General features: G+C 49.0%; 1 protein-coding gene across 4 annotated transcripts; it reads right to left on the bottom strand.

Moving 5' to 3' along the window:
* Positions 1–11,818: 11,818 nt before the first annotated feature.
* CSGALNACT2 (chondroitin sulfate N-acetylgalactosaminyltransferase 2) lies at positions 11,819–56,212 on the bottom strand. Of its 4 annotated transcripts, none has more exons than XM_040970494.1 (8): positions 56,106–56,211; positions 40,068–40,983; positions 37,261–37,477; positions 33,867–33,968; positions 31,164–31,342; positions 29,582–29,676; positions 21,155–21,236; positions 11,819–13,731 (listed from the first exon to the last, which is right to left on the bottom strand). In XM_040970494.1, the coding sequence occupies exons 2-8, from the start codon at positions 40,726–40,728 to the stop codon at positions 13,439–13,441; spliced, it is 1,629 nt and encodes a 542-aa protein (XP_040826428.1). In that variant the 5' UTR covers positions 40,729–40,983; positions 56,106–56,211; the 3' UTR covers positions 11,819–13,438. The 4 variants fall into 4 exon arrangements, with proteins under 4 accessions (XP_040826428.1, XP_040826430.1, XP_040826429.1 ...); XM_040970496.1 differs by having other exon boundaries at positions 37,333–37,477; XM_040970495.1 differs by lacking the exon at positions 56,106–56,211 and adding an exon at positions 43,458–43,563.
* Positions 56,213–71,463: the final 15,251 nt, after the last annotated feature.

Here is a 71,463-nt window from a genome sequence, read left to right as displayed (position 1 = left end):
AGAATCCACCATGGGGGGGGGGGAGCGGGTTCTGGGGAGGGGAGGGGGGAATCCCAGTGCCTGTAAAACTGTGTCTCATGATGCAATAATAATAATAAAAAAAGAGCTGTGCACCAATTGCAATAAGTAAAATTGAACTGTAGACCTGTGGGTGACACAGCTTAAAAACCTGCCCCAAGGAGAAGACTCTGCTAACCAGAAGTACTATGACCAAGAGCAAAAGAAGAGACAGAGGCACAATGAATATTACTGAAGACTCCCATGCAAAGGAGCAAGACCTTTTGCCAATCTAAGAGTTAACTGAGGAAGACATCGAGAAAATGGGGGATACAGAATTCAAAGCACTTGTTATAAAGCTTCTTAACAATGAGAAGCACGTAAAGCAGGTGTTTAACGAATTTAAGGAATATGCCACACTGGAAATGAATCAAATGAAAACTGATATATCAGAAATGAAGACTACAGTGAAGCAAATTAAAAGTACAGTGGAGAGTCTCCAAAATAGAATGAAGGAAGCAGAAGAAAGAATCTCAAAATTGGAAGATACTTCCTGTCACCAGGGGGAAGCAAACAAAAAGCTGGAAGCAGAGCTGAGTCAAACTAAAAAAAGTATTCAAGAATTAAGAGACACTATTAAAAGGCCAAATATAAGAGTTATGGGAGTCCCAGAAGGTGCAGAAAGAATGTAGGTTTAAAAATGTAAAACATTTAATGAAATCATAAGGGAAAATTTCCCTAATCTAGAGAAAGAATTGGAAACAAGATCCAGAACTCCCAACTGATTTGACCAAAAGTGATCTTCACCACGACACAGGATCATCAAGCTCTCTTCAATCAAACATAAGGAAAAGATCCTTGTTATAAAGCTTGTTATAAAATGTGCACGTGAAAAAAAAAATCAACTGACATATAAAGGAATGCCAATTAAATTCACAGGAGACCTCTCACAGGAAACTCCACAGGCAAGAAGAGAATGGAGTGACATATTCCAGATTTTAAAAGCAAAAAATTGTCGGCCTAGGATAACATATCCAGCAAAACTATCCTTTGTCTTTGAAAATTAAATAATATTCTTCCACAGTAAAGAAAAGCTAAAAGAATTTGCCTCTTCCCAACCCGCCCTACAAATGATCCTTCAAGATGTTCTATTGGCAGAGGAAAGGATTAGCATTCACCAAAACCAAAGGCAAATGGGAAGGACATCCCAGTAAAATAACAACAGAAGACTAAATTAATGAACAACCCATTGCTAAAATGATAGGACCAAATTACCACCTATTTATATTAGTCTTGATTGTAGATGGGTTAAATTCATCAATCAAACATCATCAGTTTGTAGACTGGATTATAAAAACAAAACCCATCTATCTGTTGTCTACAAGGAGACATATCTCACCAACAAAGATCAGTGGAAACTGTATCTCATGGATTTTTTTTTAGTTTCATCTCTTCAAAACTCTCATTAAATTCTTCAATGACTCATAAGTCATACAGTAGGATCATTTTCTTCCAGAAGGTTCTTTTTTTTTTTAAGATTTATTTTTATTATTGGAAAGGCGGGATATACAGAGAGGAGAGACAGGGAGGAAGATCTTCCGTCCAATGATTCACTCCCCAAGTGAGCGCAACAGGCCGATACTATGCCAATCCGAAGCCAGGAGCCTCCTCCGGGTCTCCCACGTGGGTGCAGGATCCCAAAGCTTTGGGCCGTCCTCGACTGCTTTCCCAGGCCACAGGCAGGGAGCTGGAATGGAAGCGGAGCTGCCGGGATTAGAACCAGCGCCCATATGGGATCCCAGGCGTGCAAGGCGAGGACCTTTACCCACTTGCGCCACCGCGCCAGGCCCCAAGAAGGTTCTTGATTTTCATTTCTTCAGTGACATGTTAGTCATTTAATAGCATGCTATTTAACTTCATGGTGTTGTTAATTTCTTTTTTCTCCCGGATGTTGAATTTGTTTTGTGGTTCTTCATTTAAGGGAATGTATAGTACCTGTGTAATGGAGACTGTCATCCAGATGTGAGGATACAATGCAGTATGCATCTCTACTTCCAGATCAAAGATGGACTCCCAATGAAACTTAACTATATCATGACAATAGGATGCTGGACTCCCTGCCATTGCCCATGCCCTCAATGTCAGGGTACATTTACATAGCAGAATGATGGACATATGACTGCTTATGAAGAACTATACTATAGTAATAATATAGGGGAACTCAGTGGGGGGGAGTGGGTCTTGGGGAGCGGGATAAAGGAAATCCCAGGTCCTATGGAACTGTATCATAAAATGATAATAATAATAATAAAAATAAGCTAAAAAAAGAAAAAAAGTCATATAAGATTTTATGACATAATCAACTTATTATCTATTTATAGAAAAGTTCGAAGGCTGTGACCAGGATGAGCTTTCAGAACAAGGAGAGTGACAAATTTTCTAGCAGCAGAAACCTAGAAGACAGGAAATCTGACGGAGCTGAAGAGCCCCAGGCTGCAGGCCAGGGGGTGAAGTTGTTACTTGATAGTGAGGCAGTGCTAGATCCTTACCTCACGCCACACACACAATCAGAGACCCAAGAAAAGCCAAGCTGTTTATGAGGTTTTTAGAAAATGCAACAGTGTCTGTGAGAGATTGCTCCCTGGGCCAGCACTGTGGCATCACGGGTCAGGCTGCAGCCTATCACAGCATCCAATACTGGCACTCGTTTGAGTCTTGGCTGCTTCACTTCCAGTCCAACTCCCTGCTAACGCATCTGGGAAAGCGGTAGATGACCGACCTCCTTGGCCTTTTATACTAAAAAATATATAATATATTGGGCCCGGCACAGTGACCTAGTGGTTAAAGTCCTCACCTTAAATGCTTCAGGATGCCATATGGGCGCCGGTTCTAATCCCACAGCTTCCCATCCAGCTCCCTGCTTGTGGCCTGGGAAAGCAGTCGAGGACAGCCCAAAGCTTTGGGACCCTGCACCCGCGTGGGAGACCCGGAAGAGGCTCCTGGCTTCGGATCGGCATAGTATCGGCCGTTGCGCTCACTTGGGGAGTGAATCATCGGACGGAAGATCTTCCTCTCTGTCTCTCCTCCTCTCTGTATGTCTGACTTTGTAATAAAAATAAATAAATCTTTAAAATATATATATATAATATAGTCATCCTTCCGTATTATGAAATCATAAGTCAATAAAAAGCAAAAACCAGCCCTTCACCAAAGGAGTAATACTGATAAGGGACAAATAAGAATGTGAAGCAATTTTCCACAGCTTACGTCATCAAAGCAATGAGTGTCAAAGTCATTACGCTTTCAGAACACTGACACCGCCAAATCCTGGGCAGGATGCAGGCCACAGGAATCCTGATGCGTTGCCACAGAGAGTGCAAAATGACGCAGCCATTTTGGCAGAGTGACATGGATTCTTAGAAAACCTCACCCTACAGTCTGGTAAATGTGTTCCTTGGTGTTCGACCAAAGGAGCTGAAACTTGTCCACACAAAATCTTGTACCTGGGTGATCACGGAAGCCCTGTTTATAAATTCCAACACTTGGAGACAACTACGATGTTCTCTAATGGGTGAACGGCTGCACAGTGGGACATTCAGACAGCATTACTTTTCAGGACTACAAATGAGCTATGAGGACATGACAAAAACCCAGGACAAATTGGTTCGGATATTGCCAAGGGCGAGATGCCAGCCTGCAAAGGCTGCCCCCCTATGACTCTGATGCAGTATGTTGCTCAAAGGCAGGACCGTGGGGGGCTGGGAAGCCCTCCGTGACCACCAGGAGCGAGCGAGGAGGGAGGGACGAATAGGCCGAGCACAGACGGGCTTAGAGGACAGTGGAACAGATGCTGCTGTATGATGCGAGGATGGTAAACGCATGTCATTACACACTTACCCAAGTGCAGATTCCACAACACCAATAGTGAACCCAAACGTTAACCACGGACGTGGGGGTGATAATGCTGTTAGTGCGGGCTCATCAACCGCCATAGCTGTACCGCTTTGGTAGGGGACAACGGCGTGTGTGTGTGTCTGGTCAGGAGCTACCAAAACTTCCCTCTATCTGCTACAGGGGATATGTTCCAAGACCCCCAGGGGACGTCTTTCCTACCTACTCTGCTATCTATCTATCTATCTATCTATCTATCTATCTATCTATCTATCTATCTATCTATCTATCATCTATCTATTTATCTAATCTATCTAATCTATCATGCATCTATTTTTGTAATATATCCATGCATACAGCTGCGCATGCTCTGCGTAAGGGATCCACATCCCATCGGGATGGAAACAGACTCCATCACACCCCTCAGAACGGCACACAATTTAAAACGTAAGAATGAGTTACTTCTAGAATTGTCCACTGGGTATTTTTGGTCCATGGTTGATTACGGGCAACTGAAACTGGGGGATGGGCAACTGGGTAAGGGAGGACCAGTGACTGTGGAAACTCTATCTTCTGCTCAAATTCTGTTATGAAATTAGAACTGGTCTAAACAACAAAGCTCAAAGCTTGTGATTATTTTTTAAAGATTTCTTTTATTTTTATTGCGAAGTCAGATACACAGGAAGGAAGATCTTCTATCTGTTGATTCACTCCCCAAGTGACCACAACATCTTGAGCTGAGCCAATCCGAAGCCAGGAGCCCAGAGCCTCTTTCAGGTCTCCCACATGGGTGCAGGGTCCCAAGGCTTTGGGCCGTCCTCGACTGCTTTCCCAAGCAGGGAGCTGGAAGGGAAGCGAGGACACTGGGATTAGAACTGGTGCCCATATGGGATCCTGGTGCATTCAAGATGAGGACTTGAGCTGCTAGGCTACCGCTCAGGCTCAAAGCTTGTTATTTTAAAAAAGAAGAATCATAAAGGAAAAATATTAGCCATCTTAAAAGTTGATTTTTATTTATGAAAAAAAGTATAAAGGCTGGAAAGATAAACTACACTCTGTGAGAAGATATCTACAGATATTTTAACCAAAAATAAATGGTATTCAGAATATGCAAAGAATTCCTATGAGCTGGTAAAAATGGGTTACAGCCTTGGGATGCAAGGTATTTGCCCACCAGACTGGCAGGAACTGACAGGCTTATGAAGCTGAACATTGCCACGAACATGGACCTGACTTTCACCCGGTGCTGGAAGGTGGCTCACTCAGAAAGCAAGCGCTATGCGCTCAGCCAATGACTCAGCAGACTTCCTTCCAGAGAAATCCTGTATCCTTGTAGGAGACAGGGATGGGGTAGTCATGGCAACACAGCTTGCAACAGCAGAAAATGCCAGCAGCCCACAAACAGAAGGATTTGGTAATATCATAATGGAGTCAACGAATGGAATACTACTCAATGGTATTTAAAAAACAAATTTTGAGATTACCACAGGTGAATTTCAATATAATATGAAAGAAAGGGCCTGGTGCAGTGGCCAAGCAGCTAAAGTCCTTGACTTGCACGTGTCGGGATCCCATATGGGCGCCGGCTCCAATCCCAGCAGTCCTGTTTCCCATCCAGTTCCCTGCTTGTGGCCTGGGAAAGCAGTGGAGGATGGCCCAGAGCCTTGGGACCCTGCGCCCACATGGGAGACCCGGAGGAAGTTTCTGGCTCCTGGCTTCGGGTTGATGCAGCACTGGCCATTGTGCTCACTTGGGGAATGGAAAATCTTCCTTTCTGGTATATCTGACTTTGCAATAAAAAAATTTTTTTTAAATAAATAAAACCAGAGAGTATATAATAGAATGACGTTCTCCTCAGCTGTAGGCATCTGCCTAGGTTGCACTGTACCTAGGCAAGTGTTACACTGCTGGGAGAAAAGCAGTTAATAGCTGGTGGGCATTCTGGGCCTGGTTCATGCCAAATTTGTGTTACCCACCAGTGCGCCAGCCGAGTTGCATATTCTATTTTTTTAAAAGACATGTTGGGGGCAGACACTGGCATACCAGCAGACAGGTTCCGGGGACCCACGTGCAAGTGTGTGTGGGCCCTGGGTAGGCAAGCAGGGGCCCAGGCTGGCACGGCACACACACCGGAGTCCTGGACTTGGGGATCTGTGTGCTTTTGGGCAGGGGGCTGCTGTGGATTGCTCAGGGAAGGCGGTCTGGTCGTGTGTTGGAGGAGGGCTGCTGAGAGAGAATGAGACAGGTGAGTAGTAACTTTAGAGGTACTACCACCAACCAGATTACTTCACTTGCACGTAAATAGGGGGGCCGAGACTGGGTCGCTTGGAGGAGGGAAACAGGAGGAACTTTTGGAACCAAATCACTATACTCACTGATGTGGGAGACCTGAGCTGGGCTAGTTAGCATCCACCACCATCTACAGGTGCACATGGAAACCAGGGCTGGGGGGCCTGCCTGGCAGGGCCCGACTACAGTGCCTGCCAATGAGTGTCAAGGCTGGGGGTGGATCTCGTCAGGCTGGGCCATGATGCTAGCCAGCATGAGAACCAGGTCTGGGAGGAGATTCTGTAGGGAATTTGTGGGCTCACTCCTATGGGATTGCCATATCAGCTGATTTGCTTGAGGGCTGGGAGTGGAGACAGGCCAAACTAGGCATGACCATGAAACTCACCAACATTCATGGGTATTGGGGTTGGGAACAGGTGGAGTTGGTCCAGGCTGCAGCAACCAGCAGGCACACCCAAGAACTGGGCATGGGGTTGGCCAGGCCACAACATCCAGCAGCACACACAAAGGCTGAGACTAGAAGGCTGCCTATGCCTGGTAAGAGCCTCAAAACCACTGGCATGTGTGAGATCTGGGTCTAGGAGTGAACTTGGTGGGAGAATTTGGGGAACTCCCCTAGTGGCCCATAGGTTCCACTGGTGAGCACATGAGTTGGCTGGGTGTTGGTCAGGCTGCTTCACGTTTTGGTGGGTATGTGGGTTGGTTCTAGAGGTGCAAACCATGCAGGGTCAGGCCAAACTCTAGCACATTGGCATGCACAGAAGTCAGGATGGGGTGTAGGCCATGCTGAGCTAGGCTAGACTATCCCGCCTCCTGGTTTGAATGAGAGCCAAGGATGGGAGCAGGGCTAGGCTGCGATGCCCACCAGCCAGAGTTGGGACTGGGGGCAGGCCAAGTCAGGCTGCTGCAGTGACAGCACAGCACAAGTCAAAATAGGTTATAATGGGCTGGATCAGAGCAACCACTGGCACACACAAGATCTTTGGCTTGAGCAGGCCTGATTGGGGAGCTAAGGGCAGGGTTGTGGGTCCCATTAGGAGTATCAGAGCTGGAATGAGGGCAGAGAACTGGGCTGGACATGACTTCAGAATCTCTTGGCACGGATGTGGACTGAGTCTGGGGTGTCCCAGAATACATGAGACTCTAGCACCCAATATGCTTGCAAGAGCCATATAGTATGTGTGAAATAGCTTGGGCTGGGTCTCAGCACCCGTTAAACCAAGCAAGAACTGGGCCTGGGGGTGGACCAGGCAGGGGCTGGGCTGCAACATCCAACAGTAAGAGCCAGAATGGGTGTGGGTTTGTGTGGCAAGGCTGCTGTACCTGCCAGGACAAGAGGTAGACCAAGTCAGACTGGGCCAAGCACCCACTGGTGTGCACGAGGTGTGTGACTGAGACGTAACCTAATAGAGGCGCTTGGGGAGTTCCTCTATCAGGATGTGGTCCCTGCAGCTGAGTGCAAGACCCACGGCTGGGAGCAGAACAGACCAGGCCAGGTTACATTACCTACCAGTATACATTTGGCGCAGGTTTGGGGGGTAGGCCAGGCTATAGCATCTAGCGGTAACTGCCAAAGTTGGGCAAGACATGCCAGATTATGCCGCAGCACCCACCAGCACATATAAGATCCAGGGTGTGTGTGGGGGTGGTGAGCCAGGTAGAGGCTGCAGGGACTTTCCTGCTGGGCCACTGCTCCCACTGGTGAGTGTGAGAGCTGGGACTTGGGGGAACGATCAGGCCAGACAGGGCTAAAAAACTCATTGGCCAGCATGTAGGCTAGGTCAGGGAGGGGTGCAGATAGTTTGGGTTAAGCAACCATATCCACTGGAACATGCATGAACTAGAGTACGTGCAGGCCTAGTCAGGCTTTGCTGCAACATTGGCAAGTGCTAGGAATAGGGGCAAATCCTGTCAAGCTGGAATGCAGAATCACCTGGAAGGCACAAGATCTAGGGCTGAGAGGCATCTCTTGAATGGGCTGCAGCTCCCACCGGTGAGCATGAGAATCAGGGCTGGGGATAGACCTGGCAGGACAGGTGGTGGCACCCACTGGCATGAGTGTCAGCTGGATAGCAGGATTGGTCAGGCTGAGCTAGGCTCTGAAACCCAATGGGAAGCAGGATGAACTGGACCAGTCTGTTGCACATACTGGCATGCACAGGAACCGGGGCTGGGGGTAGGTCTTGTGGGGGAACATGTTATGGGGGTCTCTCTGACTGGGATATGGTTCCTGTTGCTGTGCATGAGGGCTACGTGTGTGGTGGGCAGGGATGGGTTGAATCTCAACATCCATTAATTTGTGTATGACATGGGGCTGGGGACAGAACTGCAAACACCAATGTGTGTAGTCTGATGGAAAGAGCTGGCCTTGACACTGGCTGGCACACACTGGAGTCAGGTGTGGGGTCACCTCAGATGAGGTTTCTTTGGGGAACCCCCAGCTGGATCACTGGACTCAGAACTCCAATCGCAGGGAAAATCACAGGATCTCCACATGACTGTGGAGAGTACACGTGGCAGAACTGGGTCTTCCCAGCTGCTGAGGCCTGTGCAGCGAATAACATGCCCAGATGCTCATGTAGGACATGGCATCGCTTACTGAGGCCCGCGGAGGACATCTAGTACCATGGAGGGCAGATCAAATTGGACAGCTTTCCCTGCCAAGCTCTGACAGCAAGTATCTGGGAAAATGGAGACTCTAAGGGTGGACTATTCAGCCAGTAGACCTTGGAAGTTTCCTCAACTTTGGAGCAATGAAATCAACAGCATCTTAGAACTACTAAAACCACTTAAGCAGTATTTTCGGAACACGCTCCACATCAGGGACCCTGGGATGACATTGGGAGCCATCGCCCATCCCTGGGTGCTGTTGCATTTGGGCTGCTAGGCGCGGCCTTCTCCCCATTTTTCCCAGAAGCAGGCAGAAAAAAGGAGACTGGAAGCAGTTGTCTCATCCACTTTCCCCATTCCTCAACCCTCGTCAACCTAATCGGTGGTTCGCGTGGGCATGCATCCTTCTTAATTATGTAAACATCATCAAAAGTAAATTTATTATTATGAAAAAAGAAATAATAATAATGTGTGTAAATTCAAAATCAGGCAAAACAAAGCAATATACTGGATAGAGATACACAGTTGGGAAAATTATGGCGTAAAGGAAGTAAACAAATCCCAAACCAGAGTGAGTGCTTTAGAGGGCAACACAGAGGGGCATGTCAGGGCCGGCGACTCCCAGCCTCATCTGGGTGAGCGGGGCACTGGTCTGCTGCGTTGTTCTCTAACTCACACAACTGCATATCACACACTTTTCTGTATTTGACATTTTTTTTTTCTACTTATCCAAAAATTGTTTTCATTTTTTTTGGTTATAATGTTACATAGTTGATGAGGGTACAAAGGGTCAAGGGCTACAGGAAAGTGGGTAAGATCATTGTTTTCACACTAATAGCATCATTTTCCCCCCTGTATCTGGGGTCAGGGGAGAAACAAAAGGAGAAGCCCCACCCAGCTGCCCACCCATTCCAGGTCCCCGATGTGGGCCATGCTCAAGCAGTTTTGATAGTTCATCAGTTCTAAATTGCTGCCAATCTCACCACTCCAATCACGATGAAATCTATTCAGAATTCACTAGCTGACACAGTCTCTTCATGGTTGGACTTCTGAGATTAGCAGTTCAGTTGGAGGGATCCCAGAGAAAACTTTATCTGAGGTGATCCCAGACCTGATTCTTGTGTGTGCTTGCCAGTATAGGGTCCAGCACCGTTCGTCGCCCCAATCAGCTTATGCACATGCTGGTGGTTGCAATTGCTGGGTCAGTTCTGTTTCCAGCCCTGTCTTTCACACGAACCAATGGGTGTTGCAGTCCAGCCTGATCCTGCCCACTTCATACTCAGCCCTCACACAAACCAGAGGGAGCTGAAGCCTAGTTGGGGCAACTCCCCATAACCCCCACCAGACCTGCCCCCTACCCTGGTTCCCATGCTTGCCAGTACGTACCTCAGGCTTGTTCAGTCTGTCCCACATCCCATTTAGCTCTCATATATGTCAATGGGCATTAAAGCCTAGTTCAACCCAACCAACCCTACTATTCAGCCCACACGATTACTGGCAGGTGCCTTTCTGTCTAGCCACCCATGCCCATCCTGGTTTTCATGCTCTCCAGTGGGAATGGTAACTCAAGAGGGAAGTGCCCACTATTTCCCTCCCAGGCCACTCCCACTCCCGGATTATGCACTCTCCAGGTGATTCTGCGGTTTAACTTGACAGATTTAGCTTCCAATGCCAGCCTCTGCCAGCTGATGCTGTGGCAGAGCCCAACAAACCTTCACCCACTCTAATTTTTGCTTACACCAGTCAGAACAGTCAGCCCAACCTGGCTTTTCCCTGATCTAGCTCACCTGAGGCCCACAGGTATTGTAGTCCTGCCTGGTCTGGTCTGCCCCCATCCCAACTCACACTCTGTAGTGGGAGTGGTTGTCCAACAGGGGAGCCCACATTCTCCCTGCTGGCTTTGCCCCCTCCTCCTCTGGTTCTCACATGTGCTGTTTGGGCACTGTGGCCACATCTGGTACAGCTCACCTCACTGTGGCATTGTGTAATGTGCACTGGTTTTTGTTGCAACTGAACCTGGCCCAACCCACACTCTATTCTGGTGCTTGGATTCGCCAGTGGGTGATGTAAACTGGTTCAACCTAGTCTGCTCGCCTCACCTATGCCACATGCATGCCAGTGCGTATCTTCCTCTGGCCTGGTCTGGGTTGCTCCCTATCATGGTTCTTGTGCTCACCTGCCAGGTCTGTGTCCCAACAGAGCAGTTTCCCAAGCTCCTCCATCAGAACCTCTCCCTATGCCTGATCTTGAGCATACTGGTGGGTCCAAGGGTCTTGCTGGCCTTCAATCCATTCTGGTTCTTACTGTTGGATGTTTCAGCCCAGCCAAGGATTGTCCATACCCAGACACTGCTCACACATGGCTCAATAGGGGCAGAGACCTAGCCTAGTCCGTCCTACATCTAGCCAGGTTCTCCAGAGCACCAGATGGTGCTGGTGTCTAGCCTGGTTAGGTGTGCCCTTGTGACAGGGGAGATTGCAGCCACATCCAGACGAGAATGCAGCCCCCACTATGGCCCCCGCACTCATTAGTGGGAACCCCAACCCAGCTAGAGTATACTCTCACAGTTCCCCAACTGAGCCTATTCCCAGCCCTAGATTACGTGTGTGCCAGTGGTTGCTTTGACCCAACTGACTTTGCCCCTCACCTGTCTCAGCCTTTGCCTTCAACACTGTGGTCTAGTATCCCTGGCTCATGCAGTCGGTGTACGAGCCTAGTTCCGCATGACCTGTGCTCCATCCTGAATTCTGTTCTTCCTTGTGAGTTGAGGTTTGCTTGGCCCTGCCCGGTCTGCCCCCTTTCGGTTGCAGCTCGGCCCACCCACATCCTATTTTAGGATACACTTTTGGGTCCTGCTGCCTTGACCTGCCCAGACTATTGTCGGTTCCTTTACCTGTAAGTGATGGCAGGTGCCATGGTCACACCTAGCTCAGCCCATCACCACCCCAGCTCGCGAGCTAACCAGCGCAACTTGTATTTCCACAGGGTTGGGGACACTTTTCAATAGAAACAAAGTGATGCCTTTAGCTTCTGATAATAAAATACTTTATTGGTACCATTTCATGTCAAAAACAGCATATTTCCACTGCTTAGCTTCTATTTTTAAATTAAAAGCTAGTTTTAAAAAAAAACCAGCAATAAAGGTAAAATTATGATTGTCTTAAAAAACAATCTGTAACTTACCTTTGCAAATAGTTATGTTCTCTCACTTTAAACACCGTATTTTACCAGTCTTTGGGATAAATAATTGTGTATTAAAGAAGACCACAGTCTGAATTGTTTGCAGACAATACTTTACGTATCTTTTAAAAAATACCTAAATGCTGATCCAGCTGAAACTTTGAAAGAGTAATTAGTTACGAGTTATTGTGAGACTGAATTCATGTAGCACCGGGAGATTGAGAATTTTTAATGTTTCAGATATGACTGAGCAAAAGGAGTGATGATTTTTTTTCCTGTGTGAATTTCCTTAGGGGTTTATATACAGACAATTGGTCCTTTTTAAAAGGCAAAGGTTCAAAAGTGCATGCACGCTTTGCACCTTGGGTCTATTTCTGGGTCAAGTGACTGACCCAACAGGGAAAGACCCAGGAGCGACGAATGCCATGAGTCCTAAGTGAGTCTATGTTTATTCACCTTGTCTCAGTACATTTTACACCCCAGCTAAAACAATATTCTATCTGTAAGTTATGTATGTATTGCTCTAAAATGGTCTGTAATTCAGATTGCTCTACAGCCTACATTCTCCTGTTTCTGAAATCAGACTTGTTCGTGGTATCTCACTGCACTGTTTTCCTCTTCTTGGTGAAATTCTTCCAACTCTACAGTTAAAATAAAGGATAATAAATATACGTGGATCCATGCTAAGTGAGACACAAAAGAGCAAGAAGAGAAAACCACACTATAGTGTGTAGTCCAAGCCCCTGGGACAGTCCTGGTGCAGCCCGCTCACATAACCTGATGCTCAGAGACACAGCTAATATCCTGCACTCCACCAGAATTAAATGCTGTTACAATGTTTGTTCAAGAACAGTTACTACAACTGTGACATTAGCCTTAAACATGACATCATACTTGGGTATCTAATTAAGTCACAGTGTACAACCCATTTTCCATCACTAACCATTTGCTTAAAAAGACACATTCAGGGTTTAGATTTCTGCTTTCCCTTGATTGGTTGGTTGGGGATGTACTTGTGTCACTGGATTGCCCTCCGCTTCGAGGCAGAAGCATTGTTCAGGCGGTCAAGCCGATGAGCTCAGTGGCTGTCGGGAAGGTACCGGTTCACGTGCTCGGCATGCCTGCCCGGGGAGGTGTGGCGCCTGACCCGCCAGCAGCCCCACACATTTCACCCCGCCACCCGCGGGCCATCAGGCCGACACGAAAAAACCCACAGGCCATCGGCACTCACTCACAGCTACTTCAGGGACGGGCACGGGGTCTCACTGATCAGGGATCCCACGGTGCAGCTTCCTCAGAGAAGAGCGCCTTTATAACCAAGCATCTCTTCTCACACCAGGCTGAAATGCTGAAGTAATGTCAGAGAGGATATGAAAAAACAAACGTGTCTTCTCTGAAAGAGGCACTGCATCTGGAGTTGGCATTAAGGCTACATCGACGGCGCTGGCTTGTGGCGGCAGACCGCGCGTTGCTAACCGGCGGCCTCACTGTTCGTCCTGTATGCCTGCTTGTGGAGGTGCGTCTCTATCTCCTCCCTGAAGACCAGCATCCCCAGGTGGGAGTGCGAGGCCTCGTTCATGGCCTTGGACTGGATGCACATGCGGTACTGCTCGGGGGTGAGCTCGTCGGCACAGCGCTTCTCGTGCCAAAGGTGGAAAAGGCCGGGCACGGGGGTCCGAATAACCATCAGGTCACTGTGTAAGTATTTCCGGTAAAGATGAACGTCTTCTCCACCCCAACCTTTTACTTCCATGTCAAATTCACCTGCAGGGACAAAATAAGCACGCTAAGCAACTGCCAGATGCCCGCAGCACCTGCAAGCATCGTAGACACAGATGCTGGCCTTCAGATGAGATGGCGTGGTGCAGCCTTAAGCCACCAACGTCCTGCTTCCTGGTCTGCCAGTCCAGTCACCCGCTGCCATGAGGGCCCAGGAGTGCAAGGCCAGTTGTGCGGAGTATCAAAAGGAGGTCAAATATTTGACAACATTCTGGAAACTTCCAAGAGCTACAAGAAAATCGTGGCGAGTCAAACAGAGAAACATGGTGGCGAGTCAAACGAAGAAACACGACATATAAATCTACCATAATCTCCTCTATTTTGAGACACATTTTTTTTTTGGCTTACAGAAAACTTTTCAGAAGGGGAGTCGGAAGCAAAAAAACCAAGCTGGGGCTAAAAATGTGAAAGTCAAGTGCTGAGTAATTTTAAAGCTATGAGAATAAATCAAACTCCTGGAGGAGTTTGGAAGAAAAACAAAGGGCCAATATTAAGGCTCAGTGAGTTAAACCTCTGCCTGCCAGGTCAGGGTCCCCTACTGCAGCACTGGGTCAAGTTCTGGCTGCTCCTTTTCCGATCCAGCTCCCTGCCAATGTGTCTGGGAAAGTAGCAGAAGGCCCCCCCAAGTATTTGGGTTCCTGGTTTCAGCCTGGTCCAACCCAGGCTGCAGTGGCTATCTGGTTAGTCCACTAGCTGATGCAGGATCTCTCTGTGTCAAATGTATATATTTTATATATATGGAAAATAAGGCCTGGATCTAAACAGTAAGAAATGACAATTTCCGGAAGTTAAACAGACACAGAGAAAGGCAAGTTAGTTCAAGAGAATGATGACTCCAGACAAGGGAGAAAATTCTGGAGCATGTACCATCACCAAGTGAAGACAGTGTCTTGCAGGAGCTGGCACGCATGTGCCACTAAGAAGCTAAAAAGAAGCAAATAAATGAACAAAAAAAAAACAAATGGAACCGACAGAAAAAAATGTTACTTATAACCTTACCTAGAACAGTTCTGACTGAGTGATGAGGCAGAAAGCTAACCAGAGTGGAATGACACATGAAATGGAGACGCTTCAGGTGAACGACCACATAAAGGAGCGTGGAGGGGCTGGTGCTGCGGCACCAAGCTGCCACCTGTGAGCCTGGCATCCCCCACGGGTGCAACTGCAAGTCTCAGATGCTCTACCGCCCTGCTAAAGCACCAGGGAACATTGGTAGGAAGTGAGAAACTAGTCTCTTGGTGTGTGTGTGTGTGTGTGTGTGTGTGTGTGTGTGTGTTGAGAAACAGAGAGGGAGAAGGGGAGGGAGCGGGGGTGGGGTGGGGGAAGAGAGAGACAGAGAGAGATATGGAGGAAAGTCAAGGCCCTGTGGGAAGGAATGAGGCAGTCCAGAGCAGCCAGCAGAACACCTTGGAGGCAGCCCAGGAGTTGACACGCACAGTCCTGTCGGTTCCTTGATCACTTCGAAGGTGATCCCAGCCTTCCCCCAAAGGTGGCACCCTCTCTGCCCAGCGCCAGGTGCGCTACCCAGTCTGATAAGACCAGACAACAAACCCTTGGGAGGAATTTCAACTCTCTCAGATCCAGCAAGCCTTCTGTCCAGGAGAAGAGGGTGGGCGGAAGGAGAGCTGGTGGGAAGCACTGCACCTCATTCCCTTACGGTGGTGGTCTCTCCTGGGATGCCCACCTGGCCTGCGAGGTGTTTTTCTCTCGGCTCAGCTCCGTCCTGCCAGGCGTATCCTGTCCAGGAAACTCTGGGACCCAGTCTGACTCGCTGGGCCCTGAGTCCATCCGGGGAGGTGCCCATCCAATCTGACGGGTGCGCTACTCCATAAGCCTGGCGATCTTGCTTACCAACACTGTCTCATGTCAGAATTCTTTCTTGAGGTCTTGAAGACAGCGACCTCTCTTCCAGCCATCTCCTTGAGGAACATACAGCAGAGGATGCCCCAAATGCTAGGGTCCCTGCCACTCCATGGGAGACCCAGATGGAATTCCCAATTCCCTGCTTCAACCTGGCCCAGCTCTGGCTATTGTGGCCAGGCGAGGAGTGAACCAGCCTTCTCTAATACTGCCTTTCATTTCACTTAACAAATCATTATTTTTGAAAGATTTACTTCATTTTTATTGCAAAGTCGGATACACAGAGAGGAGGAGAGACAGAGAAGAAGATCTTCCGTCTGTTGATTCACTCCCCAAGTGCAACGGCTGCAATGGCTGGAGCTGCGCTGATCTGAAGTCAGGAGCCCAGAGCCTCTTCTGGGTCTCCCACACGGGTGCAGGGTCCCAGGGCTTGGGGCCGTCCCTGACTGCTTTCCCAGGCTACAAGCAGGGAGCTGGACGGGAAGTGGGGCTGCCGGGATTAGAACCAGTGACCATATGGGATCCGGTGTGTACAAGGCCAGGCCCTTAACCAATTACTTTATAAAAGCAGCATGGGAGAACACAAGGCATTTGTGGTGTTTCCGCTAAGCTTCCAAACTGCATCTCTTCTTAAATAATTCTGTCCCTTTTAATTTCACATTCACGATGATCTGAGAGCCTATAAGCACTACTCTGAACAGCACAGCCTTAGTAAATTCCCTGCTACATCTCAGTTTTTCTTCCTTGGAGACACAAGTAAGCGCTTTAAACACGCCGTGCCCGCACTTCACACCAGCGAAGGACTCTGGGTTTGTTACTCCAGTGTCTAACACCGGAACGTGATCACTCCATTCCAACAAGATAAAGACCTGAAGCACTGAAAAAAATCAACAAATGTTACTCAGGGAAGTGAGACTGCAGGGCCAAGCACTGCTCCCTGACCTGGAGGGACAGGCGGGTACCATCACCAGCGGCGGGAGCATGCTCCCCGACCTGGAGAGACAGGCGGGTACCAACACCAGCCGGGTACCATCACCAGCTGCGGGAGCATGCTCGGGGGAGCGTGAGTTTCAGCTGGCCAACTGTTCGGGACTCAGGTGAGGGTGATGTTGGGGAACTGGGGGAGCCCCATCTCTGGGAGCTCTGCGGGTTCTGGTGCTGAGTATTTGAGATGAACCCCAAATGCTTCTGGCAGGAGGACATGGGAGGGGAGACCATTCTGAAGCACACCCGTGAACTCTACTGAAGGTCTGCCCTCAGAGAGGCTATGGAGCCGGAGCCTCGCCCGTGTGAGTTGTACCAAAGCCTTGATGCCCAGAGGAAAGGAAAAGAACCCAGCCCAAGCCCCTCTGGCCATTGTGGCTTGGAGGAGGGCGGAGAACCTAACCACAGGGAGAGGGCTTACTGCCCCCACCTCATCACAGCAGGTGTTATGACTCTAGTTCCTTTTGGCTGGACAATCAAGTCCAGCTTTCAACAAAATGATGATAAGGCACAGTAAAATGTAAAAATTCGAAAGTGTCTGACAGCACAGAACACACACTTGACCAGATTCAGGTGTGGCAAGTATGCTGCAAGTACTAGGCAAGGAATTTAAGACAAACATGACTGACGCGCTAAGAATTCTAACGTTATAAAGTAGATAGCGGGCAAGCTGGGTGATAAAAGTAGAGAAATGAGGTATTGCAAGCAATAAAAAAAGGAATCCCAGAGTTTAAAAAAAGCCCACTGAAATAAAAATGCATCATTTTTTTCCCCCATGGACTCATGAGTGGAGTGGACTTGGCTGAAGAAACAATCTCTGATATGATAACCTTGGGCATATGGCAATAGAAACTTCCCCAAAACTGGAAAGCAAACAGAAGGGAGACGGAAACAAAGGGAACAGATGATGCAAGGACGGTGGGGTGAAAGCTGTGACTCATGAGAGCGCTGAGCAGGGAAGGAGTGGAGGCTGTCCTCCGAGCGTGGCGGCTGGGAAGCCCTGGGCCCTCACCCTTCTCTCTCGCTCCCCGTTACTCCGAGTAACACCGAGGAGTGTTCCCGGGAAAGAGGAAGTCTCCTAGGGCAAGCAGCCCCAGAGCCCCACTCACAGGGCCCCACGCCATCGGAAACAGAGGGCAGAGGAACTGAACGCGCAGACAGCTCCCCATGAAGAGGACCTGTGTTTCTCGTTGCTGTGACAGAAGCCCTGGCCCTGTCTGCCTGTGAGAGGAGGTTTACTACCATCCAGGACTCAAGGGCTGTAGGCTTCTGCTGAGGCCAGAGGATGGCAGGGTGGGCTGTGTGCAGAGGAGCAATGGCATGGCAAGCCAGGGGCAGAGAGACTGGCCAGGTCTTACACAGCCTAGACAGGAATTCAGAACTTCCTTCCCAGGGTAGGCCCTACCGACCGAGGTCCCCCTCCTAAGCAGTGGACGCGTGGATTAAGTTCACATCCTCTCAGTAGCATCAGCATCTTCTGACTCCGGAGGCAGAGAGACAGCCACAGAATTCACATTTACCCACCTACGGAGTGAGAACTTTCCCACCTACTGGTCCACTCCCCTAGTGCTTCAAAAGGCTGGGGGTCGGGGGCCAAGAGGAAGCTGCAGTGAGGAACCGAATCCAGGTCTCCCACGTGGGTGGCAGGGATTCAAACTACATGAGCCATCAGCACTGCCGATTAGCAGGAAGCTGGGGGTCCAGCCCAGGCCCCCCGGAGTGGGACATGGGGACAGGAACTGGGTCTTTAAATATCAGGCTCCATGCCCACTCTTAGCACCGTTAACTTACGACTTTGGGGTGTTAGGCATTAGAGGAGCCACGTTTTACTGAAACCACGGCAGCACCTTTGAAAACGGTGCAGACTGTTAGTGGGAAGTTACACCACTTAGCACAAGAGGAAGTGAGGCAGCCTTCTTTCAAAGGCAGCAAGTTAAAGTGTAGGCCAGCCAGCTGGTTTACCAGGGAGAGACAAAGGTAAGAGTCTCCTAAAAATCCTTCCTGGGGTCTGAACAAAGCTGAAAAACTGCTGTAACAGCGCCCGATTTAATTGGGTCCGACTGGGGAACCCTTTGTGCCTTACAGCGTTATCAAAAAGAAGACAGTAGTTAGCGTGCAGCCAGTGGAGCTTGACTGCTGGGAGCAGCAACAGCAGCGCACTGGGAGCGGCAGCCCTGCCAGATCCAGCGCCGACCCAGGCCCTGGGCAGCCCCATCACAAGGCCCCTGCTGCCGGAGGAGCCACAGGGCCGGCGCTGGGGCACAGCACAGTAACCCTCTACCTGCAATGCTGGCATCTGAAGTGCTTCGGCCCCTGCACCCACGTGGGAGACCTGGAAGAAGCTCCTGGTTCCCGGCTTTGGACCAGCCCAGCCTCTGCTCGTTATTGCCGTTTGTGGAGTTAACCAGCAGATGGAAGATCTCTCTAACTCTTTCAAATATTTTTTTTTTTTTTTTTTTTTTTTTACCCCTTAAAGAAATTACGACACATGCAGAGAAACAGGAAGATGTAAACAAAAAAGAGGCGGCAACAAACGCCTGTGATAGAGCTCGGGGCTTGGCCTTGACCATTACACAGCAGTCATCATGAACGTTCAAAGAATTAGTGGAAATCATTATTGTACCTATCCATCAACGTAATATGAGCACCGGAAGAAGAAGATGAAAGAGACGAGAAAAAGGACGCATAAAAACATCACTGAGGCGTCCCAAGTGTGATGAAGATATTAATGCGCAAATTCCAAGAAACTTAACAAATCCAGGAATGGGCAAAGGATCTGAACAGACAGCTAACCAAGGAAGATGCGTGAACGGCCAATGATTACATGGAAAGTCACGAGATTCCACAGCGTGTCCGCAGTAACGGCTGGCCACCAAGATGTGCGGGAATTACGCCTCTCGCACGCTGCCAGCGGGGGCGCAGGCTGACGCAGGCACTTGGGAGGGCACAGTGGCGGTGCCTCCTCAGGCTAAACCGCAGATGTTCTAGCGGAAGTATTCGCAACAGCCAAAAAGCAGAACAGACCTAAACGTGTTAGCAACTGGCAGATAAACAAAATATGGTGTAAGCATACCAGGTGACATTGTTCAGATATAAAACGGAATGAACTGCCTCATATAATATGATGAACCTTGAAAACATTATGCCGAGTGAAAGAAGCCAGTTGTAAGTGAACACGGATTGTACAATTCCATGTAAACTAAATGCCCACAACAGGCAGGCGGTAGGTTAGAGAAGAGGAGCCGGGGGACTGGTGTGACATGGCAAGTGACTGCTAATGGATATGTCTGTGGTTGATGGCTGCAAAACTCAGTATTTAAACCAGTAACTTTAATATATTAGTTATAACTTAATAAAGCTGTTTTATAAAGAGGCAAAGGGGGGCCCCACGCGATAGCCTAGTGGTTAAGATCCTTGCCTTGCATGTGCCGGGATTTCATATGGGTGCCAGCTCTAATCCCGGCAGCTCCACTTCCTGTCCAGCTCCCTGCTTGTGGCCTGGGAAAGCAGTCAAGGATGGCCCAAAGCCTTGGGACCCTGCACCCGTGCGGGAAGTTCCTGGCTCCTGGCTTTGGATTGGTTCAGCACTGGCCTGTTGCGGCCACTTGGGGAGTGAATCATCGGATGGAAGATCTTCCTCTCTGTCTCTGTTCCTCCCTGTCTCCTCTCTGTGTATCTGATTTTCCAATAAAAAAAAAATAAATCTTTAAAAAAAAAAAGGAAAGGGGCTGGCATATTGAAAAAAATACATAAAAATGTGCTTTTCAGGGATAATGAATGCTTACTATTTTATTAAGCAAGTTGTCAGGAAAAAGGGCATTCATTTCATTTAATAGCTTTTTATTGTTATTTGTTTAATTTCCATTATTTATGTGTTAACAACTGCAAAGAGACAGAGTCGAGAGACTTTCAGAACAAATGGCTGATTATCCAACTGCATGTGCTATGGACCTCGGATGTACATGAGTTACATTCTACGACTGCCATGCTGTGGACAGGGAGCTACTGAAATGAGTCAGGAGACACAGAACTCGGTTTCAGCTACTTTATTAATCTGCTCTCTGAGCCCTGATTTTCCCCCTGGGCAGGACTGAAGCCGGGCGGGCCAAAGAACTGGACTGTAAGATGGGTAACCTCCGGGCAAGCCAACGGCTCCAGGTCTCCAACTCCAACTTCAACGGGAGCTAGAAAGGGCAGTCTTTTTATTTTTCTGTCTGTCTGAAATACTGTGACTCTGCATAACAATGCAGTGACAATCAAGGGTGTGCCATCATCTCAAAAAAGAAAAGGAAAGGAAAGAGAATGCCCCTTAGACAGTCTGAATGTGACAGCACCCAACAACCGCAAAAATAAGTAAAGCAGCTACGGAACCAGTCAAGGCTGAACTTTTACCTTTATGCCTTCATTTCTGCTAAGAATACACACTTTTACTCACTACATCTCTAGATTCATAATCTAAAAACAAAATATTGAAACCTGAGACCTTGTACAAAAAATTATAAGGCCTATATAATATTATATACACATCGGAAAAGCCCTATCCTTAAATGTAAGATCCACTTACCAATGCTCAGGAAATCTGATCGATATTGACAAGTCATTCCAAAGCCAAAATCTCGCCAAAAGCCAGAATCCTTTTTATGTACCTGAAATTAAAAAAAACAAAAATCAATTTATTTTCTTAGGAATCAGAAGTTTAATAAAAAAAACAAAAGATCTTTTTCTTGTTATTTGTAAGAAAAATATTTATTTCTAACACAAATGTGCATTTATGCTATTAAAATCCCTAAAAGCAGGATTACAGCGAGTTTTCGCCAGTTTTAGTCCTACTGAATGCGAGTCCCGTCCAAGCTGCAAGCTGGGGTCAGTGACGCTCAGGGCGATGCTTTCCTGCAAGCAGCCCACTCTCCAGAAGCCGCCAGCTCGGACCTCCACATTCACCACCCTGTCCCTCCTGATGGTGGTCTGTTCTGGTCCTCGCCTGGCCCCACACGGCCCATGAACCACAGGAAGCACCTGTCATCTATAGCTTCAGAGTGGACCACGGCTACTCTCCCAGGGCCTGTCTCAGCCCAGCCGCCCTCAGATACAACACAAGCCGACAAGTACAAAGGGAGGCCTGCTGGAAACTGGAACACAAAGTCAGCTGGTTTTTCTGGGAGCTACTGGGAGAAACACTGGTTCTTGTGAAAGGTCTGGGGTGCAGGGCTCAGTAAAGCACAGCCCAGGACTAAATGTGCTTTTTCCAAGTAATTTTATTGGAACATAGCACGCTCATTTGTTTGGAGAAAACAATCTGGCCAGCAGGTCAGTATGGCTTCCAAAGCCCGAAACACTTCTTAGCTGGTTCTGCACAGAAAAGCTGGCTGGCTCCTGGTATGGGATGCAGACCCGAAGCTCGCACCTCTCAACCCTTTTCTGCTACGAGGGAAATCAGCCTGAACATGAAGCTGTCGGGCAGGTGTTGAGGCACGCTGGGTTAAGCCATTGCTTACGATATTCACATCCTGTACCGGAGGGCCAGTCTCATCCCAGCCACTCTGCTTCCTGCTAATGCATCCTGGGAAGCAGCGTGACAATGGCTCAAGTGCTGGGGCCGCACTTCCCCACACGAGACCCCTGGATGGACTTTCAAGCTCCTGGCTTTGGTCTGACCGCCCAGCCCTGGTCGGGTGGGAGAGTGAAATCAATGGACAAGACACTGCTCTTTCCCTCTGCCTTTCAAAGTGGATGAAAACACACCAAGAGACATCTTTAAAGAATAAACCCATCACTACTGTGTCCAAGTAGAGAGAGAAATACAAAATCGTAATGCTGACCACACTGAGCCCCCCCAGAATCACTTCTACTTAGAAGCTGTAGTCTGTGAAGTCTGGCACATCTTTCTGTTTTTTTTTTTTTCCTAAAGATTTATTTATTTTTATTGGAAAGTCAGATATACAGAGAGGAGAAGAGACAGAGAGGAGAAGAGACAGAGAGGAAGATCTTCTGTCCGATGATTCACTCCCCAAGTGACCGCGACAGCTGGAACTGAGCCAACCTGAAGCCAGGAGCCAGGAACTTCCTCCAGGTCTCCCACGCGGGTGCAGGGTCCCAAGGCTTTGGGCCATCCTCAACTGCTTTCCCAGGCCACAAGCAGGGAGCTGGATGGGAAGTGGAGCTGCCAGGATTAGAACCGGCGCCCATATGGGATCCCAGTGCGTTCAAGGCAAGGACGCCACCGGGCCCACATCTTTCTTTTATTCGTACTTTGAACAAATGTTTAACCTCGTGGATGTGGTCCATGTAACTGGGACCCAGCAGTGAACACAAGTGACAAAGTCCTCGCCTCACAGAGCCTTCACTGTGGTGACAAAGTAGCAAGTACACATACTTATTAGGCGGTGATACAGTGGGACAGGGCGGAGGGACAGTGTGAGGCAGGAAGGGTCGGAGGAAGAGTAGCTTTGGCTGTAATAGCCATAGGAGCTGCTGTGGCATAGGAGCAAGGGACCTGAGAGACACGCAGGAGGGAGAGGCGGGGAGGTAGCCACCGAGGCCATCACTCCGGGTCACAGGGCAGCACGTGCCACACGTGAGGCAGGCGTGTGCCTGGTGTGTTGGACAAACACCAACGGCCTATGGCAAGGACAGAACAAATGAGGCCTGGCCTTAGCTGAGAAAGGTGTACTTCCTAAACATAAGTGGCCTTACAGCATTTCTGTGTGCCTGATGTGGGTGACTTTCAGGAGGCAGAAACAAGACAGGTGGAAGGCAGACTGACTCAGGGGATCCTGGTGGAGTCGTGAGGGATGAGTCCCAGGTCAGCGAACAGCACGGGCGGTCCTTGTCTGGGGGACAGAAGAGGCTGAGGCAGCACGGCAGACAGACTGGCCCAGGAGAGCAGAACCTGCACCTTGACAGGTGGGGAGAGGGTGCAGTGCTGAGTGGCTGGGAGGTGCAGGAGAGGCTCGGCTTTGGATCCCGAGCCAAGCCAGGACACAGGAAGGAGCAGAGAACAAAGCAAGGGAACGCAGTGCCAAGGGGGTGTGGGAGAGAAGCGAGGGTATGGCCTAGCAGGGGGCTGAGGAGAATCAGAGACGCCTCACCCAGCCTGCTGTTCTGAGGGAGTACTCTTGAGGAAATAAGAGTTGGAATCTTAGACGAGGAATGAGCCACGCGAAAGATGCGCCGGGATGGAGGGCAGACCCAATGGAAGTCTGGGAAAAGGCCTCCCGCGGTGAGAGTATTTTTGGGTGAAGGATGGTGGGTCTGAGGACCTGGCGTCCACAGTGCAGGCCAAGGCTTGGCAAACCTGTCAGAGAAGAGGCCAGGTACGACATGGCTACTGTCATTGATCCAACTCTGCTACTATAGTGTACAAGCAACTTGCTAATGAAAATAATCACAGGAACACTGAAATTTGAACTTCTATGGGCCGTGAAATATTATTCTTTGACAGTACATATATTTTTTTAAAGATTTATTTTACTAGGAAAAGGTTACAGAGAGAGAGAGAGAGACCTTCTATCTGCTGATTCATTCCCCAAATGGCCAAAATGGCCAGAGCCGAGCTAGTCCAAAGCTGGGATCCAGGAGCTTCTTCCAGGTCTCCCATGTTGGGAGCAGGGTCCCAAGGTTGCGGGCCTGCTCCATGGCTTTCCCAGATCGTAAGCAGAGAGCTGGATTGGGAAGTGGAGTAGTTGGGACATGAGCCAGTGCCCCATATGGTATGCCGGCAGGCTGAGGATTAGCCTGCTATGTCACCATGTCGGCCTCCCCAAACATATATTTTTCTGCCATTAACACTGCAATTCATGGGCCACAGGATGTGGAAAAGCAGCCTTGAAGGGGCCACACGGCCACATGGTAGACAACACTGGATCAGGCAGTGTCACTTTATCCTCATGATAATGAGAAGGAGTACTGTGATGTTTCCAGGAGGTGACTCTGGTCGGAGTCTAAAAACAGATTAGAAGAGGCAGGGAGGGATGTGGGGAGTTCAAGCCAGAGTCAACAAGGGATGGGAAGCTGGTGGTGTAGACTGCTGTAGTACATAGAGAAAAGTGGATGGATGCGAGGAAGGCAGAACTGACACAAGGCAGTGAGTGGCTGACATAGGTCAGCTGAGACTGACACAAGGCAGTGAGTGACTCAAGTCAGCAAGCTATTGACACAGGTCGGCGAGTGGCTGGCTCGTCAGTGAGACTGACGTGAGCCAGTGAATGACTGACACAGGGCAGCCAGTGGCCGACTGGGGCCTGAGAAGGATGGCAGCAACCACCAGACCTGAACCACGGGTCTGTGGTGCTGCCTGCTCTCAAGACACAGCCAGGAGAAGGTGAGCCCAGAGAGGAACCATGTGGAGCTTAGGCAGAGCTGTGATGAAATTGAGCAATCTATAGGGAATATGAACTGTGCGAAGAGCAGGGGCAATGGGACAGTACCGCTGTAAAGAATGGAAGAATCGACTGGGAAATAGAGAACAATCGGGTGGCTGAGGGCTGGGCTCAGGCTGGAGATGACAGACCAAGCATGCATTTTCTGTTTGTTCTCCCTTCCCCTCCGGTGGCATGTCTGTTCTTTTAGGATGCAACAACTCCCAGGACTTTTCTGGATTCTGATCACTGCTACAGCCCAGCACTTCAGACAACGCTAGGCACGCAGCAAGCCTTCAGTAAATATTTGCTTGAGTGGGCATGTGGCAGCAGTTAAGATGCCCCTGGAGGTGCTCGAATCCCACATCAGAATGCCCGGTTCTAAGCCCCAATTCTGCTTCTGACTTCAGCTCCTTACTAAGGTTTACCCTGGGCACCAGCTGATGGCTCCTGGGTCTTTCTGCCACCCATATGGGAGAGCCGGTTGAATTCTGGGCTCCAGGTTCTCTCCTGGCCCAGCTTTAGCTGTTGCAGGAATTTAGGGAGTGAACTGCAGCTGGAAGATTGATCTCTATTTGTCTGCCCGTTTCTATTTCTCTGGTCTTCAAATACAAAACAGAAGCAAACATTTCTGGAATGAGTAAATAAATTTATGGGGCAGAACTCTAGTGGCAGACCCATGTCTAGGCTCTAATATCCTTCTTCAAAAAAAATTTTTTTTTTGAGAGGCATAGAGAGAGTGCAAAAAAGAACAGCAAGACACACAGACAAGAGAAGACATCTCCTATTTGCTGCTTAACTCTCCAAATGGCCAGGGGGGTGCCAAAACTGGGAGCTCACCTGTGTGGCAGGCACCAACTGCTTGAGCCTATCAGCTGCTTGCCAGGGTCGGCACAAGGACGTGAGCCTAAGTATCGTCTAGTGGGGTACAGGAACCTCAAATGGTGTCTTAAGCACCAGGCCTGACAACCACCCACAAACTCAGATATGCTTATCTTCTTATTCCAGGTATAACGATGGTACAAAGCACTAAAGCAAATACTCATTTTGACATTCCTATCTCATGCCAACGCTGGCTGCAGTCACTCCTTGCTTTTCCTCGGGCCCTGTGCTCCACTTGACAGCAAGCTCTGCGAGCTCCATCCCCGACCTTCCTCACAATGACCACGCTGCCCAAGCCACCATCGCCTCCCCTCTACTTCAACAGCCGAATGGCCTGTTTTCTGCTGCAGCTCCAGCCAGTCCATCCTCTGCGCACTGAGCCTGGCACTCAACCCCCAGACACAGTCCATGGCCTGTTTTGCGCCCTACGTCCAGCCACTGAGTGCTGGCTCCTTACAAGCCATGGAGCTGCCCCTCCCTGGCCCCTGCCAGCTGGTTCCTTCCTGGCATGTGAATGGCTCCCCTGATGGCTCCATCCCAGGAAGACCTCTCTGGCCAGACACGACATGGAAATCTCCTACTGACTCTTCCTAAGTCAGTTAATGACCCACATGGCATTCATGGGATGACTATTTTGTCTCTTCCTACCAGAATAAAGATCTTTATGGCCCTCACTACGTCGGTAGGGCTCTAGGTTCTAGGGCTGCAGCTGTGAATGGTGCTTGGCACAGAACCGACTCTTGACGGGACATGAGAGTCTATCCGACAGGGTGGCCGGGGCAGCAGACTGGGAGCCCAGGCTGCTCAGGTCCTGAGTCCCACAGAGGGAGCACCCGATGGCAGCACAGTAGTGTCCTTGTCTGTCACAGGGTAACAACGTCACCTCCATCAAAGGCTGTCACGAAAAGCATCTTGTACACAGTAGGAGGCAAACAACATTATTACTCACTGCTGTTTTCAAAATGCCATCTGAGCTGCATCTACATGCGACACTTCCTGTTTTACACCTTCACGTTTCCCTCTGTGTTGGCTGTAGTTATTTGCTTTCACATTCTCTTCCTGATACATACTATTCACCCAGGCAAGCTGGATACGACTTTGGCTTACACGAGGATACGTGTATACTGGATGTAAAGACAAAACTTGAGCAGCTGAGCAATCTCAGAGCCAGTTCCCGGAGGAGGACCACGGACGCCTGCTCCAGAACCCAAGCGGGGCGAGCTGGGTGTGCTCAGAGCTCAGCGCTGCTGGGTGTCTGCTTCCAGGCCCTCAGCTGACAGCGCAAGGCAAAACGCTAGGCATGGCAGGAACAGGCCTTCGATGTCTACATCCCAAACTGTTACTCAGTTTTTTATTATGTATTTCAACAACAACTTCTTACACAGAAGTTTTACTTTTTTTTTTTTTTGTTCACCACCATTTTATTATCAGGTCTTCCTGTCTCTCAGTGTTTCCATGTCTCATTAAGCCAGGCAGAACTCTGAGAGAAGTACACTTTGCGTTCATAACTGCTTAAAAACATTTATCATGTCTTCAAATAGGAGGTCAAATCGGTTGGACTCTAGAATTTTTCAGCCCCCTTATAACCTCTTGGGGCCACTGTGATATGCGGTCCATCACCGACCTAAATAAGCATCATTAAGTAGCACATAATTCCCTTATACAAAGTTTTTGGGAGTGTTGGACAAGGCAGGTGTGGGTACTTGACATGCCACTAAAAAAAAAAATGCTTCTTTACTTGAAAGGAGAAGTGACAGAGAGGAAGACACAGGTATACTCTACCTTCTCTAAACACCAGAAACTTGCAGGGCTGAGCCAGGCTCATGGCTCTACCCCGTGGGTGGCAGGCATCACCTTTCCCGGGTGTACCAGCAGAAAGCTACACTGGAAGGGGAGCAGCCAGAACATAATGCAACTGGCCCAAGCAGTGGCTTAACCACAACACCCACCGCCCAGTTTGCCATTTTGACTGTATCTTATCCATACCATAAATAATACTATGGCTAAGATGGAAGGGAATGTGTGAGCTGTGCCAGATGCTGGTATCGAGCTAACGGCCTTTGGCAGTATATTAAGCAGATCACACAAGGAACATGAATCTTTGAAAATTCAGAAACGTTTGCCAGTTAAATAGATTTAGGTATTTAACGGGTAATTTTTGATAACCTTCCTAATGTTTTCTTCTTTGATATTTATTTATTTGAAAGGCAGCGAAAGAGAGAAGCGGAAACAGAGTAAGGGATTTTCTATCTGCTGGTCCATTCCCACATGACCAGAACAGCTGGGTCTGGTGCAGACCAAAGCCGGGAGCCTGAAGTGCCACGTCTCCAATTTGATGTCAAGGACCCATGTACTTGGGCGCTTCTCTGCTTTTCCAGGCACATCAGCAGGCAGCTGGACCAGAAGCAGAGAAGCTGGGATGCCAACCTGTGCTTGCATAAAGCACAAGCAGTGGCTTTATCTTCTGTGCCAGAACGCCAGTCCCTCCAACTTCTTAAACCCCCTTTAATTTATGCAGCACTATAAATTTTCAAGTCTTTTATTTGAATTTTTAAAACATAACTATGCAATACTGTTTTCCCTCAATGCTTTCATATTCTAACTTCCAATGTTAGACTTTTCTTTCACTTTGAATCTATCCCTTCATGATAATTTTTTTTTTTTTGCACATAAATAATAAGCCCCTGCATTTGTCAACCTAGTTTTCATTCACAAACTTCTGCCTTTGTTACTTTCCTTTCCTCCTGCCTTCCTTGGAGCTGTTTCGCTTTTTTTTTTTTTAAACATATTAATTTCTTAGTTCATTTGGCTCCACTTTCCTTTTACATTTTTAAAAAATTTATTTAACAGGCGGGGAGCTCATCTGTGTGCAGGTTCCCTCCTCAAATGTCCACACTGGCTAGGGCTGGGCCAGGCTGACGCCAGATGCCAAGCCGGGTCTCTCACTTGGGCCGTCACTGCTGTCTCCAGAAGGTGCCGGAAGCTGGACCGGAGGCAGAGTTGAGACATCAGCTCGGACAGCCCGAGAAACGCAGCCCAAGTGGCACTGTCACTTCCGGGACAACCACCCACCCAGGTTTCCATCTGTCACTACTAACAACAAAACATGATGTAAATGTAAGCTTGCTATCACAGCCTGCAACCTGGAATAAAACCATCTATATATCTGTAGGAAAACTGGTGGAATGCTAACAAAAGCCGTAGCATAGCTGTCTTAGGATGCTTATGTCGTAATTAACATGGGTTATCCACGTGGTTAGCGGCACCGGAGACTAGCGATTCCCTGGGCGGTCTCTGTAACTTTCCCTTAGACCTAAATTACTCCCGAAGAGTCAGTCAGAATCTTTCCACGATTATGTAACTTCAGCTCTGGCAACGACGCTAGGTTCTGAAACATGTCATTCCCATTCCTGAACATCCCAAGTAATTTTCCAGACTCTGTATCACTCATTCCGAGTTGTCCTGAGCACAGCGGTCTTAAGTTCCCCGCACTACAAAGAATGCACCGGCAGAAGTGACTGCACAAAGCCCGCATTCTAGAACACGAGGTTCTTCTTTGTGGCCTAGATTCCTTCCCCCCCCACCCCCCCACTGACAATGACTTCTGAAGTATTAAGTGTGCGAGTGTTTCAGTAGAGACGTGGGTATGGAAAGAGGGTACGTGGTAACGTGTTGGTAACAGCTTTGTCCCTGTACCACAGGGGAGTCTGGGAGAACTCTGCAGTCTTTGAGGACCGCCGGCAGGACCTCACCAGCTGCTGCTCCACGGGCGGCGGCACGTCCTGGTTGGCATAGACGATGGCAGGGTTGTACAGACTGAACACCACGGGGTAAAACACCTTCTTCCCTACAAACCAAAGAGACGTGCTTATGTCACGCAGCTTAGTTCCAAACGAGGGACTGATTTGCACACGCTGTCTACAAGGGCCTCACTGAGCCTTTCTTAAAATGACATAGGATGATGTTTAGCAATACTGCATTTTATTGATACTCAGGCTATGAGGTGTCTTATCAATTTCATGAATCGGACAGCGACTTTAAAAAACATGCCAGGTCAGACTAGGAAACTACAGCTTGGCAAGCAGAGAGAGAAAAAGACTCCAGGACAATTCACCCGTGCATTGCCCTTGACTTTGGACAGACAGGGCAAGACATTCCCTCAGCTGTTCAGCAGATGAGCCACTTTTTATTTATTATTCCAGCTAATCAGCGCTAACAGATGTAGATTAATTTTCTGGCAATCACCAAGAAACTTAAAATTTGTGTTAAATTCATCCTTCAAAAATCCATCATCAGAAAGAGGAAATCCAAGGAATATCACACAGCTCGTAGATATGCAGGGAACTGCACTGACTGGAAGAGCTGGGGCAGATGGGTTAGAAACCTCGAAGGCGACAGACCCTGCAGATGGCCCTGCTGTCAGCACCGAGGGGCCTGGCAGGCCACGGGCCATCGCCTTCCACGGTGAAGCCCTTGCCAGGACTGGCTCCCGTCAGGCTTCTGAGCCACGCGGGGGAGTGGGAGCCACAGGGCCGTCTGTACTGCAGGTCCCAGGCAGATGCTCAGTCCACCTTCATCAAACCCACTGAGGAATGCAGACTTCAGTTTCCCAGGGGCAGAGTATTTGCAAGATATGAACAGTTAATTTATTAAAACTATTTACTATGAAATTTTTTTAAAAACCTGATTGTAGACAAAAATTGTACATATTTAAAGCATACAACATGCTTTGATAACATGTATATAACATGACATGAACCAAGTGAATCAGCATAGTCATGCTTTCTCATACTTCTCGCTTTCTTGACATATTTAGCAATTTCCAAGCATACAACACAAAATTACTAACTGCGGTCACTACACTGCACAACGGCTCTCCTGAAATTATTTTTCCTGTTGAGATTCCTTCACATGGAAAACTTTTCTGTATTTAAAATCTAATTTGATGTCTCAAAATGTCACTTTTATTAAAAATAAAATCCGCGACATAAGGTGAAATGGCAAAGCACTGCAAAATGCAGAGTCTGGAGGTTAAACGTTGTCTGCACTGAGACACGTGTGTGTGTGTGTGTGTGTGCGTGTGTGTGTGCCTGCCCACGCGTGCACCCAGCAGAGCACCAGCTGTCCCGGCCACGCAGTCTCACGGCTCCGCAGGGTCACACGGCTCTCCCTCTCATCTCAGCTGCTTCCTCCTCACCGAACTTAGGTTCTGCATAATACAACTAATTCCTCAGGGTTTAGCTGGCACCTGTTGTTCCCGAAAACACGCGACATGCCAACAGCACAGAATCCCAATTCTCTACGCGCCTCGTCCTCCCGAGTTTGATTACGCACCTGGCTCAGCATTTAACCGGCAGCTGTTAAGGAATTCGGCCGAGAAATAGATATCAACGTCACAGAAAAACATCAAGACCTCGCCCTGGTCCCACGCTCTGGCACCCACATTGAGTCCTCGTCCGCGGTTAAATTCTTCATTCAGTGAGATCAGGGTGTAATTGTGAAAATGAGACTCACTAAGAGGAAAACACACACAACAAATGGTAAGTCCCACCTGAGGCTAGTAATGCTTCCTTCAACGCGATTTGCGAGACGCTTTATGCTTGAAATCTCGCATTCTGATCCTCCATTCACACGAGAGGAAGCAGGGGCGCAGTCACTCTGGGGACAGGCATTCCCCAAAGGCTCGCAACTGAACAAGCACGCCGGTGGGCCGAGTGTGCAACATGCCGCAGGGCCACGGCCCTCTGGATGCGACACATCTCCTGAGCAAGTGAGAGACACACACGGCGCTGGCCAAGCACCTCCCCCACTGCAGAGAGCAAGCGTTTCGTGGTGTTCCTTTCTGTGGACACGGAGCCCCTCACAGGGCAGGAGCACAACAAATATTTGCTTAACGAATGGACGAGCAGTAGTTCTGAGACGCGGGGCTGCGCGCATGTGTGGAGTCGCTGGAGAAGATGTCACACGCGGGAGTAGGTACGGTGTCTTAGTTAACACCCTGGACTCCGTGGTGAGAGCAAAGCTCACGCTGAAGGCGAAGAGGTGAGAAAGCAGAGAGCGATGTCGGAGGCAGAGCCACAGAAAGGCGACAAGGGGGAGGGCGGTCGGAGCGAGAAGCCCTTCCCCGCGGTGACAGGGAGCAGTCCGTGGGGCTTCTGTGTCGTGGCAGTGATTCCTGTCACGCTCCCTGCTGGCCCCTCAACCTGAAGAGACGAGTGGAGCCACACCCCTGCATTCTAATACGCAGGTGCATGACAGTAAAATCTGGAGAAGCACTGCGTTGGGAGACGGATCCAAAGTGACGCTCCAGGAGCGTCCCTCTGCCAGCGGTACAAGATGGGTCAGACGGAGATGGGAGCGAAGGGTCCAGTGGCTCACGGACTCCAGGCGCTCCGCTGCCTGACCTCTCCAGCTTACGGAATGACAAGCCCGGAAGCTGCCCGAGGGAAGCTGCTCATCGCCACCCCGCGCACCCGGGACACGCCACCTGCGTTCTACCCACCCCCACCACGCTCATTCTCTAGAGGTGGGGACCGGGCTCAAGTGGGGCCAAGCACAATTACCCCCACCCCACCTGGCCATAGTGACTGGCTCAAGAGTGGGCGGGATGTCCTTCCCTGGAGCGGGGAGAAAAGCTCTTTCCTTTTTCTGATGGCAAAGCTGAGAAGATGTGAGCCCAAAGCCGCCAACAGCCACATCCCTCACCATGTGGGAGAAGCCATTCTGCAACAGGAGAATGCAGTCAACATGCCGAGAAAACAGACAAGAGAATCCTGCTGGGCATCAAGTCCCTGCCTGGGTTTTCGACCCCAGGTTTCGCTGTAACGATCGTTCTACTTTTGGAAGGCATCGAAGGTTCTCTCAAAGTGTTCCCGAATCCCTCAATCAAACCCGAGGTAGGTTCCCACCATCTGCTACGGAGGGATCTCAACAGGGCAGCGGGGACTTTAGGAACACCGGTGTGTGCAGGGCACGGTGAGGGCAGGGCAGCACGGGGGTGCGGAGATGAGAGGAGCTAGAGCTAGGGCGGTAGCAGTGGTGAGGAACCGACAGAGAGGATGGACCTTGGGCTGAGTGGGGACTGACTCCTCCGAGAGGGAAAAGCACAGGGGCTCATGACACGCGAGGGGCCGCGTGGAGCACGGGGGTGGGGGGTGGGGGGGGTGCAGACAGCGAGTGCGTGCAGGTGCCTCATCAGGGACTCGGATCACTCAGCTGCTGGACGCCCAGGCAGTGTGCCTGCAGCACAGCAGGCCAGGACTCTGGGACTGTTAGTAAGCTCCAAGACTGCCAGGCCAAGTCAGTTAGAGAGAGCCCACTCTAGCAGAGAGGCAGAGAAGCTGGTGAAGGCTACAGAGTTGGTGTGGTTACACTGTAACACGTTCACCTGGTTAGAATGTAATAGGTTCCAAACACAACAGGAAAGAAGCAATCAAAGAGAACAAGGAAGAAAAGGCTCAACCTGGCAGTTAGGTTATATCACTGGGCCCATAATTTAGGGATTAAAAAGTCTGAAAAGCTGAAGAAAGAATTAGTAATTAAGGAATTACTAATTCATTCATTCAAACCTCTGAGCGTGTGTCAGATACTACAGGGGTTCCTTAGTCACAGCTCGGGGGTCTGGTGAAGCTTGGCCACGGAACCACAGGCACACAACAGCAGGTCCTGGGTCCTCCAGTCAGCTGGGGGCTTCTCAAGTATAAGGGAGATGGGGAGGGGAAAGGAGATGGAGGAATGAGAAAGAGGTGGCGAGAGAGAGAGCGAGAGAGAGCAGCTCTGGAGACGGCATTAAAGTGGGAGAGCGAAGGCAGCAGCTAGCCGGCAGGTGAACGAGCCAGAGGAGGCATCCTGACCACGCCACACTGCACGCAGAGCAGGGCCACGTGAGTCAGGGAGGGCTGCATGGGAAATGGGGAACTTGTATCACCGCCGCCCACAAATTCAGGCAGCTCTTAAACAACTCATTAAATATCTGAAAAATCTCACTCCAGCAACGTTACACATCAAGGACTTCGCTGGGGGACCCGGCTCACCAACCTTGTAACAGATTCTAGGATGGACTTGACTTCAGATAGCCCTTCTTTACCAAAATACACTACTGTGAGATGGATCCTCTTGTCCTGATGAATGCAAACGTCCCTAACAGGATTCAAAACAAAACAAAACAAAACAAAACACAGTTGGTTTCAGCAAACTGATGAAATTAAAGCAATCCCATGAAGCTTTATCAAGACAATGAATGTGGCATCCCAGGTACTGAATGAAATCACAAGAGGTGCCGTGTCCATGTGCGGGTAGCGAAGGCTCCCGCGGCAACCCGTGGGGGCCCACGCGGCAGGCCCACTCTAATGCCACCCTCCACTTGAACAAGCTCGGTGCTGCTGCCTTGGGACTGCCTGCACAAGCAACCTACGGACCGTTCCAGGAAAAGCATTCTGTTAATTCAGAACCAGACAGTTTCTGGATCAATAGTTGTCTTAAGACTTGCTAGCCCCTCTCCCACCCAATTGACCATACCAATGGTCAGGGAATAAATACTCCATCGCTAGAGTTAATTTTTATAAAGAATAACGCAGCCTCTGAAAGCAATTACAATGACAAAAAAATGCCTTACAAGATTAGGTCTCAAACAGGTCTTCTACAGTTTGCTGCACAATAGCGTTAACCTTTTAAATGCAATAACTTTAATAACAGAATAGGATTAGTAAAACACTAGTTTTAATCACATTACAGTATCTAAAACATTAAAGATATTAAGGTGTTTGAAACATGAAAATTCTAAATAAGTACTACTGTTATTCAAATGCATTGTTGCTAATTCTTTAACATCTTAAAAACAATGTTTATTTATTTGTTTCATTTGTTTGAATGTAAAGCAAGAGAGAATCTGTTCCACCTGCTGGTTTGCTATATAAACGCAGGCAGCAGCCAGGAGCTTGCTCTCCAGTGAGGCCATCAAGTCATCACCTTTGTCTTCCGCAGGCATTAGCAGGGAACAACCCAAGTGGAGGTAGGACTTGACACAGGAGTGGGTGAAGCACAGCTGAACCCACTGGGTCACCAATGCCCGTCCCCAAATACCCAAATCCAACACACACACACACACACACACACACACACACACACACACACACACAAAACCTGTATAAAATCTGTTTCCCAAGATGGAATAATATCCTCTTATTTTAAATCAGGGTTTGCATTTCTAAATTTAACTGTTTTAAGAAGATGTGTTTATTTCATTTATTGGAAATGCAGAATAATGGGAATGGAGAGGGAGCGGAGAAGAAAGGGAGGGAGAGGAAGAGGAGGAGATGGAGAGAGGGAGAGGAGGAGAGGGAGAGCAGGAGAGAGAGAGGAGGAGAGGGAGTGAGGGAGAGGAGGAGAGGGAGAGGAGGAGAGGGAGAGGAGGAGAGGGAGAGGAGGAGATGGAGAGAGGGAGAGGAGGAGATGGAGTGAGGGAGAGGAGGAGATGGAGTGAGGGAGAGGAGGAGATGGAGAGGAGGAGATGGAGAGGAGGAGAGGGAGAGAGGGAGAGAGGGAGAGGGAGAGAGGGAGAGGAGGAGATGGAGAGAGGGAGAGGAGGAGATGGAGTGAGGGAGAGGGAGAGAGGGAGAGGAGGAGAGGGAGAGGAGGAGAGGGAGAGGAGGAGAGGGAGAGGAGGAGAGGGAGAGGAGGAGAGGGAGAGGAGGAGAGGGAGAGAGGGAGAGAGGGAGAGAGGGAGAGGAGGAGAGGGAGAGAGAGGGAGAGGAGGAGATGGAGAGGGAGAGGAGGAGAGAGAGAGGGAGAGAGGGAGAGGAGGAGAGGGAGAGGAGGAGAGGGAGAGAGGGAGAGGGAGAGGAGGAGAGGGAGAGGGAGAGGAGGAGAGGAGGAGATGGAGAGGAGGAGAGGGAGAGGGAGAGGGGGAGGAGGAGAGGAGGAGAGGGAGAGGAGGAGAGGGAGAGGAGGAGAGGGAGAGGAGGAGAGGGAGAGGAGGAGACGGAGAGGAGGAGAGGGAGAGAGGAGGAGAGGGAGAGAGGGAGAGGAGGAGAGGAGGAGAGGGAGAGGAGGAGAGGGAGAGGAGGAGAGGGAGAGAGGAGAGGAGGAGAGGAGAGAGGGAGAGAGGGAGAGGAGGAGAGGGAGAGGAGGAGAGGGAGAGGAGGAGAGGAGGAGAGGAGAGGAGGAGAGGGAGAGGAGGAGAGGGGAGGAGAGGGAGAGGAGGAGAGGGGAGAGGAGAGGAGGAGAGGAGGAGAGGGGAGAGAGGGAGAGGAGAGGGAGAGGAGGAGAGGGGAGAGGGAGAGGAGGAGAGGGAGAGAGGGAGAGGAGGAGAGGGGGAGAGGGAGAGGAGGAGAGGGGGAGAGGGAGAGGGGGAGAGGGAGGGGGGGAGAGGGAGAGGAGGAGAGGGGGAGAGGGAGAGGAGGAGAGGGAGAGAGGGAGAGGAGGAGAGGGGAGGAGGAGAGGAGGAGAGGGAGAGGAGGAGAGGAGGAGAGGGGAGAGGGAGGAGAGGGAGAGGAGGAGAGGGAGAGGAGGAGAGGGGCAGAGGGAGAGGGGGAGAGGAGGAGAGGGAGAGGAGGAGAGGGAGAGGAGGAGAGGGAGTGAGGGAGAGGAGGAGAGGGAGTGAGGGAGAGGAGGAGAGGGAGTGAGGGAGAGGAGGAGAGGGAGTGAGGGAGAGGAGGAGAGGGAGTGAGGGAGAGGAGGAGAGGGAGAGGGGCAGAGGGAGAGGAGGAGAGGGGCAGAGGGAAATCTCTTTCATCTACTGGTACACTCCCCACATGCCCACAACACCCAAATGTCTGCAACAGCCAGGGCTGAGCCAGGGTGACAGTGGGAACCAAGGACCCTGTCTTGGCCTCCCCCGTGGGTAACAAGAGGCCAGACACTTGGGCCATCACCTACTGCCTTGCCAAGGTGTCAGCAGAATGCCAGCTCCAGCTCTCAACCAGCACTCCGACATGGATGCTGGCTTCACGGTGGCGATCTAACCTACTGCACCGCAACACTGCCTCCTTAGTTTAATTTTAAAACTCAGGCTGTCCTCGAGGAGAGCTTCCTGGGAGAGAGTCATGTTCAAAATCTAACCCAGTCACGTCAGTGGGTTGTGGGTTCCTATCTGTCAAAAGCCATACAAATATCCTTCAAAATATGTAGATTTTGTTGCATGCAAATTATGCTTCAATAAAGCTTTTTAAAAATCCGACTTGCCCTAAAACTCATTCACACACAATTATATTCTAACACTTGTCCCCCTCAATTCATTGCATCGTTGAAACTGGTGATAACAAAATATACATGTTTTAAGGGGGGGGGGGAAGAGAGAACTTGAAAATACAAAGTTCTTTCAAAGCCTATGCAATTATTGCGCAATTCTAAGGACTCATACTCAGTGAAGATATATAAAGCAGATGTGCATGCAACGTGATTTGTAGCCGGATCACCACGGGCTGGCATTTACCTGAAGTTCTGCATGAACTGAGCGAATGCTTCGGTCCTCTCGGCAAGCGGCACAATGATATTGATAACTGACCTGGCAATGTCCATCATCTCGCTCTTGACTTTCATGAGGGGTCCGAAGGGGCGGAAGAGGGTCACGTGTCTGTATTCCAGAAGGTCTGCTTTCTTAAAAAAAAGCTCGTACTGTGTGCCCTTGTCTCTCTCGGTGCGGTAATAGCCTACAGGGGACAGTTGGGAAGCAAGACGTCTCCATGTCAAAATTGATACAGCCAACGGAAAGACGGCTTCCCTTTCCGCTACTGACAAAATGGCCACGCCAGACTTGTAGAGTTTTGACCTTCTTGTGAAATTTTTGCTCCCACAGCACAGCTACAAACAACTGTCCCTTAGCAGGCTGGAATGAATGTCCACTGCCCTGCTACTCTACGCAGATAACTACTAATTTCATAACCTTTTTTTTTTTTTTCTGTTGCAAACAGAAAAGTTTATTTGCGAAGGGACCAGGGAGCAGGGAAGGGAAGGGAAGGAAAGGGAAGCACCTCCGAAAGAGAAGCCGGGAGGTGGGGTGCTCTCGAAAGAGGAGGGAGAGAGAGATTGCAAAGTCAGATATACAGAGAGGAGGAGAGACAGAGAGGAAGATCTTCTGTCTGATGATTCACTCCCCAAGTGAGAGCAACAGCCGATGCTATGCCGATCTGAAGCCAGGAGCCAGGAACTTCCTCCAGGTCTCCCACGCGGGTGCAGGGTCCCAAGGCTTTGGGCTGTCCTCGACTGCTTTCCCAGGCCACAGGCAGGGAGCTGGATGGGAAGTGGAGCTTCTGGGATTAGAACCGGCGCCCATATGGGATCCTGGCACGTTCAAGGCGAGGATTTTAGCAGCTAGGCCACTGCGCCGGGCCCTCATAACTGTTTTAACCATTACTACTTTTAATTATCTTCTAAGGTCAAAGGATAATTACTACTTTTTACATGACTGAAAACAACAGCGGAGACCATCAGCCCTGTAGTCACATGACAAATTCCTGGTCGCAAAATTCAATTTTTAACACAAGAGCCCGAATGAACTTCTACTGCTTGGTGTCACCAACTTTCCAAAGTTTCTGAGAAAGGGACAGTCTAGGGAGGGAGACTGCCAAATAATAACAATTTGGTAATTATACACCCAGAATGGAATGGAGGCTAATCAAAAAAATACCAGTATAGTGGTCGGAGATGCCGTTGGGAGAGAAGGACAGACAGCTGCTGGGCGTTCTGATTCCTTTCTTCTCTTTTTTAAAATTTTTATTTTGAAGTGTTATTTCAGTTTGGAGTCTTATGGTACAAGGGTGTTCTGATTTCCTAAGCGTGAGCCTCAGGAGACACGCCTGCACCCAGAGATAGGCAAGCCATTACATCAGCATGCGGAACTCAAACAGCTAACACCCTCCCCAACCCCCGGAGCTTTCAGCCCAGCAGGAACTAGAAACCAAGAAGCCAGCCGTGCCACATACTGAAGCTAAGAGACAGGAAGCTGTGTGGAGGTGACAAGAGCACACAGGAAGCACTGCTATCTTAAGACTTGAGGGTGGGGATGAATTCCGGGAGCAAATGCATCCCCAACTGACGTCTGGAAGAGAAATGGGAGTCGCTCGGCGGCTGCCAGTGACCGTGCCGGGGTACAGGGAAGAGGCGTGGTCAGGGGAGGTGTTCCATGCAGGGGGGAAACCTCCAAAGAGAGAGTTCGAGATGAGTGAGAAGCTAAGCAAAGGCTGCACAAGATGAACCTGGCACAGCTTCCTCTTTGCGCGCGGGGCATTTTACGTGTGCCAGTTATCTGATTTCCTCTCAAGTTTTCAATTCCGCCAGAAAGCTACAAACACATAGAGGCAAAAAGCTGATCTTGCAGAAAAATGAGAGGAGTTTTGAGGGAAACAATCCATCAGAGTGAGAGTGCAGATAAAGGAGGGACCACAGGGGAAGAATCGGCTGACACGCCAAGGCCGAGCACAATGCCCCCCCCCCCCCCGTGGCCCCCAAAGACGGCTGCGCGTCACACCACGAACAGCCTGGCTAAAACCAAAACCCCACAGCTTGTGATGCACTGCCGACGGAATCGAGCAAGGGGCACTCTCAAGGCTGCAATCACCCATCTAGCAGGGGGGCGTGAGAGGACAGTGAGCATCTATACTTATTTTTGGTTACGTCAATCCACAAATACGGCAAACGGACAGCAGTGTCCTTCGGTCTCTGAGTCACGCTCCAGCCTGATATATAAAAAGACCCTGTACCATTTCCACAGAATATATCAGGAAAATATATTATTTCCTTACTTTTCTCAAAATGTCCAATATGCAAAATTTATGTGTGCAACCTGATGTTGAGTGTGCGCCTCTCCTTCTTGCGGAGTGAAAGCAAGCACTAGGCTGCTCACTTCTTTAGCACGTGTTTCTCACATTTTCAGCCTTACTGCCTCCTTTTTTTTTTTTTTTTTTACAAACATAACAGAGGGCTACTGAGACCACTTAGGAGAGGAATGCAAATCAGACACATGCAAATGAGCACACAGCCCACCAGAGCCCTTCCCTTCGGCCTCAGTGGTCAGGGCTCCTGTGGATCAGCTTTCATTTATTCTGTTTCCCTGGTCCTTGACTGTCTATTTTTCCTACGATCTCCTCACAACCCCTCCCCGCCGCCTCCCACCCATGAGCCAGTACGAATTCTTGGCGGATCGCAGTGGGTGAAAGCCTTCATGCTTTCGCAGTGTGGCTAACGGCGGGCTGGTGTTAGCAGCAGCACGCAGTCCGTGCTGTGGGACACCTTTCACGTTACCTTCTACGAAGTCGTTCTCACTGAAGGACGGCTTCTCCCCGAGGGGACCCTCCTCCTCTTCCTGCTGCTCATCTTCCTCGGGGTTGTTAATGACCTCCACGCCAGCTTCAATCACTTCCACCAGTTCATCTCGTTTGTCTTTCCTCACCGGCTTCTCTTCAGGGTGGCGAGTGAGACCCATTTCCAGCTGAAACACTTTCATCAAGGTAAAGCTTTCGAAGGGCACGACCCCGTACTCGCTGGGCAGCTTGGCTCCCACGCTAACTTCCGCCTTGTCGATCTGGGAGTGGAGGAACTCCAGGAGGTCCCCAGGGGCTGGCTCTTTGTTGCCTTGGTAACCTAAGCCGTTGGCCCCTCCGCTTCTCTTCTCCTGCAGCGATCTCATCTTCTGGCTCATCTCCTGCAATTCCTGCTTCAGCTGGGCGATCTGGCGCTTCAGGCTGCTTGCCCGGGTTTGATAATGCTCTTCTTGCTCCTGCAGGAGGGCTTGATAGTATTCCTTACCGTAGGTCTCTCCGACCGCGCCAGGAAGAGACGCGTTGCCATCCGTCTGGGGGGCACATTCCAGCAGGTACACGAATAACACCAGGGTGCAGAGCAAAGCGAGGCCCAGCAGCAGCCAGTGGGTCCGCGTGTGCAGCAGCAACGCCCTTCTAGGCATTCTCAGCAATGTGTGCTTGCCTGGCAAGATCAACTCGCTGCCTGCTCATACCTTCGGCAAGAGGTGGTGGAAAAGGAAGGAAAAACCGGGATTTCCATAAAAGGTACTAAAAGGAATTCTGTTGGGATACGAAAAGTGTCTTCAGTGGTCATGACTTTTTGCAGAAATGGGAAATGCTGTATACTTCCTGTGTTGTTTCCATGACATCCAGAACCAAGCAATCTCCTTGGCAAAATCCATTATGTGGTGACTTTTCTGGAAAAAAAAAAAATAGACCAATAGCAATCAGAATGCTGTGTCCTTGATTTTATGTACATAAAGTTGTTGGCAGCTATGAAGCTAGACATACAAAATATCATGAAAAGTAATAATATCATTCAGGTGTTGCGAGAAACCATTAAGAGAAATGTCTTATGGAATATTGAAGTGATACATGCAATACTTTTTAAGCAGCGTATCCACACAAGCAAACCCTTCTGAAGGAAAGGACATTAAAGTTGTGTTCAGAGTGGCTTGTGTTATATAGATTCTCCTGTTTGCTAATGATTGAAAATGAAACTGCTCGTGACTCTTTATCAACATACTATTTCCAGTAACGCACCATTTGCCAACTAAAGCATATGACCGCTTAGAAACCGAATCTCTAAAAATGTTTCTGTTAGAGTAATGAGTCAGTGAGATATTTTCTTTCCGTTTCTTCAAATCAAACATGCTACCTCATTAATTTCTATTGCCCAACTCAGCCAATATAGCAGCCTTAAAATGCAGTAGGAGCAGAAGCGATTTCATAAGGTCGCAGACATCTGGAAAACACACTGAGAAAACATTGTTGCAGCCAAAGTCCTCCAGTAGATTATTGGAGCATGAGATCACGCAGTTCTTTCCATGGTACTACACAGCAGCAGGTTTTCTACAAGCCTGGAAAGGTTGTAGTCTTTATAAGGAAAAAGGAACATTTTAATCGTATCTATCTGCAGCAAAATAGATCATATCAAAGCCTTTAATAAAGTCACAAGATGACATGTTACCTTTCATCCTGCAACCAACTCTGCGACTCTGCTATGGCTTTTTTATTGACACTCTTGTATCAATCTTACTTTGAGACATGATTTTGAATGAATAAAGGCATGCATGTTTAATCAGACTCAACTCAAACTCTCTCGGAGTGCAATCTGGTAAGAGAACTCCCAGTGTAAAATCTAGGTAGCATTATCTGACATTAATGGAGAACTTGGTATCTCATGTATTTGAAACTCATGAATGAGTGGCTACTGAAAGTTTATTTCCAATAAAACGTAACAGGAAATGCCAGCATGAATTGCATCCAGTGGTTTTGTGATTTTATAAGGATGCTTCAAAAAGTTTGTGGGAAAAGAAAAGGTTAAGCTTATTTTGGTGCAAAAATTTCAAAATCGGTGCGTCGTTTTTTTCACGAGCATCTTGCATGAACTTTTTGATGATCCTTTATTCAAGGACTGCAAAAATTTTCGCACCAAAGTAAACTCCTTTCAGTTCCATTCTCCCAGAAGCTGTAAGTTCCCCTATGTATATTAACCAGATCTTTGTGTAAAATGCATTTAACTTGTTTTTACTACCAAAAAAAAAAAAACCCTGGAAAAACACCAGTGTCAAAAATTATTTTCTAACACATTTTAAGCAAGCCCTCAGGGACTGCAGGGTCAGCTTCATTCAGCTGTAAGCACTCAGTGGCAGCATTGCAAGCCAGGCCACTTGTTTCCCCCCTTCCTTAAGCAAGACGCAGCTTTGAGATATCTTCCGTGCTACTTAATGTTAGAACTGAACAGTTTCCACTGAAATCAAAGAAAAGCTCCAAATGATTTCAGGATGTAAATATTGGTTGCATAGCTTTGTGTCTGTTAAAAAAAGGTGTCAGTGAAAATCTTCTTAGTTCCTGAAAGAAACTCTTTAGCTACACCCTAGGAGACAAAGTTAGGACAGCTGTAAAGATACCAAGGATACTGGACAAAACACCCATTTTCTCTGCTGTCACCTCTTCAGCACCAGAAGTCTATGTGTGTGTGTCACAAGTAAGGTATTATTCAGAACCCACAGTTAATCCTGACCAACTTTCTAATTCTGAATTGACAGCTAAGTGATTTTAAAAAATATTATTATGGGGCCCAGCGCGATAGCGTAGTGATTAAAGTCCTCGCCTTGCACGCCCAGGATCCCATATGGGTGCTGGTTCTAATCTTGGTGGCCCCGCTTCCCATCCAATTCCCTGCTTGTGGCCTGGGAAAGCAGTGGAGGACGGCTCAAAGCCTTGGGACCCTAGGATTGTGTGAGAAACCTGGAGGAAGCTCCTGGCTCCTGGCTTGGCTCCAGCCGATGCGGCCACTTGGGGACAGAGGATCTTATCTCCTTCTTGTTGTATGTTCGTCTCTCTGTACATCTGCCTTTCCCATAAAAATAAATAAATCTTTTTTTTTTTTAAGTAACACAAAATCAAAGATCACATAACTGGAAGAAACTTTACAAGCCATTAAGTCTAACTTTCTAAAACAGGTTATTACAGCTAATATAAAATAAATGAATCAGACTTAATCATGCTTGAAACAACAAAAATACTCCACATTCATTACCAAAATTCCCAAAGCAACAGTTTTCAAAATACAGAACATGTGGTAACAAAGGGCTATGACCTCCAGTGACGGGCCGGCAGATCTGGAGTGGACAGGAAGGAGAAAGGGCAGCTAAGGGTACTGTACCCGAGAGGGGCCGACCACACAGAAAGCCGACGCGAGAACTCTGCGGTAGTCAGGATGGACTGACTCGTGTCCGCTTTGGAGGAAGTGAACAAGCCGAGCAAAGGACCTTCCAAGTGAACAAGCCGAGCAAAGGACCTTCCAGCAACTGGAGGACTCGGAGCTCATCCAGGGCCTGGAACAGCGCCTGTTCCGCCAGACGGGAAAAAACCTCACTTTTCATGAAGCATTGGGGAGAGTGTTCAAAAAGTCAAACCTCCGTAGTGGGAAATAATTAGCTCCAGACTAAAGATTTGTTTTTATTGGAAAGGCAGATTTATAGAGAGAAGGACTGAGAGAAAGATCTTCCATCTGCTGGTTCCCTCCCCAAATGGACTCAATGGCCGAAGCTGAGCCAATCTGAAGGAGGGAGCCAGGAGTCTCCTCCAGGTCTCCCACATAGATGCAGGGGCCCAAGCACTTGCACCATCCCATCCCCTGCTGCTTTCCCAAACTGTAAGCAAAGAGCTGGATTGGAAATGGAACAGCCGGGACACAAACCGGCGCCCGTATGGGATCCCTGCGCTTGCAAAGGGAGGGTTAGCCAACTGAGCCACCGTGCGTGGGAACGCAGAGAAGTCCAGCACTCCACCCAGTGCGATTCACACTCTCTGACGTCTTAACAGAAACCACTGGGCAGAAACAATCTGGCCCATCAGTGGGGGGAAATCAACTTCTAAAACAAACCTGGAGCTGAAGCAGGTGTTGGAACGCTCATGTTCAAAAAATGACAGTAACACAGATGAACACGCAAAAGATCAAATTAAACTCCAACACATGAAAAATGATACACTGGATAAAGGTAATAACAACTTCTATATTTCAAAAGACAGTAAGTATTAGGGGACCAAGATTTAGCACAAGGAAAAAAGAAGGAAAAATGTGAAATGCGCACCAGTAAACATTTTGACAACTTCAGAGCAGCTAACAGATCACTCACAGGAATCCACAAAGAGGCGGAGTCAGAAGCAATCTTTAAAAGAATAAGGCTGGGGCCCGGCACGGTGGCGCAAGTGGTTAAAGGTCCTCGCCTTGCACGCCCGGGATCCCATATGGGCGCCGGTTCTAATCCCGGCAGCCCCGCTTCCCTTCCAGCTCCCTGCCTGTGGCCCGGGAAAGCAGTCGAGGACGGCCCAAAGCTTTGGGACCCTGCACCTGCATGGGAGACCCGGAAGAGGCTCCTGGTTTCGGATCGGCATAGAATCGACCGTTGCGCTCACTTGGGGAGTGAATCATCGGACAGAAGATCTTCCTCTCTGTCTCTCCTCTCTGTACATCCGCCTTTCCAATAAAAAAATAATAAAAATAAATCTTTAAAAAAAAAATAAAAAAAATAAAAAAAAAAGAATAAGGCTGAAAATTCCCCAAATGCAATGAAAGCTATCAACACACAGATCCTGGGGGTGGGGGGGAACCTCTTTCGTGCCAAAGGCGATCTGAATATTTACAAAATCATTCCTGTAACATTAAAAGTGACCCACCTAAAAATTAGCCTGCGATGTATATATACTGAATTTTGAGTGCCACCTGCAGTAGCCTTGCCAACGCCAGATCCAATCACATTACAGGCCTTACAGAGCCAGGGGGCCAGAAGTGTCCCTCCGGGCCCTAATACAGACTTAAGAAACTCAAGGAGACCCAAATCCAACCGTCTTGAAACAAGGCACAAGAAAATTAAACTGCTTGAGCTAAACCCTGACCTTAAATGCACCAGGATCCCATACAGGTGCCGGTTGGTATCCCGGCTGCTCCACTTCCCAAGCCTTGGCACCCTGCACCTGCATGGGAGACCCAGAGGAAGTTTCTTGCTCCTGGCCTCAGCTCGGCTTGGCTTTGGCATTAGGGCCACTTGCGGAGTGAACCAACAGACAGAAAATCATTCTCTGTAAATCTGCTTTTCCAAAAATAAAATAAATCTTTTAAAGAAAAAGAACTTGAGGGAAAATATGCCAACCTAGACTTATACAACGAGAAAAAAAAAACATCACTGAAAACACTTCTTCAGATATAAGAAGCTACCTGTTAACTGCCATCAACAGGTCATGCAGGCAGAAGGAAACGACCCCAGAGAGAACAGAGGTCCACACCAAACAATGGTCGCTGCCCTCTGTTACTGTAAGAATCTTGCTATTGCCTACATTTCTTTAAAAGGTTAACTGAGCAGAATGGACTAATTTCCCAGAAAGATACACTTAAGGAAATAGACTGAAAAATAAACACTAAATTTGAATAGATCTCAATGAGAGATCGAATTAGTAATAAAAAAAGCTAGCACCAAACAAACAAACAAATAAATAGAGATGGCTTCCCTGGGACATGACAATAAGTAATACATAAAACAATAAATCAATTCTTCACCAACGCTTCCAAAAAAAACAGAAGAGAAGGGAAAGTCTCAGGTCGTTCTGTCATCCTAACACAACAAAGACATTACAGGAAAACCACAGACCACCATTCCACGTAGACCAGGATGCAAAACCCCTTAAAAACCCCAGGAACAGAGAGGGGGCCGTCCACCATATGGAAGCTATTCCAGGAACACAAATCAGTTTACAACTGAATATTAATTCATGCAATACACACACAGCATCAACAACAATAACAAAAGGGCACGGTGCACATGTTTATCTCAACAGACAGAAAAAAAAAAAAAAGCATTTGACAAAACCTTACATATTTTCCTGATACAAGAATTCAACAAACTGCGGACAGAAAAGAACTTCTGTGACTTGATAAAGAGGATGTACTTAAACACACACACACACACACACACACACACACACACACACACACAACAACAAACCACAGCTAACTTCATATTTAAAGGGCCATGCACAGCATGCCTTCCCCCTAAGACGGCGGCTCCTGTCCCCTCAATTTCACACAGTACCAGGGAAGGTTCTATCGAGGGCCATTAGGCTAAGAAAATGACAGGAAGGGCCTCCGTGTTGGAAAGGAGGCAGAACTATTTTGGTCTGTACAGGATACAGTCTTGTACCTAGAAACTATACCTAATAAACTGACCTTACATCTGGAAAATCCCAGGGAACTAACATTCCAGTGTAAAATTAGTAAATGGATTTGGCAAGGCCGTAGATACAATACCAATATTTAAAAATCACAGTTGTACTTCCATATATCAGTAATGAACAATCTGAAAAACATTTTTTTCTTAAGATTTATTTATTTTTATTGGAAAGTCAAATATACAGAAAGGAGGAGAGATAGAGAGGAAGATCTACCATCTGTTGATTCACTCTTCAAGTGACCGCGATGGCCGGAGCTGCGCTGATCTGAAGCCAGGAGCCAGAAGCCTCTTTTAAGTCTCCCATGCGGGTGCAGGGTCCTAAGGCTTTGGGCTGGCCTCAACTGTTTTTCCAGACCACGAGCAGGGAGGGAGCTGGATGGGAAGTGAGGCCACCAGGATTAGAACTGGCACCCATACAGGAGCCCAGTGTGTGCAAGGTGAGGATGTTAGCTGCTAGGCTACCGTGCCAGGCTCTGAAAATCATGTCGAAGAAACAATTGCTTTTATTTGTATCAAATAAAAGAACCAAAAAAAAAAAAAAACACTGAAAAATCATCTTTTATGTGTATGTGTGTGTGTGTGAGAGAATGCATTTGATTCTTACTTATCTGAGACAGACAAAAATCCCTTCCCAAAGACCTGGGCTAGGCTGGGCCAGGAGCTCCATCCTGAAGCCCACCCACTTGTACCATCACCCCTGCCAGCTTCTATCAGCCGGTACCTGGAGTCAGGAGCTGGGAATTAAACAGAGGCGCTCTGATGTGCCGCACGGCGTGTTAACTGAGAGGCTGAACACCTGCCCTGGGCATCGCTGAGGCAAAAGAAGTGCAAGACTTGTACTGTGAACACCAAAACACTGCTGGAAGAAATCAAAGATTGAAACAAATGGGAAGCTGTCCACTCTCAAGCACTGGAAATCTTCAGGTTAACCAGGGGGCGAAAACTCCCCAAACTGATCTACAGATTCACCGCAGTATTATTTAAAATCCCAGCCGCCCTCTTGGCAGAGATGGCAAGCTCATCTTCAGATTCATATAGAAAGTCAAGCTATCCAAAGAGCTAAAACAATGCTGAATGAGGAGACAGAAGTGAAAGTCCCGCACGTGCCCCAAGTTACAAGCAGCTGAGCACGGGGTGGAGGCTGAGAAGACACGTACAGATCAACGGAACGGCCACAGGGGAGCCACTGCACCGGGCAGCTGGTTTCCAACCTGAGTGGCACAGCGATCCAACGGGAAAAATAGAACTCTTTTTCAATCAACAGTGCTGCAGATCTACGGGCAAATGAATAAAATGAGACTCCTGCCTCCTGCCATATTTTACAAATTGGGTCAAAGACGTGAAGGGTAGTTAAAAATATAACTTTCTATTTTTTTATTTTTAATATTGCTTACATCGTTGAGAGGGATGCATGCCCACGTGGACTTCTGACGAAGGTGGGAAGGGTCGGGGTGTGGAGGCACGTGGGTAAGAGAGATGCTTCAGAATTTTTTTTTTCTCCTGTGCCCCAGAGGTGTGGAAGGGAGGGGCCCTGTTCCTTGTTGTCAAACAACAGCAGTGATGGGGATGCAGATGGTCACCGGACGTTGTCTTAGAGACCCCGGGGTGGGGAAGAAGGTTCCAAGGGTGCTGCTTAAGTGGTCCTGATAGTTTTAACACGCCATCAGCTTTGTTGCACTGGGGTTGAGAAAATCTTTCTAAGGTCTGTTGGCCGACCAGGTCGACTTCAGTGCATACACAGACCTGGACATTCACTGCCAGGCCTGGCCAGTTTATAAATATATAAAATTGTTACAACAGAATGTAAATAAAAAAACAAAACAAAACCCTATGATTTGGGGTTATAAAATGTTTTCTTAGATATGAGACCAATGGCAAATTATGTAAAACTGCACTTCAAAGTTTAAGACTACTTTTGTGCACCCAAGGGACATCATCAAGAATGAAGAGGCAATCCACCGACTGGGAGAAGGTGGGTATGGGTTGTGACTCTAAGTCTTAGGCTGAGTACATAAAAATAACTCCACAGGCGAGCTACACAAATAAGTAAACAAAGATGCTTAACACCACCGGAGAAGGGCCTGCAAACCATAACCACAAGGAGACAGCACCTCACGGTCACCAGGAGAGACTTCCACACAAACCACAGGGCAGACGGAAAACCTAAAACCAGAGCACTGGGCCAGAGCACAGATCAATTTCTTGTGACCTTCAGTCGGGCAAAGAATTTTCAGCCCAACTTACAAACTGGATTTCACTGAAATTATTCATTTGTGCTTTGTGAAAGACATTTATTTCTACAAGACTGAGGAGTTAGGGTGGGCATCACAGCATGAGTGACACTGCCATCTGTAACACTGGTGTCCCCTCTGGGTGGTGGTGGTTCAAGCTCCTGGGTACTCCACTTCAGAGTTCAGCTCCTTGGTTTGGCCTGGGAAAAGGAGGCCAGACGGGAGACACAGAGGAAGTTCCTGGCTCCAGGCTTTGGCCCAGCCCAGTCCTGGCTGCTGTGGCCATTTGGGGAATGAAGCAAAGGATACAAGATCCCTCTCTCTGTGTCTCTTCCTCTAATTCTGATTTTCAAATAAACAACTTAAAAAAAAATGCAACGTAATGGACCTGGAGAAAACATGTGCCAAGCATATGACTGATTAAAGGATTTATACACTATCAAAATGAAATAGCAGCAGAAACACAAATATGTGGCAAAAGATTCAACTAAACACCTGAAAGAGATGCTCAATATTGCTGGTCACTAAGGGAAAGACAAATTTAAACCACTGTGAAAAACCAGTAAGCAGAAAATTAAACACCACTAGGCTACATTTAAAAAGACCACAACGTGTCTTAGAACTTTCATATGCTGCTGAAGAAAATGCAAACAGATTTGAAGTCCCTGAACAAGTATAACATGGCCTACCATACGATTCAGCCACAGCATTCTGTGACACTTATCCAACAAGAATGGAAGGACTGGCTACACCATTAAAATAAAATAAAACGGAGACTAGGGCTCTGGACTTGGCTTCACTTGTAAACATTAGCAACAATTAACTTCAGCTCCTTGCAGACAGGAGTGGAACTTAACCTGGGCTCTTTCTTGTGAATACCAAAGACAAATGAAAGTCAAGGTCAACCAGATGCTGCCAGCTAATTACGGCAATAAGGCACGCTGTTATCCCTGGGTGACTAGTACCTTTCTCCCAGGATCTGTTCTCTTGCTTTCGTTTTCTTGCTTATCCTTAGCTCCCTGCTGGAGTCACAGTCACGGGCAGTGTGGTGCTGCCTGATTCATGAACTGCTCAAATCTTGCTCCTTAAAATTTCCTTGAGCCTCGGCTTATCTCGTAACATGGGGCTGGTGGCACAGCGCGTTAAGTTGCCAACTCACGCGAGCACTGGTTCAGGGCTCTATATGCAGCCCAGTACCCCTGCTGACACACAAGGCAAAGCAGTGGAGGATGGCCCAAGTGCCCCTGCCACCCAAACAAGAGACGCAGATGGAGTTTCAGGCTCCTGTGTCTGCCCCAGGGCCGGCCGCTGTGGCCGTCTGGGGAATGAACCAGCAGATGGAAGACAGAGATCAACGGCTCTCTCTCTGCCTCTCCCTAACTCCACCTTTCAAGTAAGATAAATCTTATAAAACCACATTTAAAAAAAAAAATAAAGACTAAACATACACGTTTACAACAGCTTTATGTGTAACAGTCAAACACCAGAACTAGCCTAATCTCCACCAGAAGGGAAACAATCAACTGATATTAACACAGAAAGGATATTAACATTGCTCAGCCATCAAACGGGATAAACCACTGACGCACGCTTCAACATGGATGACATCTGAGTGGCAGAGGCCACACAAAGTATATGTATTCTATAATTCTACTTAGATAAAATGCTATAAATGCAAGGACAGGAGACCATTCGGTCAGTAGCTGTCTACCGGAGCGACCTGCCTCAGTCCTGGCTACTCCTAACTTCTAATCCATGTTCCTACTGTCGAGCCGAGGAGGGCGGCAGACAGATGCTTAAGAACTTGGGTTCCTGCCTCCCCCCCCCCGTGGAATCTTGGCTTTGCTGGACCAGTCCTGGCCACTGTGGTCACTTGGGGGACAAAACTAACAGATGGAAGCTCTCTGTCTCTCTGGAATAAACTGATTTTTTAAAAAGTACTGATGACTAGACGGCAGTGCTTATTTACCAAATGCTTAAGTACCTGTCTTGTTTCCGACACCATGTTGGGTATGGGGATTAACAGTAGATCAATCTTTTCAATAAAATGTTTCAGGGGGAAAGCTATATTCATGGTACCTGGATTTCAGCCAAAATAAATGGCCCTAGTAGTCATGATGCCGTTATACACAAAGTAAGAAAATGTTACATTGTGATCAAATAAAATCAATTTAGATTGGGCCTGTGCAATAGCCTAGTGGTTAAAGTCCTTGCTTTGCATGCTCCAGGGATCCCGTATGGGTGTTGGTTCATGTCCCGGCTGCTCCACTTCCCACCCAGCTCCCTGCTTGTGGCTGGGAAAGCTGTCGAGCATGGGTGGGAGACCTGGAGGTACCTCCTGGCTCCTGGCTTTGGATCGGCTCAGCTCCAGCCATTGTAGCCACTCCCTGTAAATCTGACTTTCCAAAAAAACAATATAAATAAATCTTAAAAAAATTTTTTTAGATGGTCACCTACTTAACAGCTACATAAATTAGGCACAATACTAAGCTCTGTGAGACAAGAATTTACCAGGATAGCAAATGTTCCTTATAACATATATTTGACTCTATGGGTTAAAGTAAACTAAATGTGAGTACATCTACATAAAATTAAGAGGACAAAGTTTTATTTAAATGTACATGCCCTTTAATTCAGCAATTTCTGGTCTGACTTTTAAGACTTTATACCACAGATGGGCCCAGCGCGATGGCGCAGTGGTTAAGGTCCTCTCCACCTTGCACGCCCAGGATCCCATATGGGCGCCGGTTCTAGTCCTGGCAGCCCCACTTCCCATCCAGCTCCCTGGTTGTGGCCTGGGAAAGTGGTCAAGGACGGCCCAAAGCCTTGGGACCCTGCACCCACGTGGGAGACCTGGAAGAGGCTCCTGGCTTTGGACCGGCATAGCATTGGCCATTGTGCTCACTTGGGGAGTGAATCATCAGACGGAAGATCTTCCTCTCTGTCTCTCCTCTCTGTATATCCGCCTTTCCAATAAAAATAAAATAGATCTTTAAAAAAAAAAAACAAAAACAGATCATACGTGTGAGACCAGGTAACAGGCTGTGACGTCCCACCCCCTTTGTCTTGGGAGTTGGATGGCTTAAATTCAACTGTCCACTGTAACATTTCCTAATTCTTCCTAACAGACAACTTCCCTAATCCCCTAAGCTTCTGTTTCCTCATGTTAGGGGCAGGTCATTACAGAGTCTACCTCGGGGTATTATTCTAACAAGATCTGACAGGCATCAAGTGCTCTCAAAGTCAGTATGGCTTTGCCTTCCATAAAGCAATGCCAGCCATGGCCATGGCCAGGGCAGCTGAAGACAGGAGCCAGGGGGTCTAGGTCTCCCCAACGGGTTGGAAGTACAGCAGCCAGGACTTCATCGACAGGCTCTCAGCTAGGGATGCCAGCCCAGTGTGCCACACCACAACGTCCGCTACCACTTTCTACGCTGGAGCAGTCAGGAACTGACGCCTCTCTGTGTTAAACAGGCATCGATTCTCTACCAAAACCTGACGAGTATGTAAAGTTTTCATAGTTTCTGACATTACATGCTGTTTTCCTGCAAACAGGGAATGATTTTGTCTGTTCGGTAAATGTAGACCGCTCTGTCCTCCTGCAGTAGACTCACGTTCGTGACTGTTACGGATCGCACAGTCATTTGACCCTAGTGTTATGCAGACAGCGGAAGGGTTAGGGTGGTCAGCTGGTCTAATTATGGTGTGGGAGAAGCAGGCCTGTTCAGAAGTCTTCAGTTCACTGAAGGTTCAGAAGACCTCAGTTGGAAACGAGTCAAGTTAACCATTTGCAAATGACATGATCCTTCACATGGGGGGAATCAGCTTTCCACCAACAGACTAAAAGGAACTCAGTTAAAAAAATGGGAGAGGGAGTGAGGGCGGGAGGAAGGCAGAGTAAGGAGGAGATTATCATTATGTTCTCAGAACGGTATTATGAAATATACAAAACCTGTATTAACAAAAGCACAGAAGAGACAGGCAAAGAACAGGAACAGACATTTTGCAAATGATGAAATACAAATGGCCAACAGACACCTAAGAAAAGGCTCAGGGTCACCAGCCATCAGGGAAATGCAAATAAAAACCCACAAAGAGGTTTCATATCACCCATGTTAGAATGGGCTCTCATCCACAAAATAACAAATAATCAAAAAATAACAGATGCTGGCAAGGATGTGGAGAAAAGTGGTGGAAATGCAAGCTGGTACAACCATTATGAAAGATAGTACGGAGATTCCTCAGAAAAGTGAAACTAGATTTACCGTATGGTCCAGCTGTCCTGATCCTGGGAAGACATGGAATGCACCCCAAAGTAATGAAATCAGCATATGAAAGAGTGGTCTGCACCCCCACATTTAGAGTAGCCCAATTAACAATAGTTAGAACATGAATCAACCAAGATGCCCATCAACTCATGACTAAACATACATGACGGAATAATACTCAATCGTAAAAATTGACTTTTGTAACAAAAACGGATGCAACTGGAGATTATGTCTAATCAAATCAGCCAGACTCACAAAGACAAATATCACATATTTTCTCTAACTTGGGGTGGCTAATATACAGAGTATGAAAAATTAACGTATAAGGGAAACTGGCAACTTGGGATTTGATTGTAACTTGTAACCCTTGTCTATATTCCTTGAACAACGGTCTTTATATCCATATCTTCACTAAATGGTGGAGCATTAAACCTCTGACTATAAAATCAATTAAAAATATTATTGTGGGGGGGGGGGTTGGCATTGTGATGAAGTAAGAAGCCCTCTACCTTCGACACTGGCATCCCACAAGCGTGTGTGAGTTCAAGTCCTGGCTGCTCCACTTTGGATCCTGCTAAGTACCCTGATAAGGTACTTTGGAAAGCAGTAGCAGATGATCCAATGTTTGAGGCCCTGCACTCATGTGAGAGACCCAGAAGAGGCTCAGGGCTTCTGGCTTCAGGCTGCTCCGGCCACTGCAGCCACTTAGGGAATAAACCTGCAAACGGAAGGTCTAGTTTCTCCCTCCCACTTTCTGCAGCCTTTACATTTTTTAAAAGTGTTATCACAAAAAATTTTTAAAAAAAAGAAAGGAAGGGGGAAAAAGGGAGGTAAATATCATTATATTCTTAGAATTCTGTCTATGAAATATGATCTCTCTATAGTAAATAAAAATGTTAATTAAAAAAAAAAAACGAAACTGGGTCCTAAAAATAAAGATAATTCTCACCAGGGGGTTGGTTTTCCTGGTCTTTTTCTTTACTTCTGAATCACTGTGTGATTGTGTCTTTGCACAGGTTCAGCACTCCCAACTTCGGCCAGATGCCAGGCTAGTGGGTCCATCCCATCCTCAACAGTGACCCTCCAACAAAGTGTATGCCCAAAGAAACCCCCCCTCACTGGCTCGGGGACTTCTGAAAGGAATCTAGAGTTACCTGATACGGTCACCACCCCCATCACTCAATTTTCCACATATACCCGTCCTGTGCAGCATGGCAGGACAACATGTTCCTGGTATTGCATCCCACGTTCCTCTACTCATTTTTAGTCAATTTCCTGTTTCACTTCCCCTACCACTAACTTGAGCAGCACAGTTCCTCCCAGTTACACCGAACGGCAGAGCCAGCTTGTCACCTGTCCTAACAGACTTGGTAGCAGTGAAGCAGTCTGCTCGGAGACTCGCACCGATGGGGGATCCAAGGAGTAAACGACAGGGCAATGAATCACTCAAGTCTTCAACTCCTCTTTGCCTCTGACCATCCTTTAATGTTGTATTAGTCAAAATGAAAACCCTATTACTGTTTTTTCCAGAAAGGAAGGCTGTTAGTCAAAACGTAATTTTCCACCGACCTTATGACTCATCCCTTCAGTTGAGACAAACGCATACAGATGTGTACCAAAATGTTAATCTCCAAAATCCATATTTAAAAAAAAAAGTTATTGGGGAGAGGTTGGGGCTGGAGGGATGGGAAGAGAGAACCTTCCCATGAGCCAGTTCTCTCCCCAAATGTCCCAACAGAGCCAAAGCTGGAAGCTGGGAACTTCGTTCTGGCCCTCCCTGTGTGTGTCAGGGACCCATAGAAACGAACATCAACAACAACAACAACAACAACAACAGACCCAGTTACATAACAAACAGCAGAATGTTACACATAAGTAAAAAATACAGTCCTCCAACGGCCTCCCATGACACGCCGAAATGACAGCACATCATGAAATATCACGGCTGGCTTCCACAAGCAACACGCGGACTACGATCCCATGAACAACGAAGCTCAAACTGACAAAGCTAACAGCTGACGGGAGACTAGGGCGCAGTGCCATTGCTGTGATGGAAGCGCAGAGTAACTGGGGATGGTGGACTATTCTAGGTGGAGGTAACAAGCAAAAAAAAAAAATCCCTTGCATAATGTGCACCTGTTATTATTACATGCAGTTTATACCTCAACAACAACAAAAGAAAATATGTAGTTTCCAAACTGCCTGGTAGTACCACTGCTGATTTAGGTCAACGGTCATGTTAGCCAGGAATTCTGAGGCAAACACGATGGATACCCAACAATCTTTTCTGGCTTTTTTTTTTTTAAATCAAATGACAACTCTGTAATCCCTCTGAAGCACCCCCACGCCCAAAACGCAGGTTCTCAGTCACCACGCACTTGCCTTCTCACTTCCAAGGGGGACTGCACGATTTTCAGGCAGTGGAAGCAACGCTCCTTCCACCACTGCAACCATCCAATGTCACGACACCGTCACGACAGTGAACCGTCACGACACGGCAGGCACGGATCTCAACGTTTACATGCGCATCCATAGATATAAATGCCTCCAAATCAACTTTCCGCTAACGCCACGTTTCCAAGAGCATTTTTGGAAGCAGCCTTGTCTACCGCAAGGGCAGACCAGGAAAACGCTCCCACATCGGACCAGCCAAGGGCTTGCAAAGAAAAGCTTCGGATCGCGCAACTGCCGGGGCTCGGCAACACCCCGATCTTCAAGGTGAGGCCCCCATCCCGACCCTCGACACACCCACACCCCAGCGAACACCACGCGGCCAGCACCTCCAGGCGCGGCCCCTCCGGTGGTGGCTGTCGGTTGTCAGAGTAACGCAGGGAAAAGCTAACAGCCTCCAAAAAGTTTATCCACTGAGAGGCGCAGTTGATAGGTACCTTTTTTTTTTTTTTTTTTTGGAAAGATGATTTAGAAAGCACCGACACGCAACGCCACGCAGCGGCCCCGGGCAGCCAGCAAGGGCCGCGCACACGGGAGGACTCTCTCCTCCAGGTCCCCGCGGGGCTCGTCCGAGGTGACCCCGGCCAGCGGCTGCCCCGCGCCCCCTGGACCTCCCAGCTCGGCGCGTACTCACCGCGCTCGCCGGCTCCGCGCACGCCCCGGGGCCGTCCAGCCGTGGGCACCCGCGGGCAGGGCCCGGCGCCTCGGGGCCGCCCCGGCCACCCCGGCCAACCCCGGCCGCTTCCTGCCACCCCGGCCGCCCGGGTCGCCTCAGCCGCCTCCGCGCCCCCGGGCGCGCCGCGGCGCGAGAACGGCCACTTCCGGCGCGCGCGAGGAAATGAGGCGACCGCCGCCCGGCCCCGCCCACCTCGCTCGCGTTGCCCGGGCAGCACCGGCCGCGGCTTCTTAGTATTGATTAATATCAGAAATATGTGAGTGCTCTTCCCCAAATCCACAGGAGGCGGCTTCGGCCTGAACCGGCGCCCGGCTCTCCGGGTCCCCACGCCCCGTGAGGTGGCCGCGCCCTGTCCCGGGAGCGCACCAGGCGCCCTGAGAGCTCGCGTGGGCGCCGGCTGGCTGAGGTGGCAGTCTCTGCTGTTTCCTGGGATGGCTTCCTCCCCTCACCCACTTGGTCCAGGACCTCCACGAGGCTCCTGGTCCCACGCCCGAGCTGCCCCAGGCCCTGCTGGGAGGTCACCTTCGTTCCTGCCTCCACTTGCTTTCCCCACGGTTGCCTCCCCAAGCAGCTGTGTCTTGGGGACCACCGCGACGTGCCTTCTGCAGTCGTGGGAATTAGATGCGATGTCGCATTTGGCAGTGTCTGGCACTGTGGATCAGCCTTGGAACTAAATGCGGTTAGAACCCAAAGTCCTGGGGGACGGTAGGAAAACATCGAATGAAAAGTTACTTGGGGAGAGAAAGAATTTGATGCCCATCCCAGCTGTCATCGTTGATTGGGCTCAAAGTCTGGACAGCCTACTTAAAATGTGTTGCTCGTATTGCAATTTATTCGAAAGGCGGAGAGAGAAGTGATAGTTCCTTTGACTCATCACTCCCCGCCCCACGCAACTGCCCACCATGGCCAGGGACTGGCAGCCAGGAGCCAGGACCTCATTCTGGCAAGGACCCAAGTGCTTGCATTGGCAGGAAGCCGCATCAGAAGTGGAGAGGCCCTCTGCAGGGGCGCCCAAGCAGTATTTTAACTGCTTTGCATGGCTTATCCTCAGGCAACCTGTTTCTAAGCCAGGTCTCCTCCCAGTTCAAAGCTTCTGCCTTCTTCGCCTTCCGCCCTGCTCGGTCTTTTCTGGAGCAACTAGAAACATTTTTAGTTTCGCTACTGATTTCTCCCAACCTGGCCCAGGAGATGATTCAAGTGACACTGCTCCCATCTGGAAATTGAGCTCTGGAAGATAAGGAATTGGCACATAGTAAGTGTTCCGTTAAGTATGAACTGATGTAATTGGAAAAGGAGCATGCAAGGGATTTCCTGGCACCTGGCAGCTCTGCCACTTCCCGACGACATGGTATCGCCTTGCATTGTGGCTGGCTAGCATGAAGAGCAGGCTGTGTGAGTCTACGTAAGGTAAGCTGAACGTCTTCAGGTTCTGGTGTCTGAAGCTTTTGCGATGGCTATCCTGCAGGCCCCAGGACCAGCCATGGGGTGACAGTAGGCCATGGGGTGACAGTAGGCATGGGGTGACAGTAGGCCATGGGGTGCCATGCTGCCCCTGGAGAGGGAGATGTACAGAAGGAACCCAGAGGACCAAGCATGGTTCTTCAAGGTGTTGTTACAGTGGAACTCCAAAACGTTGGGCAAAAGTGGATTTAAAAGAGAAGTTTATATCACTGCAAAAACAATTCTGAAGTCATCACGTAGTTTTTCATAAAACACATTATCAGGAACTTTTAAGAATGTGTATTTTTCATTTACTTGAAAGAGCAAGAGAGCAAGTTTCCATCTGCTGTTTTTCTCCCCGCAGCAGTCAAGGCTGGCCATCAAGCCAAGGACAGGAGTCAGGGCTTCATCCTGGTCCCCCACGTGGGTGGCAGGAACCCAAGGACCTGAGTGTCCTCTATCCCGGGAAGCTGGATCAGAAGCAGAGCAGCTGCAGCCTGTGACACTGGCATCCCACATCAAGTGCCAGTTCAGATCCTTGGAACATCTGGCTCCCTGCTATGTGCCTGGGAAGGCGGAAGAAGAAGATGGGCCCCTGCTAGCCTCGTGGGAGACCTGGATGGAGAACCTGGCTGCTGGCTTTGGTCTGGCCCGGCCTGAAGCGTTGTGGCTGTTTGGCCACTAAACCAGTAGGTAAGACTCTCTCTGTCTCTCCCTCTCACTCAGCCTTTCAAATAAGCAGAATAAATCTTTTTTTTATCTTCTTATTTTTGATGATGTTTACATAGTTGATCAGGGTGGGGAGGGTTGAGGATCAGGGGATAGTGGGTGAGACTAATGTTTACACATTTTCTTTTTCTCCCTCTTGTATATGGGCGACTGGGGGATACAAGAGGAGAAACCATGCCCAGCCTGTCAACCGCTGCATTCCCAGGGGATGGGGAACTGTCACCTGCTGTCATCCCACGGTCCCCATTGTGGAGCATTTATTAATTATTTTTATTTTTGATGATTTTTACAGTTGATTACGGTGGATTAGAGTCAAGGGCTGTAGGAAGGTGGGTGAGATCACCATTTCCATATTCTCTTTTTCCCTTCCTGTATTGGGGCGGGGGGAGACAAGGCGAGAAGCCACACCCAGCCTCCCAAACACCTCCGCACCCTGGGATGGAAGACAGCCATCCAGTATCACTCACTCCCTGATGTGGGGCATGCTCTGAGGGTCTTGCTCATGAGGTTTTTTGTTTTTGTTTTTGTTTTTGTTTTTCAATTTTAAAAATTATATTTTTGACAAACTTTACATGTTAATTGGGGTAAAAAGGTTGAAGGGCTATAGGAAAGTAGTAAGAGTATTATTTTCATATTGTTTCCTTCAAGTTTAAAGGGGGGGTATTAAGGGAGAAGGCCCACCCAATTTCCCACCCTCCTCAGGTCCCGCATGTAGGGTATGCTCCGAGGTTCTTGCTCAACTGGTTTTGATGGTTCACCAGTTATAAATCACTGTCAATCTTGCCACCCCAAGCACTATGAGGTCTTTGAAGAATCCACCAGTTGACATAGTCCATCATAGAGTCTCCGTTTGCCCAGTATTTCGCTGCCAACCTATAGCTGAGATGGTTGGTTGACCTGTTCTGTCTTCTCTCTTTTCTTGGTTAGGGTTCTGAGTCCAGCATTTCGATTGGGGAAATCTCCAAAGAAATTTTGAGTGTTCTCAGACCAGATTCTTGTATGTACTAGCAGGTACAGGGCCCGGCTCAGTCCATGGCCCTGATCAGCTGGTGGTTGCAATCACTGGGTTGATTCTGTTTTCAGCCCTGACTTCCACTGGAACCAATGGGTGTCGTAGTCCGGCCTGGTTCTGCCCAGCACATTCTTGGCCCTTGCATAAACCAGTGGAGCTGCAGCCTAGTTGGAGCGACCCGCAATATCCCCCAACAGGCCTGCCCCCTACCCTGGTTTCCCAGTATGTGTAGCAGTAGTCCAATCTGTCCCACACCCCATTCCTCCCTGCCCATCCTGGTTTTTGTGCCCTCCTGTAGAAGTGGTAACCCAAGAGGGAGGAGCCCTCTATTTCCCTCCCAGGCCACTCCCACTCCCGGATTATGCACTCTCCAGGTAGTTCTGTGGTTTGACTTGACAGAACTAGCCCCCAGTGCCAGCCTCTGCCAGCTGATGCTGTGGCTAAGCCCAAACAACCCTCACCCACTCTAATTTTGTTTGTACCAGTTGGGATAATCTGCCCAGCCTGGCTTTTCCCTGATCTAGTCCACATGAGGCATACAGGCATTGTAGCCCTGCTTAGTCTGATCTGCCCCCATCCCAGCTCACACTCTCCAGCGGGAGTAGCTGTTCAGCAAAGGAACCCTCCCTTATTCCCCTGCCAGCTTTGCCCCCTCCCTTCCGTTCTCACACTTGCTGGCTGGGCACTGCAGTCACATCCAGTACAGACAACCTCACCTTAGCATTCTGTATCCTGCACTAGTTTTTGTTGCAACTGAACCTGGCTCAACCCACACTGTTCTGGTTCCTGGATTTGCCAGTAGATGATGTGGACGGATTCAGTCTGGTCTTCCCTCGACCCCTGCCAATTGTATGTCAATGGGTAACTTTCCATGGCCTGTTCTGGGCTGTTTTCTACCATGTTTCTTGCGCTTACCTGTCGGATCTGTGTCCTGCCAGAGGAGTTGCCCAGGCTCCTCCATCAGAACCTCTCCCAGTGCCAGATTTCACGCATACCAGTGGGTCCATGAGCCAGCCCTACTCAGTTCACCTCCTGTCTTAGCAGGAACAGTGGCTTTTCCTGAATGGCCTTCAACCCAAGCTGGTTCTTGCTGTTGGATGTTTCAGCCCAGCCATGGTTTGTCCATACCCACATACAGCTCACACATGGCTCAGTAGGGGTTGAGACCTTGCCTAGTCCATCCCACATCTACCCTGGTCCTCCAGGACACCAGAGGGTGTTGGAGTCTGGCCCGGCTCGGTGTATCCAATCTCAGTCCACATTTGTGCCAAGGGAGACTACAACCGTGTCCCGTTCAGAACACAGCCCCTATTCCAGCCCACACACCCTTTGGTGGGAGCCTCAATCCAGCTAAGGTATCCTCTTAGCTCCCCAACTGGGCCTGTTGCCAGCCATAGATCACATGCATGCCAGTGGTTGCTCTGACTCAGCTTGGTTCAGTCCCTCACTTGTCCCTACCTCTGCCTTAGACACTGTGGCTTAGTGTTCCTGGCTTGTGCAGACCAGTAGGTACAACAGCCTAGCTCGGCATGACCTGTGCTCCCTCCTGGTCTCTAGTTTTGCTTGTGGGCTAAGGTTTATTCAGTCCTGCCCAGTCCACCCTGTTCCATTACCAATTGGCACCTTAGTCAGCTGTTGGAGCTAATTTGCCCAGCTTGTCCGACCCCCAGGTCTGTACTACATGTTCACCAGTGGGAGCTATGATTAGTCAAGGGAGTTTCCCAAGTTCATCCACTTAATCCACTCCCAGACCCAGTTTTCATACATGCCATTGGGTTTAGGCCAGGTTCCAGCACAGTCTGTTGCCCCCAAACAGCTTAAGCACATGCTGGTGGTTGCGATTGCTGGGTCAGTTCTGTCTCCAACCCTGACTTTTATACAAACCAATGGCTCCTGGCTTCGGAGCAGCATAGCATCGACCAGCCGTTGCGCTCACTTGGGGAGTGAATCATCGGACGGAAGATCTTCCTCTCTGTCTCTCCTCTCTGTATATCCACCTTTTCAATAAAAAAATTTTAAAAAATCTAAAAAAAAAAAAGAAGTGGAGCAGCTGAGATTCCACCCCATGCTCACATGGGATGCTGGTGTCACAGGCAACACTTTAAGCCATTGTGCCACAGCTGGCCCCACATCAAACAGCTTTTAAGAAGAAAATTTCACAAAGCAAACCCTGCCCTGTCAAGCCGTCCCTTCCTCCCGCAGTCCCTGGATCTCATCAACTTGCACAAGGGCAGTGGCCCTAGCCTCTCCTGTTCCCTCTGGCATCCCATGCCAGGCAGAGGGCCAGACCCATGAGAGTCACTTGCAGCAACTGCACGTTGCATGCCTGCATGAATGAAGGTCAGGCCACACTCAGAGAGAACCCTGTGTCTCCGGTGACCAGATTGGTAACCGCTAGCTTCCTAAGCACCGCAGTATACGTCCAGGAGCCGCTGCTTTCTGCGTTCCCTCACACTAGCCTGCCTTGCTTACTGATCTCGCCATGTCACCATGTACCCAGCACACAAAGCAGCCAATGCTTCTTCCAGTTCTCTGAAACCCTACACCCCGGGGACCCCAAGAGGGAAGTTACAAGGCTCAGCTGACAGAGGAGAAAACAGGAAGCTGTTCTGGGTTGGGCCCTGGCTAGAAGTCAGGGGAGCGGGGGTAGGTTGTTTGCCACACAGCCTCTCAGCCATTGGAATCCTCTCTTAGGAATTAGCGTTTCTAAATGAAATGTGAGTCTCCCACCCATGGATTTGCATTGTTAGCTTATGATTGTGTTTTTTAAACAGCTCAATCAAATACTAGACATGCAGTTTGAATGTGGGGAGAAGATAGTGCGTAATTCAAATTGTGAGGCAGGCCAGGTGTGGTCTGTTGGAGGCTTATAAAACAAGGAGTTCCTCTGGACGGGGCGATGTGTTCCCAATGGGAAAAATAATTTATTAAAAGCTTCCCCCACATGTAACCTCCGAGTGAAACCCGGGTCCCCCTTATCCCTCCTTCTGCTCTTCATGAAGCTTTCTCCCTGTGTTCTCTGTCTCGGCCACAGGTAGTCCACAGTGATGGCCCCTGACTGCATGAGGTTAGGGGAGGCAACAGCTTCTGCTTCTCCCTTCATGTTCTCCATTTGCATAGCTTTCCTGGTGTCCCCAGGCTGTGAGCCCGAGCACTGCCTGTCCCCGGGGCCCGGCCTTCCCCTAGGTGCAGTAGCTCATCTGGTGAGTGCCCTGTGGCTAAGCTGGCACCGCGTCTGAAACCCAGCTTTCCTGGTGTGAAGTAGAGTGGCAGCTCTAGCCGTGTTTCCAATCCCCACTTGCAGGATCCCGTCTTGTAGGATCAGGCCATCCCTGTTTATCCCTCTCTCTCCCCCCCTGCGTTCTGTGTGACTGCTTTGTATTGGGCCATTAGTCCCGAGAGAGAAAGTCACAGAGACTGTTTGACTTGACCTCACAGACTGAGTTAGCAGGTCTCACCAGACCAGTGTGCCTCCTTAGACACACTTTGCTGTGGTTACCCATAAACCTGCACACAGTTCTTGTTCGGTCCCGATTTTGTGGCCCAAGAAACACAAACAAGGCATTCTTCCCACTGTGGCTAGCTGGCCCGTGCTGTTGCCTGAGCTGAAATGCTGTTCCCCGGATGTGGTCTCTTTGCGATCCCAATTCTTGTGGACCACCTCTGACAAGCGTTACCTTCAGCAGAGTGACCCATAGGGCCCGCAGTGCCTGCCCTAGGGGCGTAACTCGAACAGAGTCACTCACGGGAGACATGACGTGAACGAGAAAGGGAGTGTTTTCTAGGCCCAGTGGGCTGCATGTTTTGAAAGTCATTAGGAGTCAGAAGTCTCCAAATGGAATTCTGTTCAAAAATTGCTTCCCTAAATGCTTCTTCTGCCAAGCTAATGAGCACTTTAGACAAATTTAAACAGCCACACAGTAGCCTGCTTCTCCAGGACATCGTTCCCAGCTTGTCCTCCAGTGGCCTCCCCAGCTCCAGCCTCCTGCTCCCCCTGGCTCTTTCAGGTCTTCCTCTTTCCCCGTGTCGGTTACATCCACTTCTCTGCCTTTTATCCTGGTCCCTACCCTTTCCCACTAACTCTGCTCAGACCCCAAAATGCCAGGTCTCCCTCTCCACACCCATCCCTCTCATAAGCCAGGTGTGCTGGCAATCGCAGAATGTAAACCTTGAATGCAAACTAAATCAACAACGGTGATGAAGGCATTACCAATCCAGGCTAGGCCAACAAATATTCTTAGAACGGTGGGGTGATAGTACACACGACCTAGCATTATCAGACAGGCATTAGCGTCTGCCTATGTGGATCAGAACCTGAAACAATCCCAAGTGGCAAAAGCAACTGGGCTTACCTGGAAAAGGGCCTGCACAACCTTCCATCTCCTGGAAGTCCAGACAAAGACTCAGAACACAGGGCATAGTCTCTCAAAAGCCATACCGAAACCATTCCCAATAAAAAAGACGGGACCAGAATTCAGTCACACAGAGAAAAGATAAATCTATAGGGAACTTTCAGGATAAGTGAAACAGCACCTCGCAATGTTGGAGCTGACATTGCATAGCAAGCTGATCCTCCGCCTGCAGCACTGGCATACCATATAGATGCTGTTTTGTGACATGGCTGTGGCACTTCTTATCCCACTCCCTGCTAATGTGCCTGGGAAAGCAGCAGGCGATAACCCAAGTGCCTGGGCCCCTGCACCCACATGGGAGACACAGAAGAAACTTTTGGCTTCTAGCTTCAGCCTGGCTCAGCTCCAACTGCTGCAGCCAAGTGGAGATACAGTGGATGGAAGACTCTCTCTCTCTCTGTGTCACTCTGCCTTCCAAATAAATAAATAAATAGATCTTTAGTTTTTTTTTGTCTTTTTAAAAGACTGGAAAGCAGCCTGTTCATCTTTGTCAATAAGGTTGAACTTGAGATTGGAGACCCAATTCAAAAGCAGAAGTGAGAAAAAGAAACAGCCCTTTCCCCTGGACTATAACACCAGATGGACACTTTGCGGGGTTGAAAATATACACAGGCCAGGACGAGAAACTGACTTGTGGCCCTCCAAAAGCAAAGTAGCCGTACTACAACCCATCACCTACTGCCACGGACTCTTGTGGACATGGCTAAGGACACTGGAGGAAAAGATTATCTCATGTTATAAAAGCAACAATACTCTCCCCCCTCCCCAAGGTCAGTGAGGTGCTCTGAGGAAGCAAGGGCAATCATGTCCTGCTATTCCTCATGCACTCAAGGTGACCAAGCCCCAGGTATCACTCAGGGTCCTCACAGGTTGCTGTGAGAGTAGCTCCAAGAGACAGGTGCACAGGGGGATGTCCCAGGGACCTGCACACACTGGGTAGGAGCAACAAGTCTGCAGAGACGCATCCTCTCGTGGTCCAGGAGGCCAGAGGCCAGTGATTTCAGGGGAGGGTCCCGCCTCGTCTTCTCCCAGTTCTGTTGCTTGCTGGTGATCTCGGTATTCCATGGCATGTAGATGCCACACCCGGTCACTGCCCTTGTTTTCCTGTGGTTCCTGCCCCTTCTTCGGAGGACATCAGCCATTGGATTCAGACCTAGCCCAATCCAGCAGGATAAACACTGACTTAATCACATGAATGAAAGCTCAATTTGCAAAGTCAAATGTGTAGGTTCCAGGAGTGAGGACTTCTGAATATGTGTTTGAGGAGGACACAGTATACTTACCAGCCTCATCAATTCCTCTCTCCCTCCACCCCCGCAAGATGTGTGTGTTTGAGAGAGAAAGACAGAGATTGGTCCATCCCTTTGGTCTGCTCCCTCAAATAGCCATCAGAGATAGCTCAAGCTAAAAACAGGAGCCAGGAACTCCTTCTGAGTCTCCCATGTGGGAGGCAGGACCCAGGCACCTAGGCCTCCCATTTGCACCAGCATGAAGCTGGTTAGACATCACAAGTGGCAGCGTCACCCGCTGCACCACAGGCCAGCCAGCCTCATCAATTTCTGGCAGAAACAGGTGCTACTCTTTCTGCCTTTCACCCTGCCACCTTTACTCCATCTCTTTCTTGGAGTCATCAGGCAACCCCAGTGGAAACCTCTCTTCTCAGCTCTCACCTATCAGCTCTGAGTCCTTGATGGCAAAACATTCTTTCATATTCCTCTGGGATACAAGCCCCGCAAACTCCTTCAGCACAGACTCAGGGTGCAGCTATAACACACCACATCCGTTGCACACTGGAGCCTTTGGAGGTATTGGGGAGATCCAGCAGGACTCCCCTGGTCACCCATGTGACTTGAATACACTTCCTTCTCCTCTTTCTATCTGATGAATATACCCAGAAGAGGAGCTTGGTATTACCCAGTGCTCTATAGGGTCAAAATGCCACTATGGCAGTTCAGCTGGATCCTATCAGACTATTACACAAATGCTCCCCAATAACCCTTGAAGAGTCAGGGAAAGGATTAGCATGTACTTGAAAGTGAGCAAGACCCAGGGCTTCCAGCAAAAGCAGTGGAGGATGGCTCAAGTCCTTGTGCCCACATGAGAGTCCTGGAAGGAGCTCTTGGCTCTGGATTGGCACAACAATGACTGTTGCAGCTTGGAGACTGAACCAGCAGATGCAAGATCTCTCTTTTTCTCTCTGTAACTCTGCCTTTCCAATATAAATAAAAATCTTTAAATTTTTTTAAAAGAAGGGGAACCTTGGGATGGTCCCTCTTCATTTAGAGAACACTCTGGCTTGGCTTGAGAACCCCACCCTGAGACACATGTGTTAATGAGCTGCATTCCACAGCTGACACCGGAAGTCATCAAGCAGGGTATACCATTCCTCAATGGAACCCTTCCTTGTAGTCCTCCGCTTCCTTTGCAGACCAGCATAAATGACAGCATACACCCACTGCAGCTCGTCAGCCGGAGACAGAGATCAGAGAGGAAGTACATATAGGAGGGCCAGCTTCATGATCTCAGGGTGCTGGAATACCCCGCCCCAATGGGCAGCACGTTGAGTGACTTGCTGCTGTACTTCTGCTTGCTAGAGAGGTAGAGACTTATTTTAAAGAGGGAGGGTCTCCGAAAAACAAAAAACATGCTAAGATTAAAACTCAAGGAAACCCTGTCACAAATCATCATGTCAGACAAGCAACCTTAGCCACATCTACAACAAAATCTCCAGAGAGATGCAAAGAGGCCATATCCTTCATTTCGAGAACCTCAAGAAAAGAGTGGCCTGGTAGCACCAAAGGAGCTGAGCTTCTCCGCAAAGACTGGTTACTATCTGAAGTTGACATGGCAGGTGCCACTCTAAAGACGGTGGGGTTATTTAGGGGTCCCTGGGGGGACCTCTGAGCACAGTCAGGTGGAGTTCATCCAGGTTCCATCTCCAAGGGTGAGGAACATGCTTTCTGTGCGAACACGGTCCCAGCTGTCCAGCTCCAGGCCAGCACTATGTGGGTTCCCGCCTCACAGCCAAGGAAGCCAGCCAGAATCCCACACAGTTGCAAGGTCCAATGGGCCTCAATGCAGAAGGCTGCTCCAGCGAAACACCAGACCAGGCCTTTCTCAGAGAGCCCCCAACAGTAACCAACCTTGGCAAGGACAAGGCTATACCAACGGGACAATACACGTCTTCAGATGGTGGATGATTTCCATCCAAGTCATTGGGCCAAGGCCCCTATCCAATTCCTGTCTTGTTGATGGAAAGCATGCTTGTTTATCCTTCTCATTTTCTACAGACCTCCTGGCCCTCCCAGCATCATGGCCTGTTTGTGCAGTGGTTAGGGCAGGACACACTCCTTGTTGTGATATGTGCGCATGCCCAGGTGATCCTTAGCACCTGCTAGGAACTGAGTCATCAGATTCATGCTCATGCTTTGGGAGGTCACTAGATCCGATCAGGTCGTGAAGGTGGGGGTGGTAAGAGGAGGAGACAGCCCCATGCTAATGAGCCTGATGTATCTCCCTCTTACAGTGCAGCTGGAGGACCCTCACCACAGAGCAAGCAAGTGCCAGTGTCATGCTCCTGGGCTTCAGGCTTCAAGCTGTGAGCGAGATAAACTCCTCTTTAACTTACCCAAGCTTGGGGCTAATGTGATGACGTAGCTAGCTGAATCTCTGCCTGCAGTGCCAGCATCCCATACAGGCACCATTTCGTGTCCTGACTACTCCACTTCTGATCCAGCTCTCTGCTTATGGCTTGGGAAAACAGTGGAGGATGGCTCAAGTCCTTGGGCCCCTGCATCCACACAGGAGACCCAGAAGGAGTTGGGGAGTGACCCAACCAATGGAGGATCTTTCTGTGTGTTTCTCTGTAACTTTCAAGTAAACATAAAAACAAATCTTTAAAACAATTTAGCTATTTGAAAGGAAGAGTTTCAGAGAGAAGGGAACACACTATACACATATACACACATGTGCATTTCTGCTGGTTTATGCCCCAAATGGCCACAATGGCCAGCACCGAGCCAGATTAGAGCCAGGAACCTTTTCTGTGTCTCTCATGTGGGTGCAGGGGTTCGAGTACTTGGGCCACCTTCCACTGCTTTCCCAGACACATTAGCAGGAAGCTGGATTGGAAGTACAGTAGCCAGCATCCCTATGGGGTGCCAGAGCCACAGGCAGCAGTGGCCGTATGGACTACATCATGAGACCAGCCTCATGAGCTTATTTTCTTAAAGTGCTGGATGCTAGTAAGTCCAAGACCAAAGTGCTGGCACTGGGCAAAGGCTCTGTAGCTGCGTCATCACATAGGAGGCATAAGGGGACCACATTCGCCCTCTGAACATACTAACCCCAACTTCAGGATGATTTCAACTCACCACCCAAGGGTCTCCCCTCTCACTAGGGTCTCAGTGCAATCAAGCTTGAACCTGAGTTTGGGAGGAGGTAAATATTTAAAGTATAGACTCGCCCTAGACCTCTCAAAGTTCTGCCTGGCAAAACTACTGACTTGTTTATGTAATCAGCGCAGGCAGTTTGGCTCCGCTGCTACAGCCAGGCCTGCAAGGAACTAATCACTATTCCCCCAGGAAGTCATGGGTGATGCACCTCTTTCCTGGCTGGAAAGTTATGGAGAAAGGGACACACACACACAGAGAAATTTCCAACCCCTGGCTCACTCTCCAAATGGCTGCAACTCTCCAAGGGCTGGCCAAGCCAAAGCCACTGACCTAGAACTTCCTCTGGGTCTCCCACCTAGGTGGCAGAGGCCCAAGTTCTAGGGCCATCTTCTGCTGCTTTTGTAGATGCATTAGTGGGGAGCTGGATCAGAAAGAGAGCATCCTGGATTCAAAATGGCACTCCTATGGATGCCAGTGTCACAGGCAGAGGCTTGAGCTTCTGTACCACAGTCCCTGTGTCTTACTCTTATCAACTGATCACCACGATATTATAGCAACAGAAAGGATGACCGAGTTGACCATGAAGGTGGCTGGATAACCTATGAGCTGTCAAGCTCTTCCTTGAAATGGTCAACAGGCAAAAAGAACAACCCAAAGAGGGGATTGAGACTGAACGTGCAGACCAGGTCCAGGCCACAGGACTCTGACCACAGCCTCTGCAGCAGCCAGGACAGCAAGCCAAGCCACAGCCTCCACCACAATCAGCCATGGTTAGGACTTGGTCAACGGCTGCCAGCTTCCCTACTGCGTGTGTGTGTATGCGCATGTTCAATTTCTAACTCAGAACCAATCAGAGAAAGCCAAGTATGTTCCCCAAAGTAACCATGTAAGACACCCTACTGTCAGTCTCAGAATCTATGACCTCTCCCTGACTTTTTTAAAACCATATTTCCCACTCCTCTACTGCCTTTGAGCCTCTGCCACATGCCAGAGACGCTGGCTGAATCCTCTGCTATAGCAAGCTCAGAAAAAAGTTTCTGCTGATTTTTACGTAGATGGCCATGGCCTTTATTTCTGCCAAGTAAAGGACCACAAGGAGTTTCCCCCTTATCCAGTGGTTTTAATTCCCCACAGTCAACTGCAGTCTGAAATGCTAAATAAAAAAAAACCTAAAAACTAATGTTTTCTAAGTTCTTTTGAAAGAAGTGTTTACTTATTGATTTGAAAGGCACAGTGACAGAGGGAGGGAGAGACAGAGAGGTCTTCCATCTTCTGGTTCCCTCCCCAGATGGCCACAGCAGCCAGGACACTCCATCTGGCTCTCTCCTGAGTGGCAGGGGCCCAAGTACGTTAACAGAAAGCTGGCTCAGAGGCACGGAGTAGCAGAGACTTGAAGCAGGCACGCTTATATGGGATGCTGGTATCCCAAGCAGCATCTCTACCTTCTAAGTTGCAAGGCATTCTGAGTTCATCACATTCGTTATTCAGAATGACACACAACTCAAAACTTAAGAATCAGGGCAGGTATTGCGGCATGGCAGATTAAGCTGCTGCTTGGGAGCCAGGAGGTCCTCCTGAATCTCCCACACAGGTACAAGATCTCAAGGCTTTGGGCCATCATCCACTGCTTTCCCAGGACATATGCAGGGGACACAAACTGGCACCCTCTGTAGGTAGAGGATTAGCCTGACCACCACCTCACCAGCTCCAACACTTAACATGTTTAAACTTGAATGGCTCTGCATAGTCTGCAAGGATGTGGATCTGTGGTTTCTCCTGGGGATAGCAGGAAACCCTAAAATCGCTATGGCTGGGGTTAGGCTGTCCATCCCGGCTCCCTGTGGCAGCCACCACCGCCAGAGCTCCCCTGCCTGGCTCCAGCTGGGGTGATCTTGGGCAGCCAGGCCCTGTGATTTAACACACCCCAACAACAGCTGCGGGAACATCTGTTCACCCAAGACAGGACACAAAACCACAGCTGCAAAGACTTAATTTGGGCGTCAATGGTGTTTGTCTCCTTGATCTGGGGACGGAGCTCATCTGGCAGGTGTCAACAGTCGTCCACCGATCTCGTGGCAGGACACGATGGGCTTCACCTGCAAACCATCTCTGCCTACCCCAGTTGTGGTATGTTAGGATCTCGGCTAAGATGGGTCCTTCATGGGAGTCCAAGCCCGCTAAATGGTAGAAGGCTTTGCCAAGTTCCCAAGCAAGGGACAAGACCCTCTGCAGCTTCCTGCCGATGCTGTGGGAGGCCTGCCACGTTGCCATGTGCCCATCTCATCCTCTCCTGCTACATCTTGCTCATGGCCACAGCACTGATGAGCTCCTTTTGTTTGTTTATCTGAAAGGCAGAGTTAGTGGGAGAGGCAGAGTTGAGATATCTTCCATCTGCCGTTTTAGTCCCTACAATGGCCTGGGCTGGGCCAGGTTGAAACCAGGAGCCAGGAGCTTCTTCTGGGTCTCCTCCATGGGTGTCGGAGCCCAAGCAATTGGGCCATCTTCCACTGCTTTCCCAGGTGCATTCAGGGAGTTGGATTGGAAGTGGAGCAGCTCGGACTCAAACCGGTGCCCCTGTGGGATGCCAGCATCACAGGTAGCGGCCTTAACCCATTATGCCAGAGTGCTGTCCCCAGCTGAGGATCTCTGAGGCCTTCCTAGAACCACCCACCAGTTGCAAAGGCAGTGGAACAACGTACGTGTCAACAGTCACCAAAACCAGAAAAGCCACTGCTCTGCCTGCCTGGGGCAGGGGTGGGGGAACCGGGGATGCTTTGGACTGGAGTGTGTTCTGAACTTCTGGCAAGTATTCACCCTGCTCTTGAGACAGAGTCAACCAGATCCCCACCCAAATATTAGCTGGCTTCATGGTGGGCAGGGAAATGTGTTGTTTCTGGACAAAAAGAAGTACGAAAAAATAGACACACATCTATGCCTAATGAAAAATCTGTTCTTGGAGGGAAAATGGCTTTTGGCACCAGCTGGCGCCAGCCTTGGCTGCTGGCAAACATTCCGAAGTAGAGGCGGAGGCAGGCAACTGGCCCCCCGGGATGCAAAACGCAGAGTGCGGATCTGTTAGAAACTGCAGCAGGGTTACCCAAACATGGCGAAGCTTTGCCTGCAGACTCTGTGGAAGCCACAAACAGGTATGGGCAAGGGGACAGGTGGAGCTTTGCTGGCTGGGGGCAGCTATGGGGTGATGCATACACAAGCCTGTGTCTGCCCTGCGTCCAGAGCACTGCAATCCCGGCAGATGAATGGTGGCCACAAGCAGTGTTAGCCACATGATGCTGCTACTTACGTCAGAGCCCCCCGGCGACATTTTAATT

The sequence above is a fragment of the Ochotona curzoniae genome, unplaced genomic scaffold (assembly GCF_017591425.1).
Source record: "Ochotona curzoniae isolate NIBS_2020 unplaced genomic scaffold, NIBS_Ocur_1.0 scaffold_4763, whole genome shotgun sequence".
Taxonomy (NCBI): Eukaryota; Metazoa; Chordata; class Mammalia; order Lagomorpha; family Ochotonidae; genus Ochotona; species Ochotona curzoniae.
This window is presented reverse-complemented; position numbering and strand designations above follow the sequence as displayed.

What these genes read in the sequence shown, in the direction of transcription:
- CSGALNACT2 (XM_040970494.1), bottom strand. Translation starts at nt 40,728, where the DNA reads ATGCCTAGAAGGGCGTTGCTGCTGCACACGCGGACCCACTGGCTGCTG. An exon ending in ATCCTAGAATCTGTTACAAG is followed by an intron (nt 31,343 to 33,866) that starts GTTGGTGAGCCG and finishes TTTTCCTCTTAG; the next exon opens with TGAGTCTCATTTTCACAATT. An exon ending in CGCCCGTGGAGCAGCAGCTG is followed by an intron (nt 21,237 to 29,581) that starts GTGAGGTCCTGC and finishes TTTTAATTTCAG; the next exon opens with GTACATAAAAAGGATTCTGG.